At 41.0% G+C, this 72,089-nt stretch overlaps 1 protein-coding gene and 1 pseudogene across 4 annotated transcripts; both read left to right on the top strand.

Annotated features, from left to right (window-relative positions):
* Positions 1 to 24,202: 24,202 nt before the first annotated feature.
* On the top strand, positions 24,203 to 25,058 carry LOC147437266 (uncharacterized; annotated as a pseudogene).
* Positions 25,059 to 33,620: 8,562 nt separating this feature from the next.
* LOC147437265 (protochlorophyllide-dependent translocon component 52, chloroplastic-like) lies at positions 33,621 to 69,238 on the top strand. 4 transcript variants are annotated; one of them, XR_015184836.1, is made up of 9 exons: positions 33,628 to 34,344; positions 34,732 to 35,120; positions 35,504 to 35,691; positions 35,955 to 36,021; positions 36,635 to 36,796; positions 36,898 to 37,086; positions 37,167 to 37,351; positions 68,644 to 68,739; positions 68,876 to 69,238. XR_015184836.1 is itself a non-coding variant. In XM_086486845.1 (8 exons), the coding sequence occupies exons 1-8, from the start codon at positions 34,317 to 34,319 to the stop codon at positions 41,171 to 41,173; spliced, it is 1,458 nt and encodes a 485-aa protein (XP_086342971.1). In that variant the 5' UTR covers positions 33,621 to 34,316; the 3' UTR covers positions 41,174 to 41,494. The 4 variants fall into 4 exon arrangements, 3 of the variants coding, with proteins under 3 accessions (XP_086342971.1, XP_086342970.1, XP_086342972.1); XM_086486845.1 differs by lacking the exons at positions 68,644 to 68,739; positions 68,876 to 69,238 and adding an exon at positions 40,909 to 41,494 and having other exon boundaries at positions 33,621 to 34,344; positions 36,650 to 36,796; XM_086486844.1 differs by lacking the exons at positions 68,644 to 68,739; positions 68,876 to 69,238 and adding an exon at positions 40,909 to 41,494 and having other exon boundaries at positions 33,623 to 34,344.
* Positions 69,239 to 72,089: the final 2,851 nt, after the last annotated feature.

Raw genomic sequence — 72,089 nt, 5'->3', positions numbered from 1 at the left:
GAGCAAAAGCAACAATTTTGTGCGGGCTTAACTGAAGAAATGGCGGAGTATGTTAACTCCCAAAGGCCACGCACCTTATCGGCAGTTATACACCATACTATGGTGTCTTCTCGAATCAATTTCCAAACAGGGGCTAAGAGAAATTCTAAGCCCACGAAAAACAAGGGTTGCAATGAGCCTAAGGGGAAGGACAATGTCCAAAAGTCTCCTAAGGGCAATTCTAATAACCACATAACTAAGGAGAAGGGAGTCTACAAAGACAAAAATAAACTATCTCCTGAAGAGCTTGAACGTTATCGCAAGGATAACCGTTGTTTCAAGTGCGGCAAGAAAGGGCATGCGTACCACGCTTGTCCCCAAAAGAACACCCGCCATGAACCTCCTAGAGCTACCTTGGTTGAAATCCAAGAGGAGGAAACTCACCACAAAGGATCTCCTCTATACCATGCTTGGGGAAAGGTAAGGTAACATGATGCTTTTATTCTCTTTGACCCTGGTTCTACTCAGAATTTCATATCCACAGAGTTGGCCACCAAGCTAGGCATACAAGCTTACAAGATGGGAGATGTCCTACCGCCGGCAGATGGAGCTTTCAAGGGGCAAGAAGCTTTAATCACTCCCTTAATTGGGAAATTGAGGCTCCATGTCCAAAGCTATGTGGACAAAGATGACTTCTTTATCTCTCCTTTCAAGCACGAGGATGTAATTCTAGGGGCACCATGGTTCGATCGCATGGCTGCCAATGTTAAATTCCCTAAAAGAGAAATCTACTTTAGGTTCAGGGAGAAAGATAAGTACATAGATGGTAAGGAAATGGGTAACACCATACCCATTGTACATTCATAGAAAGAGTGTTTGGGAGATGTAGAGAGAAGGGAATTTTTCTGATTCAAGGCAAATTAATAAAGATGAATGATGTTTCTACTGGAGTTTGACTTCAAGTTAATCCATAAGCCGGGTAAAACTCACTTTGGTGCCAATTTCCTATTCAGAAGCACTAAGGAAGTTTCAACCACATCATTCAGAGATGAATCAGTAGATGTGGAGCTATTTTCGAACGTGGCAATGGATGGGTCACATTTAGAATGGCAAGATGTGTATAATTTTTTGGGATTGGTCCTACGCCAATAAAAAGGCTCTAATAATTACAAGTCTGAACTTCACTATTATAGCTGGATCCCTGTATAGGCTTGGACTTGATGGTGTGCTTAGAAATGTGTACCAATGCATGGCACAATGAAGGTTATTAGGCTCATAGTGGGAGCTCAGGATGACATTTTCCACTAATATCACTCATAAGAAAATTTTACAGGTAGGGTTATGGTGGTAGAGTATGATGGCAAATGTCAAAGCTTTCTGCAAAACATGTGACATTTGCTAGAAAATGGGTAGACCAACAACAACAGATATGACACCTTCAACCACAATACAACCCTTGAGATTTTTCATGAAATAGTATGGACTTTATGGGACCTTTCGAGATGTTATGTCAATAAATGGGTGGAAGCTAAGGCCTTACCCAACAACAAAAAAAATTCTACAACCTGATTTTTATATAGAAATATTATGGGCTGTATGATTTTCGGATAAAGATTGTTTTATATTAGGGAACTCATTTTATCAATAAAACTATTCTGGGTCTAACTAAAATTTTCCCGGTCAAGCATTGAAAATTTACACCACATTATGAAAGATGCAATGGACATGCTGAAATCAGTGATAAGATCATCAAGAAAATTCTTTAAAATATGTCCAAAGGAGCTCCACAATTGGGATGAAAAGCTTCAGACAACACTTTGGGCCTACAGAACAATGCATAAGATCATAACTGGAATGACACCATTTTAAATGGTGTATGGAACTGAAGCAGTTGTACCAATGGAGTTCGTTGTTCCTAGTCTTAGATTGCCCATCAAACATGATATGAACTACAATTCAACACCGAAGAATAGGCTAGATGAGTTGCTAAAATGGATGAGATCGGGCAAAGTGCAATGCTGGAACATGAAGTGGTACAATAACGAAGGAAACATTGGCATCGCAATAAGGTAAAGGTTAGGGATTTGAGAAAAGGAGACTTGATCTTACTATATCAATCAAAATTAGGCATGAAGAAACCCAATCTGAAGATAACTAGCTTAGGACCATATGAGGTGATTTGGGTATTCTTGAATGGCACACTGAGACTAAAGGATTTATCTAGATTGATGTTACTAGGGGTCTATAATGGAGCAAAGGTTACGTTTTCTATTCTAGATCGACAAAAACTACAACACAAGATGGGAAAAATAAGGAAGCATCAGATTCAGAAGATCAACCATTGGGTTAGATCAGCAAGGATTGGGATAATTGAAGAAGTGAATGTTGAACTTGATCTGAGTGTCACCAAATTTCAGACCCAGATTGGAAATCATTAGAAACCATATGAAGTTCATAATGATCACTAGTGGTGCTTTAAACAGCGTATCTTTTTGGGTATCCTACCATTGATGAGTATTTGGTCCTACCAATACATGGATGCCACATCAATAATAATGGGTATAACTTCGAGATGTGCAAAGAGTGGAGCATTGGATTGAATTAAAATAACTATGAGGAGGGTGTGCAACCGTGCGACTATTTCTTCACCTCTTGCATGCACATAGATCTCTCCTACATAAACATCCCTTGCATTACCTTTATCAATAGCTACTACACAACTCAACACACTTTCTTGGATTGCATCACCATCATCATCACAAGTGAGTTCTCTTTATCCACACATAGCTTGTCATAGAGTTCAACGATGGTGAAAAGAGGCATTATGTCTTCTCAAGCTATGTAGGCAGTGATCAACAACCAAAATCAAGAGATTGTTTAGGTGAATTTAGGTTACTCTTTGATCAAAACCCTCAACCATGCACATCAGACACTATCAACTCATTTCTGAATGAAACTGCTCAATCTAGAAAGAAATGCAAAGCTGCCGATCAAGGAATCCCAGTCTCAACACTGGAAAACAGAGTAGCCTACAAGTTCACTGATGAGGCCATTGGTCTGAAGAATAACCCAACATATTTCTCTGACAGTATGCTTCTATCCAAAACTGTGAACATTAAGGCATCAATCAAGCTCAGTTCCATTCTATTAAGTAGTGTAGTGACACAAATAGCTGAGGGGAAGATCAAAAACTTGTTTAAAGCATGGTAAATGTGGAAATTTCTCTGATGGGCCACCAATTTGCTACCACTTATAAAAGTCCAAAATGTGATGCTGTATTTTACTCGAGTAGCCCGGATTAGTGGTCTGGAATCCGAGACATAGCAAATAGCTCTAGTCATAGTCGGGACCAAAAGGGAGCAAGGCAAGGACCATTTGAGTTGGTCACAGAGAAATCGAGACTAACAAAGGAGTTATGGGGCCAACTTAGTGCTCGCACTAAGAAAGCTATTGCCACGTCACCTTAAAAAAAATTAGAGAATGAAGGTGAAAAAGCTCTAGGGAGTTCTGTTGAAACTGCAATAGTATTACCTAGCACTAAACCAGAGATGACCATTGAATTATAAAAGAGTCCCCAAAGAAGGCAACAATTGAAGAGCCTATTGTTATAACTATCAAAGTCAGCGATGATGAGGAAGCATATAGACCAAGGGGAGTGAGCACGAGAGATAGAGAAAGAGAGAGAGACTCCTGAACCAATCAACCTTGGCAATGAATAACTGAATGTGTATACAATAGAGGCAAGGGGTTGCTTATATAGCAAGCCTAGTAAATTGCCCTAGTAAAATAAATACCTAAAAGCCAAACTAAATAATGGGATCACATTGAGCAGTTTACTTAAAATGCCTAAACTTTAACACCCTCTTTGCAGCTCATAGTGGACATCAATAGTGAGACCAAGTCGATGAAGAAGCTACCATGTACACCCCAGTAGTGGCCACCAACTGGATACACCTCGGTGTTGCTCTCCTCAACTTTGCACCTGAAAGTAATGCCATCTTGAGCATCAGTTGCCTTTGTAAAAACTTTGAACTGTAGTCCACACTATGTCCAATAATCTCCATTCTTGGACTATGAACACATCACATCCAAAATATAAAACTACAAGATAATGAATTGTTGGAACACCTGTCCATAATCTGACAAACAACAAAGAATTGGCTAGCCCATCCATAGTGTTTTAGACGTCTGATTGGTTCCCTGCCAGATGCATGCGCATTGAACTCCAACCTACGGGTCCAAACACCAATAACTTGATCTCCAACACGAGGGTCCAAATTAATTATAGGGAGCATTGCTTGCCCCTCTCTGCCACTCACAAGCCTCTTTCTGGCTAAAGCTAGTGGTGATACCTGTCATTTGACTAGAACTCTGACGTCGATGCCACTATGGCCACCGCCACGAGTGCCATGCCGATCTTCTTTGTCAAATCTTTATTACCGTAATCTCTATCCAACTTGCCTTGCAAGTGAATTGCTGATTTTGCCTTTGGCTTCTGACTCCTGAGTCAAACAAAGCGTCGAATCATAATCATACTTGTGATCGTACCTCCCGGGTACCGAGGCAGCTAATTGAGTACTGGTACTACTATCCGTGTCCAATTGACCTTTGCCATTGTCCTCTATCGAACTCCTCCATTTGCTTTTGACTTCATGAACTCGAGCCAAACAAATTGTCGAGTTCCTTGAGAACTATGTCGTTGCATAGGCCGCTAAATGGATGGTTGACAATCCGTTATCCATAGCTTTTTGTTCCTTGTGGTCGTTGTTGTCGTGTCTCGAGAAAGGGGGTGCCTAGTTGAAGTTGCAAAAGCTGGTAATCTTGTACCTTCTCGCACTCCAATAGGCTGCAAAAAATACCAAGCAGGAAATAACTCCCGAGCCGCACGAAACACTCCTTTGCACTCCAACTTCCCACCCCTTAAGCTCCAGACTGGTCGCCTCTCTCAAGCCGCAAGATTGGCACGAAGCCGCTCCCACGTACAATGCTCGCCACACCCTTTGCTTCTATTGCCTTCTCCAAACCGCTTCACAAATCTCTTGTCATAGTCGCTTTCCAAGTCGCTCCACACCCTCTCTCCTCGGCCAAAGTTGCTCCTCAAAGGGACACTTCTCAAGACGGCCATGGTCATTGCTTAGTGGGCAATCACAATCGATGGCTACAAGAGCAAGGCGTCTCAAAACGCTGGGCAAAAAAAGTAGGAGCATTGCAGGGCACATAGTTCTAAAATGCTGTGGGGAGGGGAGGCGCTGCCAGGGGAAGTCGTTGTAAACAGCGTTTTTGAAACAGTCGCAGGATCCAGTGTGGGGAGACAGGCACCGTCAAGGGCAATAATGCCCGCAGGAGTTTAGGGAAGGAATCCAACGCCGCTTCTCAGCAATGTTTTAAAATGCAAGCAGGGAAGGAGGGTCTTTTGCTGGTCTTCTCTTCTTTGGGCTACTCCTCTATGCAAAGGGCTTCAAGCCGCCTGCTCTGATACCATGTCAAAGTTGACAATGCAAAAGCGAGACCAAGGGGAGTGAGCACACGAGAGAGAGAGAGAGAGAGAGAGAGAGAGAGAGAGAGAGAGAGAGAGAGAGAGAGAGAGAGAGAGAGAGAGAGAGAGAGAGAGAGAGAGAGAGAGAGAGAGAGAGAGAGAGAGAGAGTCTCCTCCGAACCAATCAACCTTGGCAGCGAATAATTGAACGTGGAGACAATGGAGGCAAGGGGTTGCTTATATAGAAAGCCTAGTAAATTGCCCTACCCAAGTCTTTGACAAATAAGTAAATAAATACCTAAAAGCCAAACTAAATAATGGGATCACATTGGGCAGTTTACTTGAGATGCCTAAACTTTAATAATAACATGCACTAGCATCAAAACTTCAGTAGATAGGCTCTAGACACTCTAGAAGAATAAACTAGTGGGCAACATTGTTAGTGATGCATCGCAGAAACTTCCAATACAATATAAAGTCCCATTACTTACATACAAAATTGATAACTTGGATCTAGAAACCATCACAAATGGTTGTGTAGAACTCTTCAGATTGGGTGGAGCATGATTGTAAATGCTATCAGACAATGATGGAAGCACAATCTTCAGTTAAACAATGTGACATCACCTGTCTACAATCAAGTCAGAAGAACAAAAGAAGGAAATCCTTTCACTGAAAGGATATCTAATTGATGCATAATTTGCACAGGAGCAAGACTAGAGAACAATCAAGGAACTCCAACAATAGGTGGTGAGCAGTTGAAAAAAGTGCAAAATTCTCCCTATTTTGGCTCCACATTGAACGCCTTGTGGCTGCCTCGACCATGGTGAAACCCTATTTAGGAAGATAATAGGCATTCGTGGGTGCAGGAGACTTTATGAATGGATCATCAGTGTTGCAATGGAAACCCCTCACACCTGCAACTCTGTAGCTTTTGAAATTTACATCATCGAATTACAATGTATGGGCTTCGGCTTCCTTGCATGTGTGCAAGTGCTTAGTCCAACATTAAGGCGTTCACTCCCTCGCCTGGCTGAACTTGAGCCTTGCATGTGCCAACCCTCTCTCTCTCTCTCTCTCTCTCTCTCTCTCTCTCTCTCTCTCTCTCTCTCTCTCTCTCTCTCTCTCTCTCTCTCTCTCTCTCTCTCTCTCTCTCTCTCTCTCTCTCTCTCTCTCTCTCTCTCTCTCTCTCTCTCTCTCTCTCCACATATATATACATATAATCATTTGTATGTGTGCTTGGAAAGAATGGAATGTGTGCTTGTGAATAAGATGAGGAGAATGGAATAACATTTCTATCACCCAAAGTATCACATAGTGGCTATCCGACCCCACCCCTCTCCCTGGCAGTAATGGGTCCTAAGTTCAAGACTCCTCGGATTGATCCTTGACGTTTGTATCACCTAAAGTCATTTACCTCTTGAGTAATAGATATTAAGAGCTGGGTCCCGCAGTGCATCGAGGAGATTTGTGGTATTAGGCTTCAAATACTAGCCTTTTTCCTTGTTTTATGAGTATTTGTGCATGACTAACCAATCAAAATCCTTCCCTTATAATTCACCTTATATTTTGGTGAGCTACACGTTCTACTTTCACATATTATTAGAAAGGTTCTTTTTGGCCTGCGCAAAGCGCGACAAAGGCTATAGAGATGCTTTCTCTTTTTCCTGACTAAAATAGGAAAAAAATTGAGTTATATTTTCAAGCTTTTTTTATAGGCATAAAATGTCGATTGGTTGAAGTAAGATAGTGGGCACTCATTTAGATCACTGGTACTCATTTCTAAGAGTAGGAGGTCAGTGGTTATGAAATGATAGCAATGGCAAACTATAGAAAATCGCAGACTCGCTTTCTCTTGTAAGCATATGTACATTTAATGAAAACCTTAATTGTTAGAAGTGGGGAGATTACTTAGTGGAGGGAAGTATGTGGGATACAACTTTCTGGGGGCCTTCATTACAAGGGTACCAAAAAGATACCCCATTAGCCTGTAGTTAGCGTGACAGCCCCTAGTTGCGACATGCAGACGCAAATTGGCCATGGTAGTAGCTGGCAGATAGAGGCATGCAGGGCAAGTGGCTTCAGAAGCTCCATGAAAGCACACAGGAGTGAGGAGAGGAGAGATGGTGGACTAGTGCAAGGATAGAGTGATACCCTTCTCTGACTTTCTCTTCAAGGGATTTTGGAGGTGGATCCTGTTGCCTCTCTCTCTCTCTCTCTCTCTCTCTCTCTCTCTCTCTCTCTCTCTCTCTCTCTCTCTCTCTCTCTCTCTCTCTCTCTCTCTCTCTCTCTCTCTCTCGTTTGTCTGCAGTTGTTCAACAAGGCAAGCTATTGCAATCAAAGGGGCATGGCCGGCTTTTAAGGTAAATCCAAAGGCGATAGTGGGAGCATTAAGTTGCACACAGGGGAGGCCTGGCCTAAATGTTGGACTCTCAGCCGACGTGGCGAAAGCGGTAACCGGTGCGCTCGGTAAAAGGTGCCCCCCCCCCCCCCAAATTATTTGTATAAGTATAGTATTGCGGGGCTGCTGATCAGCACTGTGGTTTATACCCTGTTGGAATGAACCGAGCCTACGAGCGTGCCCACCTGGGTTCAAACCTCAGCCAGTGCAAACCAGCCTTGTGCTCATTCATAGAGTGTGTTTAAACACTTTTGGTGAATGAACATCACCGCGAATAAACCAACTTTTGACCGGTTCACCTACTAAACAGGTTGTCCCCGCTGCCACATGGCAGGCTCTCAAGGATGCCACATCCTTGAGAGTCCAATATTTAGAATTTAGAATGAGCCCATCTTGCTGACATTGGCAACAGGGGAGTCATACAAGCGGGTGATGACTCGACCATTGAGGGTGCACACCCACATGCATGGGATTTAGTGTCCTTGAATCTCTCTCTCTCTCTCTCTCTCTCTCTCTCTCTCTCTCTCTCTCTCTCTCTCTCTCTACCTCCACCATAGCTTGTAACTGTGTGAACTACGTTGCCCACAGCATGCAGATGCATATGCCCTCAGCATAGACCGGCCACTGCAACACATCGTGCTCTTACACCCTGCCAGCAAGATGCCGACCCGTGATTGTTGAGAGAGAGAGAGAGAGAGAGAGAATGAGCCGCATGTGTAGCTCTATAGATCACCTGTCATCATGTGCTATTGAGTAGGTATATTTGGGGCTCATGGCTTGATACTTATATGCAATCACAGAATGTGGCCTCGTGATTGAGCGAGGAGCAGGCGAGCTTCACGCAAGAGGGAAAACCAGCCCCGTTGAGGCAGGGCAAGTGGGAATCCTTGGCAAGGGGCTCACGAGCAGCTAAGAGGAGAGATATGATAACATAACAGGCAATGCAGGAGGAGAGGGGAAATGAATTCTGCATGATGGCAAGTGGGCAAGATAGGAGTGCTCCCTCTGTATGCACGACAATTGGAGTTGTGCCTCGGGTTAGAGTGCAGTTGGGCAGGAGTGTTCCCTCTAGATGCAGGGCAGTTGGTAAGCAAGACACCATTATATGGGGGACATCACATGTGCAATAAAACCTGCCAAGGGAGACATCATGTGCAGCTCGGTCCCCCCACTCGTTATCCTACATCAACCTATTGTTTACCATGCTGAAGTTTGTACCAACTAAGGCACACCCAAGGCTGCGGGCTAGACTAGGTTGGGCTCCCGTGCATCGTCAAAAATTTGAGGAGGCATCTGCAGGCAAGCAAAATGGGCGAGGAGGATGCCGACTGCCTTGTGTGAGATCTGATGGCAATGATAGAGACACGAGGATGTTGGATGAGGGAGGAGGACATAGGCAAGAGAAGTGGAGAGGTGGGGCAAATGTGCATCGTTGCCATCGGCCCATCACTGCCATTTGTTCGATCGCCTTGGCATGAGTCAAACGAAATGCTCTCTCTCTCTCTCTCTCTCTCTCTCTCTCTCTCTCTCTCTCTCTCTCTCTCTCTCTCTCTCTCTCTCTCTCTCTCTCTCTCTCTCTCTCTCTCTCTCTCTATATATATATATATATATATATATATATATATATATCCCAAATTCCCAGTTCTCTCCTATTTTGTGAGGTGATTACAGTCCAGTTATAGGAAATGCGTGAACGTCTAGACTCTCTCTCTCTCTCTCTCTCTCTCCACCCCGAAGCCGAGGCAGCTTGCCTCTCTCGCTAGCAGTGTTGCCTACTCCTGCGAGTTTATATGGGAGCCCAGTTAGCAAGACAGATGGATGTGCACGGTGACATTCGTCACCATCCTCTTAAGCCTCAAGGCATCACCTGGTTCACTGAAGTCAAGAAGTCCAAGGAGGCAGGTTGTAGCGTTGTTTTGAGCCCCTTTTTGCTAAGTTTTCCTGGTGCCTGGGGGAGGCTACGAAAATCATGCAACAACTACAGCACTCCAAATTTTGCAAGTTTATGATGCCTATCTTTGATGGCATCCAACAAATCAATGTCTTCGACTAGAGCAACACATTGCCATTCAACACCGTTTGTAAATATAGGCCCTCGCTAGTGGGGCACCTTTATTGATAGGAAGAGGAGGCCCAAGCAATAATCTTGATCACCCCATAAACCCGTTGGTCGTGCAAGGTTGAAGATTGCAATCAATGTGAGCTCTAGCCTCTCTCGTCTTCTCGTGTTGCAAGGCTTTATTGTCATTTGACACGTGCACTCACTTGCCACTACTTTTGGATGTTTCTCGCAGGTTTCAAGCAAAGTTGGTTGGCAAAAGCTAGGTACAAGTATTTCAAGTTTAAAAGGCCATCTCAATGAATGGAAGAGCATGCACTCATCTTAGATGGAGCAAGGCATCAACATTGTGAGCACTAGAATTCTTGGGTCCAAGAGATGCGAATTTGCAAGGTGCTCTATTACACACTCAGATAGAAGTTTTGTGTCTTTCGTGTTATGCTTCTTGCATTGTGCTACATATGGTGGAGCAACTCAAGTCCCAAAGCCGACGCCTTTGAAGTTCCAAAGGGCACTCTTGCCGAAGCTTATAATCTCACCAAGAAATCCTCCAAATTTCCATAACGTTGTTGAGGCCATTGTGGTGCTGCTAGATGTCTTGAAGTAACTTGATTGCGCCATAGTGATTGATGGCATTGACAATGACAAGGAATAGTTGAAAAGTTTGCTTGTATTTTGCTCTTCAAGAATAACTCCATGCACGTTTTGGCGGTGCAACCCAAGAGGACAAAGCAACTGTGATGGGAGATGGCTTTCATTCTACACTCTACATGACAACAAAAGGTTGCCACCTATCCAGTGTTGACCCCCTTCCCCCCCCCCCTCTCTTTCTCTCTCTCTAAAGTCTCTTGGGATACAGTTTCCTACGACGTTAAAATTTTATTCTTCTTCTTCTCTCTCTCTCTCTCTCTCTCTCTCTCTCTCTCTCTCTCTCTCTCTCTCTCTCTCTCTCTCTCTCTCTCTCTCTCTCTCTCTCTCTCTCTCTCTCTCGTGCTTTTGTAAAGTAGAGAGAGATCCTACTTCTCTCTTGTTCGCCCTTACAAGAGGGCTACAATGCAGGACATGAAACAATAACTACACACTCGTCTTCAAGTCTTTTGTACAAGCATTGCAAAAGTTGTGGAAATTTGGTGGATTGCTTGGTGAATTATGGAAATTGTTTGTAAAGGACATGAAACAGTTACACACTAAGCTTCGAGTCTTTTCTACAGACTTAGTTTATTGGGTGTTTCTAGAATCAAAGGTTATCATCGTGTCAAATTTGTTGTTTTTTTGTGCATGTTTTATAATTTGTAGAGTGAAAACATAGTGCTCGATATGTCTTTCTTGGTTGTTTTGGCCTCAAAACACATACTCACATGTACTTATCCATATGTGTCCTACATTGTCTCTCCTAAAGTTAGAATGGAACTCCAATGTTCTTATTGTGTTGGTGCTAGTATGTAGCACATAAGGTTACAAATTTGCTAAGATTTTCTTATAAGCTATGAAAACCTCAACTTCCTAACAACAATTTAATCCAAATGTTTGTTTTTTTGGTGTCTTTTTGAATTGTCAATGGGATTTTGTTGCATGCGCGTTTATGTGATGGATCTTTCAATGATGTGTTCTTTACTGAGTTCAATTGTCATTGTTTAATGAAGAGATGAAGGATATAAAATGGTGTACATTATACAAAGACTAGAAATTTTACATGAATTGGCTTGGGAAGGCTGGCTTTTTCTTTTGACTAGGGTAAACGTCCCAATAAAAGGACACTATCCTTTAACAGGACAAACCTCCTCCCCCCAGAATCACACAATGACGTTTGAGAAGATGGACTAGCCCATCTAACGTGGGATACTCTCAATTGCAAGGATTTGAGTTCGAGTATGGAACAATGCAGTCCTTCTTATGAGACATGATTGTCCTAAGTAAGTTTTTTGCATCAGGAAATATGTATTGCGTCCAAAAACCTGCACGCGTTGCCGGAATGAACAGAGCCAAGCTTGTTTGAAAGCACATGATGCAGTGTACCTTTTACGTCTACCCAAGATGAAATCAAAGAAGAATGGCTCCAACACGACAACACACAAATTCATTGTCCTTAAGTTGGGTCCTTTGCCCTGGTTGCGAGTGCAAAATATCAATGCCGACGATCTTTTTTTGTTAAGAGGTTTTTTTTGCTTATTATACTTGCAAAGGTATACAATTTGAGCAATCAAACCCTTTATGGGGTTGAAATCTTGTGCAGTTTAAGGAAGTTTAGTGCATGGGGGTTTGAGTATTAAACTTCTTATACTTCCAAATGTATACAATTTGAGCAATCGAACCCTCTATGGGGTTGAAATCTTGTGTACTTTAAGGAAGTTTAGTGCATGGAAGTTTACTATTGGCCACATCATAAGTTTGATGTATATAGAGGTGTATTAAGACCTAAGATAATGTGTAAGAACTAGGGGAAACTAAACTGAAGATCCTCCTCCCAACCTCCCTTTATATAGGTGGGCTCCTAGCCCCTTGCCCTAGACGGATCCCCTGTCCACACTGTCTAGCCCGACCCTTGGCCGTAGTCCATGACCATCCTAGTTCTTAGGTTACAGGACCCTTGTCCTGACATTACTCCCCCCTTAAGAAGAGTTTTCGTCCTCGAAAACAAAAGTGGCGATATCTTCGTAAGAAACTGATGTTTTCTGTTTTGGCATCCCATACGCGAGCCCACTGATACGTGATGCAATGAGGAGGTTCAATGAAACAAAGAGCAACATCTTGATTTTCAACATTGTTGTCCGTTTGCAAGCACTTGGGTCTAAATGGTAACTCCATTTACAACTCACTTGAGTATTGTAAAGGAGTAACCATAACTAAGAGTTTTCCAAAGGCATAACCAGTTTTCAGATCTTCTGAAGGTACTGGAATAATGCAAGAGAACCTTGGCGCAACTGTCCATGAAGTTGAGAGCCAGATGTCCAACTCGCGTGAGTATCTTAAAAAGCTTCATAGCTACTAAGAAGTAGCGTAGGGTGTGTCCTTATGTCAGACTTTCGAACATATTGGAACACATAGAACTACATATTCATCCCTAATGAAGGTTACTTGCCAACATACTTGTCAGCACACCTGGTAAGTCCTTGACATATGAAATTATTGAAAGAATCTCCAACCCCGCCACAACAGGTGTTCAAAGTTGAAAACCGTACTTAAGCAAATTCTAGAATAGGGAGAAAATCATCTATTCAGAAATGCGTTGTGCTAACGTATGCTCTTAGCAGATCCTTTAGCAAAAGAAATATTTGTAAGTTGCCCATCCAACATGAGATGAATAGCAGCAGTAAGATTCCCCAACCACTTACAGATAGTCTTACCTGAGTGTCGATAAACGAGGACTCAATCAGCTATATATTTTATATGGAGTGAAGACAACCAACGAGGTTGAAAGTGGGTGGACTGGAGTAAGCTCCTAGAGTTTAGACCATCCAAGCATAGACACCCATCCTGAGTCAGTGTCTTGTAAGGCAGGGTGTAAACTCCTAATAAATATGCAGGAGAGATTGCACAGGCAGTGCAAGAAGGTGCAGAGAGAATAAAGTCCATGAATTAGCATGCCACTTCAAATAAATCAGTGTTAAACACTAGGGGCCATAACACCTAATGTGCATGCATTTAACACAAATTTATTCAAACCGCAATTCTATGACGAGACTTTCCACGGTACGTAAGTAAAAGCCTTTCAACAAGAGTTGGACCAGAATGTGAAAGATTAGTCACACCTAGGTACCAACCATGAGACATTCTTGGTAACTTAGCATACTTGGCTATATGTAGAAACGACCCTCCGTTAAGGTGGTTTCACAGCACTTGTCATCGCAACAAATCTGTATTGAGTACCCAACAATTTCTGGCCACTGAAATTATTCCTGATACGGTGTGCTCCGAATGGTCTAATAAATGGATGTGACCAGCACGTAGGGACTTCGTCGCGACACATCATTAAGAATTAGGCGCCAGTGTCAGTCCCAGAGACTCATGTTCACCACATGTGGAATATGTCTGAAATCAGGATGGCCGAAAAAGCGTCATCCATCAAGTACAAGATGTACTTCTGTGTGGAGGAACTGCAAAACACTCCGCGATAAGAGTGAGAGGGACCCTCATTATCTTGCTCCACACTGGCTAAACCGAACTCCTTGAGTTCCTAGACCATGTTGTTTCCCATGTGACAACATGTGCCAAATTGAACCCTACAAGTAGGTTCGTAATAGCATAAGACAGAAAGATAGATTGGACACTTGGCCCAAAATACTTTGTGCCGACATGCCCTTGGCATGGCTCTGTAACATTCAAGCGTACTTAGACGTTTTGAAAAACCAAGCAAAGCATACTAAAAATGGAATGACACCAAATGTACACTTACCTGTATTCAAATGGAGAGGAGCATGTCCCCTACTTGAAAAACAAACAAACAGCATTGGACTGGGAACCTTGGGTGTTGCGTTTGCAATCCAAGCCCTTGGATTAGAATCTACGTAGTCAAACCCCTTGATAAGACTCTTTGTAGAAACTGCTCAACTAGCAGATAACGGTTACCAACATAGGTAACCGTGTACAGATTGAGTGGAATCAACTTGAAAAGTGTGTTTGTCTGCTATCGCGTGGTAGATTGCGAAATTTTTTCCTTGAAAGTATAACTGGGAGAGATCAACTGTGATCCTTAATGCCTATGGGGTGATGTAGCAATCACCCGCCGGGTCTTACCCCAAAACAGTATGTCCATAGACACTCCGTAGTGCTATAGAGAGAGCAGGAGACCCACACAAGTGAACTACGATCTCTTATGGATAACCATGCTGTCACAACTGATTGCTGCGTCTATACTCCGTGGTAGAGATCAGCCGGTGTGAGTTTAAGATTGTCAAAAATATCAAAAACTCACTTGAGTCGCACTAAAAACATGTAGTGCAAAAATGACACCCTAAACATCCGTAATGGCATCCGTAATGACAAGAGGCTTGCTTGTCAATTAACGTCAATGTGTACTCCACTGGGTGGAGCTGTTCGATCTTGAGAACAATCATCCAAGGAATACCAACAAGTGGATCTTACCCTAGATTTAGCAATGGCTCTTAGCCAGCGTGCGTGGTTCATAGCCCTCATGGCAATTAGTGTTCAATCGTCGAACCAATGAAGACTAATGTGGATGGCACCTTGCCCAATTTCTAGTTGAGAGTCTAGAGCATCTTGGCTCAGGAGGACTCACTAGTGAAACATGTAACAAAAACTTCGTAGAAGATTTTCATTTTGTTCCTTGGAGAAAGAGATGAAGAACGAAAAGAAGAGCATGCTGGGCTGAGGAACTTTCCTTAAGATTTTAGAGTGCGTGCCTAAGCTATGTGCTTGTACGCATCGTATGCCTGACTTGCAGCTTAGCGTATAAGCGTTCCCTAGTTTTCCGGTATGACTCTCGATGAGAGAGGTAACAGAAAACTGATTCCAATCCGCCTAGCTTGTAGGGGTCGTGATTATATGAGGACAACTTAGCATTGGCACTTTGCCCATGAAATAAGTCCTAGATTTAGATTTCCTTTTAGTGTGGTTGTGTGTTAATAACAACCGACAATCATTTTAAACAATCCATCACTGATTCTGCCCTTGACAGATTTGCGAGTGTGATAGCGGAAGCATGATCCATGAAGTGGTGGAGGTCATTTCTCCTGGCTAGCATGCTTGCATACAAAAGTGAAAGCCCGTGGCTACCGTAAAAGTCAATACAAAAATTGCCTTGCATCATTGGACTGGTAGTGATTCGATGAAATAAATTTCTTGTACCAATGGGACTGGTAGTGAGTCGGTGAAATGTGGTCCTGATTAAGGTAGATGCCCTAAACTTGGTTGCCACTGCTCTTGGCCCCAAGTTAATGGTAACACGATTTAGAAACCGTGTTGCACGTGAAATTGGTTGTACCAAAAAGGATGATTATTTCAGAAAAGAAATTAGGGCATAATCCTACCCAATTGGAAAAAAAATGGGCAATACTCTGAAAAGGTCACATGCACGTATAAAGACATATAACTACTGTGCCTTGCACCAAAACTGGAGTTTATGTCGAATCACTAACTAATGCATCATGTTTACGTTTGTCGGACATGTGGACACTGCTTTTTTTGATGCATTCCTAAGCAAATAAAGCATAATTTTTGACTTTTTGCACGTTGAAAGTCGTGGTGATAGTCGCTTCCTGACCACATTGGTCGTGCCCCGATTTGTTCCGACAACCAAATTATTTTGGACAACCCCTTGGGTTGCTGGCAAGTGGGGAGCTGATTCTGGTAGCATTCTGTAAATTAGTTGTGTGAGGTTTTCTACGTGTGTAGCCAATATTTGGACCCTTACAGCTAGCTTGCGAAATCGGGCATCAAAAGTTTGCCAGTCCTGTCGAGTGACAAACTCCCTGGCATCCAGCAATTGACTGTCATCCTCAAGAATATCCAATACGCTCTGAGGAGGAGGGGTTGATAAATGAGGAGACAGAGATAGATCACCTGGGTTTGCACCATCCATCCCTGTTGTCACGATGGTACCCTCCGTGAGAGTATCCGGCCCCATGACATCCACAGGTGGAGCCAATTCCAGGTATTCAAAATCAAATATGTGTTGGTCATCAACTTTCGCATTCATGGCAAAAATGTGTTGTGTGATCAAAAGATACCACAATACCTCGGATTGCAGAAAGGCTCGCAGCCGTAGTATGCACCACGCCAAGTAGACCCGTAATAAAAGATATAAAATTTTCGTCAAATCAAGTCGTGATTGAAGTGGGAAAGAATTGAACCCAAATCCCAAGACGCTCTTGGATCCATGGTTGTTCAGTTAATCGGCCGTTACAACCGGCATGGACTCCGACAAGCTGTTCGTCGTAGAAGAAACAACTTGTACAATCGATGTAGAAAGTGAACTTCGAAAAACCTCCATAGAGATCGACGTAGAAAGCTTCTTCTTGTTGTGAAGAAGCTTGATTATTGAAAGCTTTCTTAATCGGCGAATGAGTATGTTGCACTAACTCCAATGGAAACTGTCGCAAATGTAAAAATATGCAGGAATATGGAATTTTCTGCAGTACTGAGCATAGTCGTAAGTCGTGAGAATAGAGGGAAAGCCGAGATGACTTGTTGCTTGCCCTGCACCCGAAGTCTCTTTCTTGTGCTGCCTTGCCTGTGGGAAGGGCCACCTAGAATGGCCAAGGCTCAAAATCAAATGTCAATTGTCCTTGCCATGTGAACTAAATCGATTTCTTGAAGGGAAAATAGCACAGGCAGCGTGCTGCAAAAACGCGAGGAGAGAGAGAACTTGTGTGCGGCTTGCTCAGATCGGTAGCGGCCGCGAGATCTTGGACTCCCCCCTTCCTCCCCAGGGCGCCTCTGTCAAGCCTAAGAGCACCCCGTTTCATGCACCATAGCTCCACCTCCAAAACAGGAAAGTGTGCCCGATTTAGGCAGTGCCCTTACCAAATTTGAAAAAAGCCTTACAAAGGCCACGGTTCTCACCTAAAGGCCCTATTTTTAGGAGCAAAAGGTGACCACGCCTAGAGAGAGAGTGGAAGAGAGACTCCTAAGCTTTTGATACCAGTGTAAGAACTAGGGGAAACTAAACTAAAGATCCTCCTCCCAACCTCTCTTTATATAGGCGGGCTCCTAGCCCCTTGCCCTAGACGGATCCCCTGTCCACACTGTCTAGCCCGACCCTTGGCCGTAGTCCATGACCATCCTAGTTCTTAGGTTACAGGACCCTTGTCCTAACATAATGACCCCAACATAGATAGTTTATAGATATTATTAAAAATTATGATTGTATATTAAAATATAAATATCTCAAGCTTGGAAGGTAGTCAATGGATTTACTAAGTACTTAATCAACAATCACTAAAAGAGACATGGTCTTTCGTAAACATCGGATATAGGTATGAACATGGTGATTATCATATCTAGTTTGATAATAATGCTTCTTATTAACTTAGAAGTTTAAATATAGTATTTGTATCTTAGATAGTCCACATTCAATTGTTAGCATTGTGATAAATATTATGAAGAAACTAGCTCGCGCAACCCACCTACGACGGGCCTCGCTCGCTCTTACCAACGGTACAACGGTAAGGCATTGGGTGGCGGTAACGCCTCTATGGCCCTTCTCCATGCCAACACTATCCACATAAGCCCTACATTGAGAGAGAGAGAGAGAGAGAGAGAGAGAGAGAGAGAGAGAGATGAGCTTGATGCCTCTCTCCCTCTTGCCCATAGATGATAGTGTCACTTCTCCCTATATATCTATTTGATTTGTAATCCATTTCAATATACAAACTCCTTTTCCGATCTAATTTTCTCTCTTTCATGGATAATAGTTCTCTCTCTCTCTCTCTCTCTCTCTCTCTCTCTCTCTCTCTCTCTCTCTCTCTCTCTCTCGTCGGATAGATCTTTAAGGTTTCTTGGGATAGCGTCCTACGACGTTAGAATTCTCTTCTTCTTCTTCTTCTCTCTGTCTCTCCCTCTCCCTTTCTCTATCTCTTTGATTTGTAGCCCATTTCAACATACAAACTCTATCCCTTTCCAAGAGGGAGGGAGTGAAGAATAATTGGTCACAGTAGCATCTCACATCTCTGGCCCTATTAATGCATCTCACAACTATCATACATCGAGGGATCAACATCCCACCTCAAAGAAATTTGATGTTTGCCTCTAACTCTCAAAATACAACACCCAACGTTGGCTCATCCAAGTCCATGTGGCTCAAAAAGCAGTCTACTAAATGTGTGTCCCAAAACAGCCCGCGCTGAGGGGAATATTTATTCAAAATAGCACTGGATGCGTACTGCTCATAAATCCTTGCTGCATGTGACAGCTGCGCAACATGTCGTACAATCTGCAGCCCATTGCGGGTGTCTATTGTACATAATTGAGATGCCCTTTGTTTGCATCTGCCGAAAGCCCAGAGCTTTGTGACTCCTTTCACCCTTCCCTTCAAGATGCAAGAGTATGTGTTTGCATCTAGAGAGACACCCTTGTTTCATCCTGCAATCAATGCATTCAAGAGATGACATCCCAAACATGAAGCTCCTCAAGAACTTTTTGTGCTTTATGAAGTGCACCACATTTGGCATACAATCTACCAAGGCATTGCCAAGCACAACGTGCTTTCTTCTTAATCATTGCAAGGCACACCTGCTGAGTGAAGTGGAGAGAGACGTGTCGAGGGGGGGGGGGGGGGAGGAGCGGGTTTCAAGCTGATTCATGCATAGGATAGGAGCTTCTCTTCTTTCGCACAAAGTGAACCCAGCCTAAATGTTTTAGATGAGGAGAGAGGGAGGGTTCTTCTATACTCAACATGTTGCGAAACATTTGAACACCTTGAAATCATTATGACAATGGGTGTGGGCTAGCACCATTACAATTGGACGAAGAGGAGGGAGCCACAACCTTTCAATGGGCTAGTCGTGCACTCAAATACTTGGAGCATCATCAACGATGATAATACTCCGCAAAAACCTATACATTCAAAGTGACTACATGAAGGGGCAAAAGAGAGACAAAGAGACATCACATTGAGGTAACATCCTTGCGGAATAGTTTACATGAGACAAAAAATTACTCTATGAACAAAATTTATGTGTAGAGCTACTTGATAAGCAAATGCAATCTTGCCAAATATACCCAAATGAAATTGCTGTGTCATAAATGTAGGGGCCCTTATTCAAAAATAAGACACATGATACTTACAACCGCAAAATTGCTAGCTTGCACACGAAATTGAAGGCACGCCATAAACCTGCATCACACACACGCACACACAATATACAATCTTTGGCACGCGCATATGCAAATTCTAATGTGCATTGGGAGAATTCAGAGTTAAAATTGAGTACAAAAAAGGGAGTACTTGCTCCTTGCGTAGCTTCAAGACAATCCCTTCTTTCTCTCTCAAAGAGACTGAAAAAACATCAGGGAAACACATAACGCCATGCCTCCACCGACCCCAAATCACATGGTTCTAAGCAAATCCATAGCTATCAAAGGTTCCATTTGAGTCATGACCTCCCATGCTACATGCAATATCCACCCTGCTAGCAATGCCATATGATTCATGGGACTCTTACTTGTTTCCTAGTAGACCATCTTTCTTCTTCTTTACAGCAAATGATGGAAGTATGCATACATCATTGTGCATAGTCTTCGTTATATTGCACGAAAAATAGTTTGCGATGCATATTACTTGTGGAACAATCCCCAAAGAGTCTTTGGCACAACATAAAAAAGGAAGGACTTGTGCTTTGTGTGAGGCATCATTTGCACCTACAAACTCTTTCTCAACTTCCTCAATGACATAAGCCTAAAGGATCACACTCCCTGCTGCATATTTCAATAACCTTAAAAATGAGTCTTGATGGTATAAAGGAATTACCACCTGAAGTTTGCTCTTGCATGCAGTCACACAAATGACTTGCACTAAATACTTACATGCCTATGCACCTTCGTCTTACCTGCACACAAACACCATTTCCTTGGTCCCTTGTGACTCTATTTCACATCCACTTTTGGAGAGAAAGAAAGCTGGGCTTGGCACAGGTAACTCCAAACCAAGTTAATGCCCCCTCTCTCTCTCTCACACAAATAAAAAGAGGAAAATGTTATAACCTTTCTATCACCCAAGTGTGGTAGATTGGTTATGCCGTTTCCCTGTCAAATAACAGGTCTTGAGTTCAACTCTCGTCGGACAGATCTTTACGGTCTGTTGGGATAGTTTACTACGACGTTAAAATCCTCTTCTTCTTCTTCTTCTTCTCTCTCTCTCTCTCTCTCTCTCTCTCACACACACACACACACACACACACACACACACGTGTGCGGGCAAAAAAAACCAAGCTCAATATACATACCTTTCGAGTTTCTGAAAAAAAATGCAGGAAATTGAAACTCTGAGCTTTCAACCTTTGAACATAAAAAAATGCGCGCAAACTAAGGGTCTATGTTAGAGAGAGAGACCTTCCTATCATGCAACATCCCTATCGACCCCTCTTGCAATTTGCTTCCTTTCAATTTCCTCTTTCATGTCTCTCTCGAGGAGTTTTTACACCTCTCTCTCTCTCTCTCTCTCTCTCTCAGGGTGGGAGAGATTCTTATTCACCTTCTTCTTCAACTGAAGAGTTGCAGAAGGCAACGAGTTTGCAATCTCTTGGAGAACGTTTGTGTAGCCCCCAGGGATGGTCATGTGAACACCAGTCATGCTCCTTCTAATAAAAAAGCGAATTGCAAATGGAATCCATGGGCTCCATATCCTAATGTATGTGAAACACGACTTCTTGCAGTGAACGCACATCTCATCCTCATCCTAAACCTAAGATCTTGCATCCCTTGCTGAAACGAAAAATAATCTCTCCCTTTCTGGAAAAAACAGCCTATATACCCTTCAAGGAAATGTCCTATAGACCCTTCAAGGACATGTGTTTTGTTCTCTTTCCATGAACCTCTTCCCCTATTCCTTTGTGATAGCCTTCTTATAAGCTTCAACTCCTTCCACGATGGTATGGTCAGGCACATTTTGTGAGGAAAGTTGATTGTTGAGGAAAGCCATCGTGACGCTCCCATGGATTATCTCCATCAATGGCCCCGATTCTCTGTGCAATGGAATCGATGAGACTTCCTTGAATGCCATGAATCCACATGGCGCCTAGTTCCACCTGGTCGTTGGCACAAGTGGAGAAGATGCGACCGACTATGTGAAGTTCCAAAAGGACCAGGTTCAGCATGTCGAAAGGGGAAAGTGGAGATGAAGATGGTGAGCGGCGGAAATGCCAGTCATGCCAGTGCCGATGAGGGAGCCATGGAGGGGGCGAGAAGGAAAGGAGGTGAAGGCCCAAGACAGGGAGGCAAAGCCCAGGCTATGGCAGAGGGGTGCTATTGCACGCTGGTTTCTTCACACTTTTACAAACACCCCCCCCCCCCCCCCCCCCCCAAAACAAAGTATCTGCATGCGGTGTCGTTGAGTGCATAGAGCTGTAGGGCACCCTACCGGGAGCTTCCGGACATAGGAGGTGCTCTCCCTCTTTATCGCGTGTCCTCTCTCTCTTTCCCTCTTTTGGAACTGAGCCTTCATCTGGTAGCTTGCACCACGTTTAAAGGGGACCCCCCATCCGCCATATTATGTTAAGTAGATTATGACTTTTCTTTTTGTATTAAATACACTTTCTTTCTGCTATATCTAATTGAAGGCAGGCCTTGTGATTTTATCACTTGTTCTACTTTGTTATCGTTTTATCATCTTATAATTGCTACTAACGTTGAGACTCGACTCTAATTCATCACACGCTCGAAATAACACTTCATTGAACGTGCGGAGGGCCGAGTTCTCATCAACCAATGATTCTGTCGGGGTGAAACACGGGACGTTCTTTACGTGGCCTGCATTAGGATAACGGGGCCAATAAAAAACCACCCCCCAAAGAGAGGACAATGACACCCCCTAATACCTATAATAAAACAAAGTCAGATCCATTTTGTGCAATTCAAAAGGATTCCCAAAGTTAACTTTATTTGAAATGAAACCTTTTCATTGGGCAATGGGTGACTTTAAACTTTGTTGGCACCAATGTCTTTCTTTTGGGGTTGCGGTGCCTTCTTTTTCACACCCATTTTTGGCCTGCCCAAAGGGCAATGCTATAGCGATGCATTCTCTTTTTGCTGACTAAAATAGAAAAAAAATGAAGTTATATTTTCAAGCATTTTTTTACACGTCAAAAATGTTGATTGGTCAAAATAAGATAATGGGCACTCATTTAGATGATTGATGTTTATTTTTCAAAAACTGGACAGAGTTATCTGTTGTTTTATTGAACGGTGGATAGAGAGATAGTGGACATTTAAGAGACTTATGATCGTGCCTCGAAGTCATGAGCCTTCTCTTGCCATTCGTAGGGAATTTTGGAAATCGAAAGGAAAGGAAGGGGGCACTGAGCAAACGCCATCATGCCCTCTGTACACACTTCGTCTGAAGGTGTTGGCGCAATGGTTCTCTTAGCATGAGCACAAGGCGACGTCCAGCCAACCAAACAGAATCTTACATGAGCATGTGTCTACATGGCGCATGCTTTTTTTGGCCGTGGAATGGCTGGCTGGCCGTTGTAGCCCAACCCTCACCCTTTCCAACCAGCTTGTGCGCATTCATTCCAACCAATGAGCGTGCGCCTTGCCAACGGCCTTCCCCTCCTCTCGCGGCTACTTCACAGGCGCACCCGCAATTGTTTTCTTCCCCAGCTTCGTCAACCTTCCATGGCGCATGCAGCTCGTGCAGTTCTGTGATTGCAAGTCAAGCGCAACTCAAGCTTGCATGCGCAGCTCTTACAGTTTCAAACTTGCATTTTCCAGCTTCCAGCTCTTACAGTTTCCAGCTGCAATACCTGAGGTAAAACCTTTCCATAGCACATGCAGCTCGTGCATTTATGTGATTGCAAGTCAAGCGCAGCTCTTACAGTTTCCAGCTTGCATTTTCCAGCTTCCAGCTCTTACGATTTCCAGCTCTAATTACAGTTTCCAGCTGCAAAGGTAATTAAACGTTTCCTTTTGTCTTCATTTAAATTATTTGGTGTAACATGTCTTCATTTTATATTTTTGGCTTTCCATAGCTGCTTACCAAATGGTTATGAAGTCTCACATACACAATTTGAAAACATTTCTGATGATACTTAAAGGATACATGGCGCTGTTCAACAAATTCTATTAAAACTGCAATGAATTCTCTGAGTCACACATACATTTTTTATGATATTGTTATATTGCCACCAGCTTGCCAATTTGTTAAGTTGTTATGCACCTTACACACACACACACAACGAATAAATCTTAATATATGAAGTCTGGTTTCATTGTCTCGCACAAACACACACTCAATAATAAAAATTGGTTTATTGCACAACATTTTGGACGGATGTGTGGGTGACAAGGTGAACAATGAGCCGTTTTAATGTCCGCATTCCAAAATGGTCGCGGGGGGGCACTAGGCCAAATAGCGTTCACGAAGAGAGTGAGTCTAGGGAAGAGGGCGTGGTCTTGAGCACGCAAGTGGGGAGTGATGCAAGCTTTATGAGTATGCTTCAGGACGAAAACTGGCTAGATTCTCAAGTTAATGATTCCATCGGGGACTCCCAAGACCATAGTGCAACTTTTTATGAACGCCATACACTCCCTGTGGGTGGCTGCGACTCTTGGTTGCCCCCCTAATTTGCAGCCTATTGCTCCAAATGCCCAACTCTTAGCTCCTAGGGCTCCCATGCAACCGTTTATTTGTGCGCAATCGGCTCCGTTTGTGCAGGTTTTTGGTCTCAGTCCTTCACCGATTGTCAGTCCTTTCACACGTATTGGTTCAGTTCGTGGTCCCTCTCCCATTGCCCAAGGCTCTATTACGGCTGCAGGACCTTCTATTGTAGCTCATACACCCCATGCTGCTCATGTTTCCACTGCGGCCATAGGATCTCCCCCTACTGTTAGACCACCCCTAGTTGCTCAATCCATAGTGCCTCTCGCTACCGTGAGACCATCTCTAGCTGCTAATGTGTCTTGCCAAAGCACAACACCTTTGTCTAGCGTGGGGTCGCAAAACAAGGGAAAGAGGCACAGACAAGTCGATGCGAAGTGGTCAGATGTTGCTACTGCAGCATGCATTAAGCACTATGAAGAAAGGTGGGTGCATGTAAGGAAGGGTAATTTGAGATCAAAAGATTGGGATGAGGTGACTGCTCAATTGAATAAAGAGGTGGAGATGGACTATACCTGCGAGCAAGTAAAGAACAAAATAGACACCTTGCGAAAAAAATATAAAAAGGAAAAGGGGAAGACGACTGCCACCACAGGAGGGGTGCGTTCAACTTGGGAGTATTTTGAGTTGCTTGACACATTAAGGCCAACAACTCCACGATGTGTGGGCATTCCAGGTGCATTCGATAGTTTTGGCTTACAGACCTCGGTGGTGCCTGAGGAGGATGGTGAGGGAGATGGAGAGGCAGGGCAGGAGGTGGATTTAGATGATAATGGGGAGGTCGGTGGCACGACAGGGGAGAGGAGCGATGGCACAACAGTTCAGGATAGCAACGAGGCTTTGGGGCAGGGTGTTAAAGCACAAAAAGTGAAGGAGCCTAAGCGTGCTTCATTGGGGACCTTTGCTCGCGCTCTAGGGGATGGGTGGAAAGGGATGTCGGACACGATGAAGGTTATTGACAAAGAGAGACGCGAACATGAAGAGAGAATGGCGAAGGACCTACGTGACCATGAGGAGAGAATGTTCAAGCTGAAGCAGGTGGAGGACACAAAATGGATTGAGATCTACATGCGTGTTCAAGCTGAAAATGCAAAAGCACTGGGGAATCGACCCAAGGTATGCTTCTTCACCTTCTATATAAAAAATTGAGAGAGGGAGGGAGATTGCACATTGTGTGTTCATGCTCACGTGCAAATGTTCATTTCTGTTATCTTTGCATTTAACGTGTAGGATGGACGTGGCCGCATAATTATTTTGGCTACTATCGTCTAACTGGCATAGCATATGCCCTATTGAGGAAGACCTCTCCCATATTGCATGGTCGCTGGGAGTACTTCAGACACTTACTTCTTGTTCTTATTTTGCATGTTGTTACTTGTATCATCTGTGTGTATGTTAATTGAAGATGGTTTATTGTCCATTCGGCCACGCATATGGTGGTGTTATCCTAGGCAAGTGGCATTCTGGCAAGCAATTCACTCTGGCTTTTGGAGTGCATCTTGTCTTGAAAACCAAGCCACATTCATGATGTATTATAGAATGTCATATGAGGCCTTCCATGAGTTGAAGGATCTCATTTTGCCCCATCTACCATGTGGAGAGGTACGTGAGTTTCGTAGGGAACCTATCCAAGATGACCTTGCCCTTACATGTGTGCTTTGGCGTTTTGCTCATGGTCACTCTTCTCGTACACTGTCGCAATTGTTCGGGCTTGGGGACTCCAGTATCCGAAAGTACACCCATTTGATAGTGGGTATTTTATGCAGACAAAAAATGTTGCGTAGATGTCAGATTGAGGTTCCACATGGTGCACGACTAGCCCAAATCATTAGTGAATTTGAGGCTATCACTGGCCTTCCCAACATGTGTGGTGCAATTGATGGCACACACATCAAGCTTGCCCTCAAACCAATTCAGGATTATTTCCCTGCACAGTACATTAGCCGCCATGGATTTCACAGTATTTTCTTGCAAGGGCATAGTAGACTCCAAAAAGTTGTTTTGGGACATTGTGTGTAATGCACCAGGAGGCTCACACGATTCAATTGTTTACAAGGGTTCTCTAGTTTATAGACAAATGAAAGCATGTCAGGTATTGAGTGCACCAATTATAGATTTGAATCAGGTGTCCATTAGACCTTACATTGTTGGTGACTCTGCATATAAGCCCACAAGCTTCTTACTAAAAGCATTCAAGTCAAAAACCCGACAAGACCTGGCTTCAAAGAATGCATTTGACAAGCAAATTGCAAAGGGCAGGGTGAAGGTAGAGAATGCGTTTGGCATTTTGAAGAATCGTTGGTGCATCTTGCGTGATCTCAATGTGAATTTGCCTTTTGCACCGACAGTAGTGATAGCATGTTGTAATTGTGTTACACAATTATGTCCAATTAAAAGGAGAACCTGAGCCTAGCGATTCAATTGATCCACATCCAAATGATGATGAGCCCTTAAGATGGCGATCAGTAACCCGACAACGTGCTGCTGGACTCAAAATGCGTGCGGCATTGTTCAATGATTTTGTTAGACATATTTCTAGTCAAGCTTAAGATGCTTGCAAGTAATTAGGAGTCTTGAGTGTGCATGTTTTTTACTTCGATGGCACTAACTGCTCATTGTTTACGACATGTTTTAATTACATGAGTGATGATCAGGCCTCACCAGTAGGTTGTTTTATTTTTTTGGATAGGTTTAGGGTTTGTATGAACTATGCATGGCCATCATTTGCTGCAATTTTTGTTGTGTATATATAGTTATGTACGTGTGTGTGTGTGTGTTTTACCATCCATTTTCATCACCCAAAAATGTTTTGCTTTTGTGTGTGTGCAATGTGTGTATATGTGTTTGTGAGTGAGCATGAAATTGAAAAGACCAAAGAGCAAAAAAAAAAATTTGCATTTGTGGGTGTGCTTGAATCGCAAAAGGATCCAATTTTTTTTGCATTGTTAGCATTGTGTGTGTGTCGGTGTATGCATCAGTCTATGGGGGTTTGGGCACCCCTCATGGACTATGTGGGCATGGCCTGTGGAGGGGCCGAGTTCGATTCTTGGGTGACTTTGACGGATTGGATCCCCCCGTAGCACTCTCCTAAGCATCTACAAAACAAAGGAACTATTTAATCCTTCTATGTACTCTCTTTGACTGCCCGCCGGCCGGCCACCATGTGCTCAAACCTCACGGCCATTCCACAATCAGCGATCTTGCTTCATAAAAAAGTCACCAGCCGATGGCCGGCTGGAGCCTTTGTGCTCAAGATTGCCGGCCGGCCATGGTATATTCCATAGCATCATTTGGTCGCTGCTAACTGGCTGCACGGCTAGACGTGCTAGTGCTATCTGTGGCGGGCTCGGCCAAGGAGCGGGGTTTCTTGGGGTAGGAGACCCGGCAGCTCCAGCCATGGTGTGACCCTGTGCCCTTGCCATCTGCCCTTATTTTTGGCGAGGAGAGTTGCTGCTTCCCTCACCTCCTTCCGGAGGTTCAATGGCGGCTTCGTGTGCCTAGGCGTGCTGCCAGGGCAGCTTCGTTGGTCTTCCTCAGTAGGGGTGTGGCCCCCCCTAAAGCCTGTTCGCGTTCGGTTAAGGTTGCCGTGGTGGCGGAAGGTGGTCCCAGTTGGTGTGCTAATGATGGGCAAGGAGTCTTGGTGATTGGGGATGGTCATGGCAGGGCTGTCCTTACTGGTGGCCTCCAAGGTTCAGCTGTGCATTGATCGATGTGTTGGGGTCTTGCAGGTTGGTTTTTGTTATGCTTATGCTCGGGTTGCAGCTTCTCTTTGTTTGTCTGGGTCGTGTGCTTCTTCGGGTGCGCCAGTGGCAGTCTTCTCAAGGAGGTGGCACACATGGCAGTCCTGTTAGTTCCTATATCGAGTTTATGTCTATGGTAGCTCCTTTGTAAAGGTTATGGGCTTCCTTGTAAAAAGCCCCCAATGTATGGACTGTTTTACTGGTATGCTCTGCTTTGATCTTGGTGCACCCATGGCTCGTTATGAGCATAGGCTATATGTATTTTTGTTATGCAGGGATAGGGCGATGACGAGCTAGGGTTGCAATGGCTCAAGCCATATTCTCTCTCTCTCTCTCTCTCTCTCTCTCTCTCTCTCTCTCTCTCTCTCTCTCTCTCTCTCTCTCTCTCACACACACACACACACACACACACACACACACACACACACACACACACACACACACACACACACACACACACACACACACACACAACATGCACAGGCCTTGCGGTCATGTCGCAGAAGCAAAATGCAGTAACAGAAAAATTATGAGTTGCAATGCAAAGGTACACCAAACTTTGCCATGTGGTCACATTCAGGTGGTGGTATGCAGTCTAGTGGAGCATATCTCCTCAATACAATGTCGTTCGATGGTCAATGCGAACTTGCTCTGCGGCCATAAAGCTACTATACAATGCCATCGACTAACCTCAGGATTGTGGCAGTCTTGCTCCTACCCTTGCTCTCATAAGCTGCCTTGTGGGCATAGCTGCAGTGGTACGTGTGCAAGGTGCCAGGTGAGCAGCATGTGAGCATTTGCAACCACCCATGTGCAATTCATCCCTTGCCCTGTTTCCACAAATGCAAGTCGCCATGTGGTGCACCATGCAAGCCCTGTGGCCTCAAGAAACCATGCCTTAATCATTGTGTGCATGAGCGTTGTGCCCATACTTGTGAGAAACCTTGTGTCCCATGCTTACTGCCATGTCCTTGGATGTGTGAACACTATTCTTGTAGTCTTCCTTGCAGTTCTGTATGCACGAGGCCTCGATGTGACACACCTTGCGGCAAAGCTCTAAAATGTGGTCATCCTTGTATTGGGATGTGTGGTGAGCTGTGCCCCGCGAAGTGTCGGATATGTGACCCAAACACTCCTGAGCTGTTCACAAGCCAATAAATTGGGAAACTACCATCCTATACCCTCTTTGTGCAGCTTGTAGATTGCGGCCACATTTGAGTGGTGAGAAAGCTTGACAGCTACATGGATGGACCTAATCCGCAGAAGAACTGGTAGGTGTTTATGGCTTTCAGATGACTAACAAACTTTGCATTTAATGAGTGTAGGCAACGGAGTGTGACAGTGCTATTGCATACATGATATCTTCCTCCAGTGTCTGCATGGTGTAATTCCCATTTTTGTATCTGTACTTCTGTGGTCAAAAAATTACAATTGATATTCATCTCATTTTGAATGTTTGGATATCAATCTGACATGTCTTGGAATTATCCAATTCGCTAAAGTATGGTGATTGATCACACTTGAGAGAGAGAGAGAGAGAGAGAGAGAGAGAGAGAGAGAGAGAGAGAGAGAGAGAGAGAGAGAGAGATTGGCTTTACATTGAGGGGCACAAGAAGGGAGGGGAGGAATTGAAGCATCATGAATCAATAACCATATCGCCTTGTTGATGTAATTTGATGTATGTCAGCTCATTAGAAGAGCCTTTAAATAGGCTTGATTACATGCAAAGTTATTGAGTTTTGATGTAACATAGGCAAAGCCTAGAGGTTCATTTTTCTTGCATGCTTCCAATTCTTGATAAAGTATTAACATTTGCAATTTTGAGTGAGAGAGAGAGAGAGAGAGAGAGAGAGAGAGAGAGAGAGAGAGAGCCCGGCATAGGATGCTTCTCCTGTTGTTTTTGCATCCCTCAATGTAGGAAAAGATGTGTACCTTCCTGTGTCTTCACTTCACACCTTCCTCAATCTTCTCATGTGCTTCATATGCCAAGCATCATACACACAAGATATCGGCACTTAGCTTCATCGTAGACACCTTCAATACAAGTTGATCGATGTCTCTTGCTTCAATGAACTAGACCACAACAGAACGGCATGAGCTCCACATTGTGAGGTTACTTGCATTCTTAGCTCTCTCATCATGCTTTGATAAGCAATCACGAACAATCTCCCATTCTCACTACACCTTCACCTGATGTGAAGCAACATAAGAAAAAAAATATAGGAAAAATTACCAAAATATTCTTTTAATTTGTGCAAATTCCCATAATACTCAAATTTCAAAATTTCTCGACATGCCCTTGTGCGTTATTTTCTAATCTTTATTCCTTTTTAACAAATGAGATCCCTTTTTGAGTGCTTGCCATTGCTAGGGATGTAATTTGCCACAAATTACCTCCAAAAAAGGACAATTTATACCTAAAAATAATGAAGCAAATCATCTCCAAAGTCTACAAAGCCAACTCAAATTCTAGATATGCATCTTGATTTGATAGACGATCATTGTTCTTATGAAAAGCTACAATTTTTTATTTTTTTTGGGAGAAATTTGATCTCACAACGAAGAGTATCTTGGATAATTTGGAAAATTTGAAGGGCATTTTGGGAATTAATGCAAAAATATCGGGGGTACTTTGGAAACATTTAAAATTTGAGAGGTATTTTGAGAATTTTAACAAATTAGAGGGGTATTTTGGTAATTTTCCCAAATCTCTCTCTCTCTCTCTCTCTCTCTCTCTCTCTCATTTTCATGAGGACGCACCACATCTCACTTTCCCTCTCGTTTATTTTCTATTTTGTCAAACATTAGTCTATATGAAGATATGAAGAGATTATGATTATGATACTCTATTATTTTGGGAGTTGAGCAACATCGTTAAACATAAAAAAATTGTACTTGATTTGGTGTAGATATATATTACCAATGGCAAGCCTTGTGATTTTATCACTTGTTGTTACACGGGAATGCACAAATGGAATTGTAAATTTGGACTCCGATCTTAAAAGAGTTGAGATCAATTTTTTGGAAAAGCTCTCGACGAAGCGAATCAAATGAGCTACTGACTAGTTATAATTGAGCTCCCTTTACCCTATCAAGTCTTTCTGCTAAACACCGTCAGTACACGTTCCCCTATTTCACTATGAAATGAAACCTTTTCACTGGGCAATGGGTGACTTTAATAGAATTCATAAGAAGGGAGGGAAAGAGGACTTGGGGAACTGGAGACCCATCTCATGTCTAACTTCTGTCTATAAAATATTTGCCCTGTCTCTAGCTAGAAGGATCAGTAACGTTATGCATTACATTATTCTTCCTGAGCAAAAGGGGTTCATAAAGCACAGATACATTATGGACACTATCATCGCTCTCTGGGAAGCAATAGAGTTTGCACAAGAAAGTGAGCAAGATTTCATGTTCTTTAAAATTGATTTTGACAAGGCTTATGATAGAATTGAGTGGGATTTTATATTCTAGTCTCTTTTTGATATTGGTTTTGGCAAACTCTTTATAAGGTATGTGCAGACTCTCTTTGGTAATGCCTTTGCAAGAGTAGTTGTCAATGGAGAGCTCACTTCTGCCATTCCCTTAAAAAGATCGATTAGACAGGGTTGCCCCATTGCACCATTGCTCTATGCGATATGCTCAGATGCCTTGGGATGGCTTATCCAGTCAGCAATGGTAAAAGGTAGAATCAAAGGTATAAGTATTCCAGGGGCAAATAAGGACCTTTGCCTTCAATAGTTTGCTGACTACACCAATGCACTAATGAGTAAACAGCTGCTCAATTGAGACTTTTTGGGAATGCATGAGCTCCTTCTGTCTAGCAAGTGGATCAGTTATCAACCACTCTAAAACTGGTTTTAAGCTATCTGCAGGTAATACCCCTCAGCTGGTTTTGAATGCAGGTTGTAAAGAAATTGTAGATGGACAGATTTTTAGACTCCTTGGCATCCCAATGGGGTTCAAGGTTTCTTTAACTCAGAGGTGGGACTGGATTCTTGCCAAGTTCAGGGCTAAGATCTTCCAATGGCAGGGTCACCATACCTCCCTTCCCTCGAGGGTCTTTGTGCTCAACCACCACATCTTGCCCTCACTAATCTATTTCTTATCCTGTTGGTAGCCAACGCAATATCAGCTAAACAAGGTCTACTCCCTTGCTAGATCATTTCTTTGGGGAGGAGATCCCGACCATCCTAAAATTTCCAAGGTAGCCTGGTCCACATGCTGCCTTCCCAAGAGCAAAGGAGGACTGGGACTTCTCAACCTAGACAAAATGGCCACTAAAATGGATGGGAAGTGGATTCTAAGATCTGTCAACTCTCAGGATTACTGGGCTCTCCTCATCAAAAGGCATACACTCAAGTTCAAGCTTAACGAATACAAAGCCTGGGCCAACTTCTCTTTGAGGGACGTTCTTCTCTCACCCAAGTCTTTCAAGCCTGCTGGTTCTGGAAAGCATGGCAAAGCACTTGGAGGCCAACAACGGAATTCTTCAACAATTTCTAATGTTTCCTAGAAGACTCACCTTGGGTTGGAATGTTTGCAGAGAACCAGAGGCTTCCTATTACTAGGAGAGCACATAAGTGCTTTAAAGCAGGCATTAGAAGATGGGTAGACTTTTTCCAGGGACACTCTCTCAAGAGTCCAGATTTGCTTCAAAGAGAATTCTCTATCAGTAAGGCTGAAGCTAACTGGTGCTTGGAAAGGGTCCATCTCCTCCTTTCCAAATTGGTTCTTTTTTCAAAAGCAAACCCAGCAAGCAGCCAGGTAACCAAATTGACTCATGAGATTTACCATCAGTTCAAAGACACATGTGGTGTGGAGGAGGATCTCAAGAAGAAATTAAACAGAAAATGGAAAGTACAATGGAGTGCAAAGCAATGGACGTACAGGTTCAAATGTCTGTGGGCATACCCAGCTGAAATGAAGCACAGTTCACTAATGTGGCTTATCCTCCATCAAGGAATCTGGACTGGAGAAAAAGCCTACAGGACAGGAGTGAGAAATGGTATATGTTCCAGGTGTAAAACCCATATTGAGGATGTCCTACATCTCGTCTTTTACTGCAGGCACAATGCCAAGATCTTGAGCATCATTCAAAATGCCAGTCTCAAAGTTAGTTTTTAAAAGGTGGAAATGCAAGATCTGCTGTTAGGAAATATTAAGGGTTTGGATGTTCCCTTGTGGAATATTTGGAGAGGCCTTGTTCTGTGGTACATCTGGCTTCAAAGGAATGCTGCAGTATATTCTTCTGAACTCCCCTCCTCTCAATTCTGTCTCAAGTTTGTATTGTATATAACGGCTGTATCCCTTTGTAATCAAATCAAGGATGCCCAAGCCACCCCACCCCTTCCCCCTCTCAAGCTACAAAAATCCCTGAGATGACAGGTATGAAAGTCCAAAATGTCTCAAGTCTACTCTGCCATAAGATTTCGGATGAGAGATTCTCTCCTCCTTTAGCTATTCTTTGGTGGGGTTTCCCTCCCCCTATCAGAGGGATCATTGTACTCTTTTCTGTTTTTGTTAATCTAATTTACACTTTTCTCAAAAAGAAAAAAAAGGGTGACTTTAAACTTTGGTGGCACCAATGTCTTTCTTTTGGGGTTGCGGTGTTTTGTTTTTCACACCCATTTTTGTTACACCGGAATGCACAACTGGAATTGTAAATTTGGGCTCCGATCTCAAAAAAGTTGAGAGCGAGCTACTGACCGGTTATAGCCCTGCTACCGCTTCTGCCCCGCCACTGCCTCCACCAACAGCAGCACTGTGCGCCTTCCTTTTTGCCAACCTCGCCCCTCCCCTCTCTTCTCTCTCTGAGTGCACCTCCTGCTCCTCTGCAGCGCATCCACCCTCGCTCGACCTGCCTCAAACCCCCTGCCAGCTGCCCCTTCTCTCCCCCCGGTGTACCTGCCTCCCACCTCCCTCACCTCAACCACACGCCCCCTTGCTTCCTCGTCCCTCTGTTGAGCTGTAAAGAGACGTGCCCTGCGGAGAGAGAGAGAGAGAGAGAGAGAGAGAGAGAGAGAGAGAGAGAGCGCTTGCCGATACGAGCTCGCCCTGCTGCAACACACGAATGAGCTGCCTGCAGTTTGCCCCCTGCTGCATTCCTACTCGCAGCCAGCTGAGACAGCGCATCAAGGGCCGAGTACATAAGAGGAGAGAACACTCCAGAACCTTCTAGAGCTCCGAGGGGAAAGAGTTGGTGGGCGGCGAGACAGAGAGAGGGGGTCGGTTGCCGCAGTCGTTGGTGGGCGGGAAAGCACGAAAGCACATTTTCATTTTGCACCTGGAGCGCATCACTTGAAGATTCTAAATTTTTGACATTTTTTTCTAAATCGTGCACCCAGTAATTATTACTACTGCTAAACACCGTCGTCCCCTATCTCACCATGGAATCATCAACTGCTACTTCGCCAGGTGCTCTCGTTCGTTGCAATTTTCGGCTGAATGATTTGGGAGACACACACACACACACACACACACACACACACACTACGTGCGCGCAACACACACATGCATGCACGCAGGTGAAACGGGTCACAGACAGTTTACAAATCAACATCTTCATGCTTTATTTCTGTTATTCTTTCGTTGGCGGTTAAACCATTTGAGTATCATGCATGCCATATCAATGTATTGCATTTGAATGAGATGGTTTATGTTGCTGGGTGCATGTTATCTTACCATGCCAGTGTTGCATAAGAGATAAAATACAGAAGTATCCTAGAAGCGAAGTCAGAAAGTCAGATCTTTTCTCAGTTGTTTAGCTTGAGGCTTACACACATCGTGTTTTGCATGCGGCAGAACTTCTGGTAAATGAGCACCTTTCAGAGGCAGAAAAAGACTTCGAAGGAGAGGGGATTGCTACTTCGGTACAAGAGGAGGGTGGGCTAAGTGAGGCAAGGAAATTCGACTGGAATGCACATTGGTATCCGGTTGCAGTTGTGGCTGACCTTGACAAAAGGGTACCTACGGCGGTGAGAATTCTGGCAAGAGACTTAGTGGTGTGGTGGGATAAACATGGAAAGACATGGCAAGTTTGGGATGATAGGTGTCCTCATAGATTGGCACCACTTTCAGAGGGGCGAATCAATGAAAAAGGAGAACTGCAGTGCTCGTACCATGGTTGGTGTTTTGCTCCTTGTAGCGGTGACTGCACCTGCATCCCACAAGCATCAAAAGATGGTAACCCGGTAAGGGTGTATTGGTTTTCATGGATGTGCTTCACCTCGCACCGGTTCCCTCTCTCAGCTGGTCATTTGTAAACTCCTAAGTTCTGCCAGTAAAGTCTCCAAGGTCTTTTTTGTTCTATTCACCATTTTGAATGAGACCAAGAGCACCTTCTGTTGCACAAACTAATTTGAGTTCGTTAGTCTGGGAATTGATCGCCTTTGTTAAGCTTATCACATAAGGGTCAACACCCATCTCTACTATCATGCCTGGAGTTCTCTTTTGTCCTTAGTAGGAGTTATTAAATGTTCAATGGAGGAAGCGAGGAATGTGTCATTCTGCAAGCTTTATTCTCAGTATTGAGGCAAACATGGTTTTGACCTCTGACAATTGCTTTGTGGTGTAGGTGTGGAAGTCGAAACGGGCATCTGCAGCTGTGTATCCAAGCGTTGCTCAAGAGGGTATACTGTGGTTTTGGCCTGACACAAGACCAGAATTTCAGGGGATAATGGACACCAACCCTCCTCCGTCACTCCCTGCTCTTGCTGATCTCACTTTTACAGATGAACTTGCTTCACGAAATTTGAATTGTGGGTTGGTGCTTTGATTCTTCTATCATGTAATTTGGAATGCATGCTTTTGGTGGCATTAGTGCACAGCTCTATAATCAGGAAATATGAATGTTCTAACTTCTGCATCATATGGGTGCTTCTTTCTTTTATTCTATTATTAGCAAATAATTTGAGCGCCATTCGAAAATAATTTGAGTGCCTAGTGTTTCGAGTGCTTGACTGTGTGTGTAAGGTTGGGGCTTCATTCTCAGTAGCAAGTGATTGGTTGGAAAATTGGGCTGGCAGGTATGAACAGTTGATAGAAAACATAATGGATCCAGCACATGTGCAATTTGCACATCATGGCCTTCAGGTACACAAGAAGTTTTGGACAAATTCTCACAATATTTCCCACATTGTGACTTACCTCAACATCAGAGCTTCTGAGAGGGAGGCGCCGCATACCTAGCTGGGTACGATTGGGGGCAGGGGACCGCCGGCCCGGTGGTCCCCTGCCCCCAATCGAACCTAGCTAGGTATGCGGTGCCTCTCGAGCAGAAGCTCATGATGTTATGCAGTGTATGAAAAACACTGAGAAAGACTTGGTTTTCCTACATGAGAAAATTTCTAAATCTTCTTGTGGTATAAGGTGGTGGTGGTGTTTTGTGCTTATTGTTGATTTTCTTTCTTGGCCTGCCTAGGGCCTTACCATTATTCTGTTCAGCCGACTTTGTGACAGTAGTATATGATATTATTGCTATTATTATTGCGATTCATCTCGTTTTTAGTTGGTTGATCCCGCATGTCTTATGTTTATGTTAATCACTAGACAGGCCATGGTGCATCCTTTGACCTTGTTTGAAAAGTAGTATGTTCGTGTCTTCATTGTGTTTTGTCTGCAATGAGTGCTCTGTTTCTTCTTACAGCTTGTAAGCTCAGATTTGTCCGACCTTATGAAAAGTATATTCTCTTTTGGGTCAATATAGATTCTGTCTCAAAAGGGTAACCGGAATATGGCGGTGCCTATAAATCTCAAAGTTGACAAGTTGAAAAACTCGGGTTTCACTGGAATGGCTGCTCGAGGCCCTGCGGTCTTTACAGCCCCTTGCATCTTTACCATGGAGGCACAGATTCCTGGTAAACCAACGGTAAGCTTATTGATACATCTTGTTGTTAAGAGAGAGTCATTCATTTGAGAGAAGATCGCATTTTCCTGGTTCAAATTTATTGCCTTTTCTTTTGTCACCAGAAGAAGGGAGTTCCAAAGAAGCTGGTGATGATCTTTATTTGCATCCCAGTATCTCCTGGCCAAAGCAAGTTTATATGGGCGTTCAGGAGAAATTTTTCCTTATGGATGCAAGATCTGATGCCTCGATGGTACTTGCATATTCGGCAAATGCTTGTCTTGGATTCTGATCTTTATCTCCTGCATGTGGCCGTAAGACACGATTCAGAAATTTGTGCCTATTATCTATTTGGAATTGAGTAACAGTTAGTTAGAGCTGTATAATATTTCAGGAGCGAAAACTAGAGGAAGCGGGAAGCAGAAAGTGGGAGACAGTTTGCTATGTGCCAACAAAGTCAGATGCCTTTGTGATTGCATTCAGGAAATGGTTAAGAGTTTATGCTGGAGGGCAACCTGATTGGAATGGTCGGTATGATGGCCTCCCTCCAACTCCTCATAGGGAGCTGCTCATGGACAGGTGCTCCTTTGCTTTATTTTTGTTTTAGTGCATGAAATACAAACATATACAGACATATGCACACACGCATGTATAGATATTTATTTACTAATCTATATTTATCATAAAATGGCAATGGGAGGGGAGGTGCCACGTGTGCTTAAATGTGGGCTAGAACACCTCAGGGAGACCCTAGCAGAAAATACCTTGAAGCCTTAATGATTGAGAAATGGGGCCTTCAAAAAGGGGTAGAGAGTAGCTTCAGATTTTAGGCTCAGAAAAATTACGCGCGTCAGTGCGAGCACATGAATGAGACGGGGTCCTTAGAATAGGGATCCTAAGGCCTTCATTATTTTTCATAAGGCCTTAGGATAAGCAAGTTAAATTAATTTTAATTATTTGTGCTCGGGCAAATGGCTCGATAAGTGTGAAGAAGTAATGTGATAGCAGTGCTGGTGTGGCATTGCATCAGGAACCTTTAATGTTCTCATGGGTAGAATTAATGTTAACATTTGTGAGTTAGTTGCACATTGTTTTTAAGTGACTTGTGAACTTTTAACACTTAAAAGTTGAAGGGTTTTAAAGTAAAGTGTGCCATACCCATGCGAGCTCTCTCTCTCACCCTCTCTCATCCCCTAGGGTCCCCTCCACTTGCTCCTGTCTATTTAAGTGCAACATCTCTCCCTCTTGGGAGGTTGGCAATGCTTCTACCCCCCCTATTGTGAGCATGCTCTATGCGATGGAGCTCTCCATTAGAGCTTGAGAGCAGTCCCTGTCACAAACTGTTGCTGACGTGTCAAGCTACTCTAGAACAAAGCGACATGCGGATCTCGGCCGAGGGGCCTAAACCCTAAGAAGCAGCAGAAGAAGAAGTTTTACAAACTTATAAAGACATGCCGTGTGGCCTATTTCTAAAGAGGACTTCCTGTCAACTTATGGGACCCCGTTCGATGAGCCAAAGTGACCTAAAGACATTAAAACCAAGCGGGACCAACGTACACACAAAGGATTTGCGTAAATTGTTGATGATGTGGCAGTTGTACGGACACTTGCAAAACGTGCTGACATGTTGACGTAGCAGACTGTAGTAAGGACGTCCGCAAAACGCGTTGATATGTTGACGTGGCACCTGTTCGGGTTTTCGTAATTTGTGCTAGTGCTTTTGGACTAGTTGCTTTTGAGTTTGAAGCTTTTCGTGGCTAAGGGCCTTTAAATATGAGCCAAGGGCTCATTCTCTATCACGCTCTCGCGTAGAGGTGTGGAGGATGGAATATCGGCATTGTACGGAGTTCAAGCAAGATAAAGAAATACCGAAAGAGGCGCGAAGTTTTGGGGCCAGTGCTCTCTCGAGGTGAAACTCTACCACTCTCGGTCTCGTATATCGTCTATCTCGTTTAGTTGAGTTGTTATTTGAAGTGCTTGAAAATTGTTCAGTCTGTTCTTTTCCTTGGGCACGTGGTGCCCGTTCGCATGACAGTGGTATTATGCGTGTGCTTTTTTGAAAGCGTACCGGTCCTACCAAAGAGCAGATAGAGAAAGTTCGTGCTTCCACGAAATTTATTAAAGGAGCTCCGTGTCCCGACCCCGAAATTATTAGCCACTCCCACCCTTACTCCATCGCGCATCGGGTGCGCTCCCATCTTCATCGCCCTGTCTTATATGGCATAAGCCATAAAGATCACTTGCAAGAGAAGGATCAAGTTTTTTTCAAGCTGCTGTTTTTCTTTGAGGTAGTGCCATGCAGTGGTGGATGTCTATAGCTACCAAGCCGCACACGCCAAGGACTTGGCAAGCTTTCAAGAAATTTTTTACCCGAAGTTACATACTTTTTGGCATCTTCCTTCAGAGTGCAGATTTTGGCAAAGTGGGGTATCCTGAAATGCTTGCCACGGAAACCCTAGCAGATTACAACTTGAAATTTTTGGACATCTCGCAATAGGTGTCTCTTCTCGAACCTTGGAGACCCAGTGTGATTGCTATAGCTTTGAACTACTATCACCACCTCAGAAACATTGTTTGTCCAAGCCAATTTCGACAATTCAAGAGTTTATTGACCATACTGCGGTCGGCTACAAGCTTATAGAAGAAATCTAACCCTAATTTTGGTGTAGGTGGATGAAAGTCTCGTCGACTTTTGAGCTCGATTGATGTCGAGATTGCTTTTTAAGTTTGAATTTTGTCTGAGAATCTATTTGAAAACTTGTTTGATGATTCTGTTTGGAATTTGTTTGAAATGGATGGTACTTGTTTTAAACCTGTCTTGGTGCCGATTTGAATTGTTCGACTCTAGTTTGAATACTGGTTTCAATGCTTGGTGATTTACTCGCGGGTGGAGTAGTGAGAAATGATGTTTGAGAATGCTTGCATATACTCATGGCCCGGACCCTTGTGTGTAGTTGCGGAGGGAGTATTAAATGTTTGAAAAGTGTTGTTTTTACTCATGGCTTGGACCCTTGTGGTTTTTTTACGGGGGGAGTATTGTTGTTGTTACTCATGGCCCGGACCTGGATGGTTATTTACGAGGGGAGGGAGTATTAAGAAGTCTGAGCAGTGGTTACTCTCAGCACCTCCAAACGACGCAGGTCGTGGTCTGGGGGGGTGTTTGGTTGTAAAAGGCCTCTACATCTCATGGCCAGGACATAAACTCGATATGTAGAACTTTGTATTAATTTTTGCTCATTTGCACGCATGCGGCATGAGTGTATTTGATGTGTGGGTGGGTGGGTTTGGGGGGAGAGGGAAGTATACATGGTCATATATTGATAACTAGTTCTACTAGAGTATGTAGTATGTAGTATGCTTTTACAAGCAGGGAGCCTGTCTTGTTTCTATCCTGCTCCAAACATGTTGATCCCCTTTTTTTGTGAGTGAATGGAGCTTTGATTGGTTTACTTTCAGGATACAAATTAAGTGCAAAAGTTCTGGTTTTTAAAGGGAGATGCATGAAAGCTGAGGATAAGCAATGATTATGTTATTTTTTTTACCCCTTCAATTTTTTCTGTTTGAGGGGAGGCATCCTTGTACAAATACTCCTTGTGTTTCAATTTTGAGACACCAAGAGTTTCTATCAGAAAGTTAGGGGCTTACATTTGCCTTTCCTTTGAGCGTCTAATAGGTGCTTTGGTGGGCGAAATGTAGTTTTAATTCTGAGCGATTATAGAAAAGGCTTTGTTTTTAGAAGATTTCCTATTCATGTCCTTCACATGCCCTAGAGGTTAAAAAAGAAGACCTCAAGAATTTGTCCTTCACCTGTAAGTGCAGGATTTGGGGCAAATCTTTTGAATTTTTTGACCAAATTGGCACTCTACAGCATGTTTTTGGGGAATTTGTCTCCAGGCTAATATTTTGATAAATGATTTTTTGTAAAATAGCCAAATGATCTTGGAGACCCTTTAAAAATAGGCATTGGGATTTAAATAGCCCCTATTTTTTCCCGTGGCAAGGGTCAGCTATTGCTATAGACACTTTAAGATTTTGCTTGTGCTGGAAGTCTTAATGTAGTTGTACAAAGAATCTATTTGTTTTGAAAAGTTTTGCCAAATGATTGTGTTAAAATGGGTGATACGTTGATATTTTAGGTATTGTACGCACGTAAAATTATGCCGCCATTGCACAGCTGCTCTGAAGGTTTTCGAGGGAGCAGGGTCGTTCTTGCAAGTGGTGTCTGTGGGAGCAGCAACAATGCTGGGAATGGCTGCTCTCAAGCCATCTCCCCAAGCGAGAAGCTGGAGCATACCACTTGCTGGGGGAGCAGTGCTAGCTACAATAGCTTCGAGGTGGTTGTCAAATTTTGTTAAGAAAACCTATCATTACCACGACTACAATCATGCTCTTGTAAAATAGACATTCTTTCACCGCATGTCGCAGGGGTTGAGCGAAAGCGGGCGCTCTTAAAGCCGCATATGGTAGGAAACCTTGTCCTCCAACAAAGGTAGATGCCATCCAAAGAATGAAAGAAACATGCACTAGCCAACTCCCCTTGAAGCAAGACGCTTACTAAGGACACTTGTAAGCTAAGACACACTTTTCCCAACATTGGCATGAGAGAGAGCCACTCACTAATACACTTTGAAAGCTTTCAAGTAAGGTAGAGGAGCTGGTTTGGAGACACTCAAAATGTATGATCCGTTTTAAGGAAATACAAATTTTCCCAATTCCATCTTGCATGATATTCTATGATTTTGAATGGAAATGATGTCAAAAGATCACATCTCTCATCCAATTGTTCAGGTGGATTTATTTAATTGGGAACCGCCATTTTATTAGCAAATACTTTTGTTAGCAAGTGTGAAATGGATTAGCTACATGTCTCCTTTAAAGGAAGTATGGTTCATTAAGCGATCCATCCCAAAAATGCTTTGGATATGTGCAAAAATCTCGTCGCTACTAAGAGACTAATGTATGTCCTTTGTAAAGTTTCCTCTTGACAAAGCGGCGCGGTGTCGAATAGCTAATGAAAGGACAAAAGCCTTGTATCCGTGTGGCCCGAAAACTTGTCAAACTTTATGCTATGGCCACCGACCTTAAATTCTTTATTCCCCTTTCTTCGCTCCAAATTCTCATACTTCGGTTCTTGAAGGATTCATGAGATCTCCTTTGGTTGGCATTTTTATCAAGCGTTAAGGTAAGAAAGTTAGTAGATAATAGGCCTAACCATAAGAGATTGACCTATAGTCCAAGTCCCATTTCCTTAATGAAGAGGTGAAGATGTTCACGTGTTGCTTGTCACCGATGCCATTCCATCCTCAGACTCTTGGCTAAGTAGAGAGCTTTTGAAATTGACGATTTTTCCATGGTGAAGGACCACAACTTTGTGTTATTGTATTGCTATGTCTTTAAATTTAAGCTATTTATCATCTAGATTGGGGTATTTAACATTCAAGAGAAACATACACTAAAAGCGCCTCCGAGATGCATATTAGATAACAATATTTGTATATGTAACTACCACACAATTCTCCATGTATGTATATATACATACATACACAATGTATATAGTCTCTTCACGCGTGTACATACACACACAAATTGTTCTTTTAGATTCTAAGATATTGCATGATTTTGTGCCGGACTGAGCACTTTGGACCGTGTTGAGTAGAACTCTTACAACAATATCGAGCAAAATTTGGAAATTTGCTAATTGCAAGGACGGATAGCTATAGCCTATAAGCTTCTTCTTAATGTAGAATGCTATTAAAGTTTATTGGAACAATTATAATCAAACAATATGACAACCTCGCCTTGAGAGAAGCTTTTATCCACCTTATACTTGGAGTTGTGGCACTCCACCACAACACATTTTTCATGATAAAGCTTGCAACTTTGATGACCATATACGAGTACTTTGAATAATTTTTTGTTCAACACGCAAATATTTTAAATCGAACTATGTAGGTTGATGCAGACAAATACTTAAGCAAAATGGGCATAAAGGTTTCTCTTAAGAGCCTATAAATCAAGCTCGAAGAGTAAGAGAAGCCAAAGAAAAACACAAAACTAGTGCCGATCATGAAGGTAGGTGATTATTGTGAAGGTGAAGATGGAGCAAGAGTAGCTAGAGGTACCAAGGAAACTTGGAAAAAAGTCAAGAAAACCAGCTCTACACAAAACTAAAATGAAGCTCCACTTATCTATTGGATGCGTTAAAAGAAGCCTGTATAATGTCTTAGAAATTTAACAATCATACAAAAATACACACATCAACAACATGTCACAATATCATATATCAAACTACTCTTCCACTTTAACCTTGAGACTCTAAATTGTTGACGTGATAGATCACACATAAGCTTTGTTTAGGAGTCTATGTTGGCCTCAATACGTACTACTACGCCAATAAAATATTCAAGAGTATTCCGCTTGAAACTTCTTACTAACAAAGTACTTTATTTATACTGGCTTATTGGCTCTTTTTCCCTTCCAATAGCTGGAACCTTGCAAGATTCCACTTGGTTTGCAAGCCTGGGTCAAAAGCCCAGCAAGATCGATCTCACCTCACCATTACCTTGCAACACAATGCTCTAAGCTAAGCTAGTCCTCCACGACACCGGTGCTGCCCATGAAGTGAGACATGCACAATAAAGAAAAGCAACCTCCTATGCCCTCCTCCCTATTGCAGCACATTTTGACATGTAGCTCCATATTCCGTCCTTCCACTTGCCTATCTTGCGTTCGTTGATTGCCTAGTATAACAAATGGCATTTCTTTTGCTTTTTTGCCTTAACTCAGAAATGGGATGTGCAAAAATTCTCCCCAAAATAACCATCCAAAATCGTTATTACATACTTTGATGATTGTAAAACTATGTGCATCGCTCCTACTTTGCTTTTTTGTTTGGCATGCAAACAAAACATTCAAATAATACATATGTTGTGGGTGAGTAACATCAATCAATGGACACTATTGCATCACCTCATCATGTTGTCATCATGCACCAAGATGATGTTAGATGCCATATTTTTTGTGATTCTTTGCTTATATGGAGTCTTGTGGTGGAAGCTACTTGCAAGGGCTTGAAAAACCTTCACAAAATGATGCGTGATCAATGTATGTTCAAGGATTTTGTGTGATCTCTTCAAAGAGATACATATCACGCAAAACCTTCAACCAAAGTGGAGGTAGAATCGCCAAAATCTCTTCGAGTAATATGACCACCACATCATGCAAAGCTAAGTAAAGCTTTAGGTACTAGGTCATTGAAGTACTTTGTTTTATGTCCATGCACTCTGCCCATGGACATATCCTTCACAACCTACAAACACTACCCATTTATTGTTATATTTGTCGCTACATGCTTTCCAAAGAAAATATGAAAACATATGGTGTGAAAGTTTGAGCATTGTCAAGAGAATTATCAATCGCACCAAGGGGCTTGGCTATGTTTGAGGACCAAAACAAATGACTTTCTTAGGTCAAAGCATAGGGATTGCTTGCTCACTATAGCTAGCAGAGGCTTGCAAATGCACTAGTTGTGCCATTGGCCGGGTCAAGATTGCACAATGAGCAATAAAGTGAAAATTGATTTCAATTTATATATGCAAAAAAGAAACCAAAAGTTATTTTGCGTATGATACAATAAAATGTATGGACAAGTGAGAAACACTAACGAAATATACGCCCAAAGGTTGGATGACAAGGTATATGAAAAAACATCCGATAGATAGTTTATAATAGGGAAAATTACCAAATACCCCTAAAATTTGTGGAAATTCTCAAAATGCCTCTCATATTTCAAAGATTTCCAATATGCCCTTGCATCGTTTTGGGATGGATTTTCCCTAGATTTCAGATAGTCTAATCTTTATGACAACGGAGATCCATCTTTTAACATCTTAGACAAAATTATTTACCAATGAGTTTACAAATAGAGGCATCTGTGTTAAAAAATGATGAATCGTTTCATTGAAGAGGCCTCAATCTCAATACAATTCAAAATCTTAGTTCTATCATCTTCTATTGAGGATAACTAATCTTTTTATGAAGAGCTGCAAAACACTTAACTTTGTTTTTAGAGATGTTTGCAAGGTTAATTAGCACTATTTTGCGAATTTTGAAAAAATTGAAGGGTATTTGGGAATTTTTGGTCAACTATGAGGGATATATTGGGAACTTTTGAAATTTGAGGGGTGCTTGAGGATTTCCACAAATTACAGGGTTATCTTGGTAATTTTCCTTTATTATATCATGTTTTTTTTAACACTCTATTCCATGGTTTTAAATGGATGTGTGAAAGGAATTCCATTCATTGATGCAAGGAGAGATGGAAAAGATGTCACTTTCATTCACAAAAGAGAAGAAATTTCATAGGAAATCATTGAAAGGTGAGAGCATTTATTAAGAGGATAATTATAGTATAGAAAATAGGAATGAATGTATGCGATGCATAGACGAGGTAGGGAAAACAAGAAAATGGGTTGTATATGGATAAGGAAGAATAATTTTCTTAGAGGAAATAAAGTGATGAGGGTGCACGCTCTAGGGAACCCATCACAATTAAACTAACTTGGATTAAATGTAGGCATACTGAGGAGAACATTTAGAACGTATTGTTTTTGAACTCCATCATCATGAAAGCGGGACATTGACTATCTTCGACAAGTAATAGAAGGGAGTCAAGATTTAAGAAACAAAATATACACCATACATGGCACTAGATGGTTAAGAAGGCTAGATTTTCCACGAAGAGCCACTAAATCCTATCATCAAAGCATTCATAGAGATGAGCATGAATGCTAATGTGGTTTAGGATTATAACAGAGTGACATAGAACATTGTGGGTCTAAGTTGCATTTATACGCCGATATATCAAAAAATGTACGTATAATATGTTTTTATATGTTGTATATCCGTATTATATGCATATATCTGTATAAACAAATTTTTGATCGAAATATAATGGTATAAATATAAGCAGGTAGAGGCACAAGCAACAGTTCTTTTGAACTGCCACCTACACACTTCACCTACCTCTCCTACATCCTACCTACTAGTTCTCATCTTCCTCACAGTTCCTCCTCATACACCTGACTTTTCTTCAATTAGCAATTAATTTCTGGTCGCTCTCAGGTTTCAAGTATGTATTTTATCTAAGAATTTTACTTGACCCTTTTGTTGTAGAGCATTGCTCACACCTTAGGGTCAATGTACATGTCCGATTCCCATCCCTAACAGTGTTGATCTTCACGTCACACTGCAAGGGGGACGAGGACCTAGATACCCGCCCTTGGCTGTGTCGACCTTCGGGTCACACTGCAAGGAAGTTAGAACTTAGACGATTCATCTTTGTATGATGTTGACCTTCGCGTTGCCATTTAGTGTATGTAATGCTCCAACAACATTCAACGTGTATGATGTAGATCGTCAGTGAGTTCTTGCACAAGTTTTTGGAAATCTTAGTGGATGACTTCACAATCTCCTCGTTTAAAGACATGCATCTCCTATTTTTGGAGATGGTATTCAAAAGATGGAGAGAGAAGAAGAGCTGTTTGAATCTCTTTAAGTTGATGTTCATGGTTTGGAAGGGACGGCTATTGGGACCGTGTGCAAAACTGCATAGAGATGATTGAGACAAGATCAATGATGTCATTTTTGCTCAATCTTGTGGTGCTATTTTCAATTGATTATACCATTGTATCCATCCATAAAGCTGTACAATTCATGTCCAAATATCTCATCCAACATCATGTCGAGCTACCTCTCCATTTAGCAATGAATTTTGTTTTCGATCAATATTTTAGTGATATTTTCAATTGATTATACCCACTGTATCCATCCATAAAACTGTACATTTCATGTGGATCTATCTCACGCAAAATCATGTCTTTGAATGGTAATGGAAATGGGTCTTTAATTGTTTGAGCATTTAGTTTCCTGTAGTCCACAGAGAACCTAAGTTTTCCAATTCTTTTTGGAACTACTACAATGGGAAACAACTAGTCACTGCTTGTTTACCGCTTCAGTGAGAAGAACTTACCTTTACTAGGTTGTCAATTTCTTCCTTAACCTTCTTTGTATAATTTGGATTCATACTGTGCCGTTGGAGTCATACTATTCGTGCATCTGGATTCAGTGGTATCTTATGCTGGCACACTTCTTAATCAATGCCTTCCTGATCCGTATGTTCCCAATCAAAAACATTGTGATACTTCTAAAATAGTTGCCTAATTTTTTTTTGATCTTTGGTTTTACATGTTTATTTATCTATATTACCTTAGGATCTAATTTTGAACCTAATTTCCACACCTCTATTTCTTGATTATTTGGTAATAACCAGTTTGGCATTCCATCCCCTTTTTGTCTGGCTAGTGATTTTGCATCCTTTTCTGTGTCTATGTTTGTTGTATATTCATTGTAAGGATTATTTGTACTAGTTGAATCCCCCTCTATATCAATTGGTATCCTATTGCGTTCAGGTGGATGGGCATTATGTTGCATGTTTCTCGTATCCCCTCCATTGTTCCCAGTTGTCTATCCTTCTCCTGAAGGCCTTTCGTTTAGATTAATCAGTCTTTCCATTGGGTTTGGCTCAATAAAGTTATCCGAGTACTATTGTCTCTGTTGTTCTACCCCTTTTCAATCCAAAAGAGTTGCATTCAGGTCTATCTCAGCTATTGGAAATATGTTCATTGATACTAACATCCTTCCTATCTTTTTGGTCCCATACTTCCTATATAACTCCTTTTGGGTTCATTGCTCTTCTCAACATTTTGGTGTTAGTTTTAATTTGGATTCTTCTATTGGGCCCTTATATTGTTAGTCTTTGGCTTGTATAATCATTTATCAATTCTTCACTCCTTAGCCATGTCCTTTCTAAGAGCATGCAATATGCACCTTGGACATTTAGAACGAGAAAATTGGTTTTAAACTTTTTTGATCCTACTCTAATTTGAAGGTTCTCAGTTATACCATTGGCTTGGAAATCCTTTGGTCTACCATTTTGATTTTGAATCAGTCTTTGATTTCAGTTTAATCATTAATGGTTATTCTTATTAAAGTGGATCATAACCTTTGTCAAGATGTCCTCATTTGGGGATGTTGAATATATACCACTAGCAACATTTCACAATTGAGATAGCTAAATTCTTGCTTTCCAACATGTTATTGTTTCTATACTATGCCTATGCCAAGCTTGACTTAGAGAAAAGAAAACATGAGATGGAGGTGTTGATGTATGGGGGTGATTTATTATTGATTCGTGTTTCATCAGACGTATATTGTAAAGCCTTTGAGTTTCCACCTTTTTGAGTAGTGTTAACAAGTTTTTGGTATCAATCTTCTTAAGTATCCCTATTCATTCGCTATTGGTAACTATTTCTTTGGTATTGCTAAAGATGATACCAATAGCTATCACCTTGTGAACTTAATTATTAAATTACGAATTTGATTTTTACTATGTAGCTCATTTAGATAGAGAAAGTGTAAACATAAATTGTAGGTACATGCATTGTTAACATAGAAGATATGTATCACTCGAGCCTATGTAAACTGCTAATCAAGAAACCTTTGATTGGATACTATAACACTAGGGGTCACATGTGGTTTCAAATACCAAAGATATGGCTTAACTAAAACATTCCCAAGAACACGAGGTGAACACAAGGAAGTAAAAATTGGCTCCTTGTTTGGTTGATTTCTAGTGCTAAATGTTTAGTGCACAAAATTTGTGAGGCCTTTGACTTTGGGAGTTCACTAAAGTATATGTAACATAGCGCATGTGCTCAACAAAAGGGAATTTATATTCTTGTAAAGTTACAGAAACATGTGTAGGTAAGGCCTATAAAGGGTATTTTCAATCCATTGTGGTGAAAGCACATGGTATAGGAAAATTTTACATAGTGAATACACTGGACATCAAACACTACACCTCTATCTCATGGCCATGCATTAAAACAAAGCCCCTATTTGTCATTTAACGCCCCAGGGATCCTCAACAAGAGGGGCCACAAGGGCGCGCAGAAAGGCCATCCAGGGACAAATAGGGACCAAGATATTTCCAAGAACAGGGGATGGACACAAGGAAGTAAAAAATGGTTGATAAGCATGATACAAGGTTTATGTATTTTCCTTGGGGGGGGAGGGAGTTTGCTATGAACACATTAAACTGCCTAGTTCTATCTCATGGCCATGCATAAAAATATGCCCATACTTGCTATTTTAAGGCCCGAGGGACCCTCATGAAGAGGGGCCACAAGGGCGCGCAAAATGGCCATCCAAAATTTGAACTGAAGGAAAACAATCAGAATGAACTCCTAGACTGTGTACAAACTTTAAAATAACCAAAATTTCCTTTAAAAAAAGGTTATTGCTAAAAATTTAAAAATAGACCGCCCTTGGACTTCCCACAGCGATAGAAATCAAAGGGTTCAAGGAGAGGTCTGGTGTCACAAGTGCATGGTAGGAATCTAATCGAGGTTTATTTTGTCAAGATCTCTTATACTTTATCATGTCTAATGTACAATCTTACCAAACAAAAACAAATTTACACTTTAAATGACAACAAATCTTATTTAACTCATCAAACAATTTAAAATATGGTAGACCTAGAGTGCTCTTACACATCAACAAACAAAAAAGGTCCAAATTTCTTCTCATTAACTTTGATAAACATACATTCGTGAACAACTTCCAAAGAGTATTCCGGTCATAGTTCTTACATCCATTCCGTGACATGGTATGCTTATGGGGTGACCTATCACATAAAAATACCTTTGGTAGGAGTGCCCTCATGTTAGGAAAGGGTGTGTTGCTGAGCTCAGATTCCTTTCTTCTACTTATTCAATTCCATTCTTCTACTTCTTGATCATCTGGTAGGAGCTTTGGTCTACCTCCTTTTCTTTTTGAGTTTCCTTATTAGTTCGTATCCCTACAACATAATCATTGAAAGGGTTCTCCGTGCTTGTTAAATTCAATTCCCTATTTGATTGTAACTCATTTTGATTAGGCGTTTCTATATTCTGTTCTCTGTTCTCTGTTCTCTGTATTCTTTATCTGGACTAGCATTCCCTTCAATTTGATTCCTTGATTTATTTGATTGTCTGCCATCTAGGATTACTGATCTTATGTCCATATTAGACTCAATGAAACTTTTTGGGTGTTGTTACCTTTGTCTTCTACTTTATCCCTATCCAAAAGTTTAGGAAATATGTTCATTGATGACAGCATGCATTCAATCTTCTTCATTCTATACTTCTTACATAGTTCCTCCATTCTTATAGCTCTCCTCCAATTTTTGGTAGTATTGGTGCTTACCTGGATTCATCTATTGGGCCCCTAAATAGTTAGTGTATGTAGCATAATGTAGGCTCCTTAGACATCCAATACTAGGAAAGTGCTTTTTAAACTTTTTGTGCCATGCTCTGATCTGTAAATTCTCCACCAGACCACTAGCCTAGACTATTCTTTGATTTGCCATGCGTATTCTAAATGGAGCTGGCTTCATGTCTTGTGTTCCTAGTCTTTGTTTGACATGCTCTCCAAGAATATTTAAACCTACCCCGCCATCCAGTATAACCCTTGATAGAGGCTCCCATTGTTTTCTAATGTTGTAATAAATTTGGATAATTGAGACTTCATCATCTTTAAATTTAGACAAATCCATGGGGCCATTGCCTCTGACATCTTATTTCTTTGCTTTGTAATGAACTTCACAACTTTAGATAGGGTTCTTCTTATATCATCTAACTCAATAGTGAGGCTCTGTATCCTTTCACAAACTTTAACATATATATGATCTTGCTCATTCCCAGAGCTGCTTTTTGAACTAGAAGACCTCCCTTTGGGATAATTATCCTCGCAATGCCATGCTTCTACTGGCATATTTGTGAGAAATCAAATTGTTCCTTCCAATATATTTCTATCCCTAGGTCCATTATGTCAGTCTCAACCAAGTCTATCCTGACGACTTGCTGGACATCCTTTTCCAATTGATAATCTAGGCCCTTTGTTGATTGATCAAATTCTTTTCAAACTTCTACTTTACTAGATTCCTTCTGTGGAAGTTCTTTCTCCAGGACTTCTAGTGCCCTTAACAAAAGCCATTGGATGGTCCTGGCCTCCAAGCATTCGGGTTATTTTGGCATCTTCTTTCTAGGCCCTTTGTGATCTTGGTTGCGAGTTCCCTCTACTTCTACCATTCGTCCACCTCCTTGGCCTTCGAGACCGCCGTCCTCTACATCTCCCACCTTTGAGCCCCATTGGTTTGTTTAGTTTGGTTTTTTGGCTCATCTGGCAATTCTTCAATGACAACCCCAATGCTCTTGGTGACCACGGGCACCAAAACTGGGTCTGCCATTTTTCCTTCTTGCTCTCCAGCTTTCACATTGTTAGGAAGTTGACTTGTAAAGTGACCAGACTTTCCACAGATATAGCAACCAAAATTGTGTTTGGCTTGTGAACTTTGAAATTGAGTGGTGAGTGGGATGGAGGATCTTGTAAGAGCTCTTCTCCTTAGTAGAGCTTTTCCTTGTATGGATGTTTCTCTTTGCAAGGCTCTTCTTTGTAGGGCTTTTCTTCTTGTCCTCTCTTTTCGTGTTCCTTTGTAGTTGCACACTTGGTGGCTTTACCTATTTTTGGTGGCTGTAGAAGGCGAGGACAGTTCCAGCAGGTGGGAACTGCCACTTAGAAGGCCGGCTAGCGGGAAGCGAGAACAGCTGCACTGCAGTAATTCTGGTAGGAATTACCACAATTATTGTAGTAACTGTAAGCCTATAAATAGGACCCGCTACATTGTAATGAGGGCTTTCTTGGCTTTTTGACACTTTTGGCTTACGAGCTCTTGTCTTCTAGATTTACCCCTGTAATCATTCAACTCTTGTAATCAATATTCAGTCTCCAAGTGAGCTTAAAGCCTACATACATTGTATTGATTACTCCTGAACTACTAATCTGAATCTACAAATGCCATTTCTAGTCTCCAACTATGTCTTTCATTTCATAAAAATATTCCAGTCCATTATTTCTATTTCAGTCTTCACTAACTAAACTGCTTAACAATCAGTAGCTCTGAATTCTAACTCTGGAATAGCTATCTGAAGAGACCACTCCATTCCATTTTGGCAATCATGGTGGCTAGAGTTGATTGCTCTTAGACCAGAGAGCTCTATCTCCTAGTTGGAATCCTAAGCTACTACCATGACACCCAAAGTCAATCGTGGTCAAAAATCATCAGGCCAGTTTCACGCTGAATCTGCCCAAGTTGACCCTATTTCAAAAGTGTCAAAGAGAGAGTTTGATACTAAAGGGGACCCGAGAGTGAGACCAAGGCTCATGAAGAGGATGGTTGAGCGAGAGGAACGTAAATCTTGGACTCATGGTTCTCGATCCACACACATGGTAACTGAGGCAAAAGGGAGCAAGGACAATCATCATACTACCATCCAAAAGGGCAGGGTAGAGACTGAGACGGAGACTGAACAAGAAGGTCAATGGGATACTGACACTGACCATTACAAAAAATTGTCCCGATGCAGTCAGGTTCCCAAGACCAAAAGAAGCAGAGATGATGCCGACCGGCATGACTACACGACTTCGTTGAAAATCTCTTTTCTAGTGTTCAAAGGTGGAAAGAAAGATGACCTGGATGTTCACATCCGAGATTTTGAACAATGCTGAAATAAAAAATATTGATGAAGGTGAATGGGGAGGATATTTTTCCTAGACACTGAAGGATGCAGCCAGGAAATGGTATTACCATTATCCAGCTTGTCAGCTCAGGTCCTACAACAAACTGCTCAAGGCCTTTAGTCTCGAGTATTTAGACAACAGGGGAGATGAAGATATCCTCTGCGTACTAGATAAAATCAGACAAGGGACGTTGTCTGTACGTAGCAATGTCGAGAAAATCAAGGAGTTAACCAGGCAGTTGTTGCAGGAGCATCCTTCAGAAAAATGACTACGAGCATGGTTTGTGAACGGGTTCCACAACAAGAAACTCAGAGAGCAAGAAGTCCCTGCACCGACAAAGAAGTTCAGTGACTTGGTGCAGTGAGCTCTGAAGCTCAAGCAGCAAGCTAAAAAAGAGAAAAGCCATAAGAAGCGGAGGTCCAGTAGTAGTAGTTCATCTACTGAGAATTCTAACTCTAGTGAGACCTCCAACAGCTCTGAAAGTAGTGAAGATGAAAAGAGGAAGGGCAAGACTAAGAAAGGGCCTTGGTCCATAGAAATTGATAAAATGGCCAGGCAGATTGCTGAAGTAAGCCAGACCAGACAACCAGTCAGAAAGATGGAAACTTGGTGCTCCAAATGCTAATCATTTCATGTTTCCAATGAATGCCCACAGTGTACCTATTGCAAAGTGTTTGTCCATCTATGGAACTGTGGGATTCGAATTCATCATTTCAAGAGAGGCAAGGATCTGTCTCTAGTCGCCTTTACAAATGCCGAACCAGCTAAGGCAGAGACAACCAGTGGACGTCAAGAGGGAAATCTAGGTGCCAGTGGGACTGGTACAAGGGGCGATAGATACTAGGGAGGTACTGACCGAGGTCAAGGACAAGGGGATTTCCATAGGAGATCTCCGAACTGCTATACTTGCGATAAGTATGGACACTTTGCAGCCTAGTGCCCAGAAACACCTAGTACTGCAGCTACTACTGAGGCGAAAACCTAGAGCCAGTCCCAGTAACGGGTTAGTCACCTGCAGTAATAAGGGGATGGTTATTGAGATCCCAGATGAGCCTACCAAACCAGTAAGTTCTAAAACCAGCAAATGGACTCAGCAGAGAGAATTCTAGAAGGCTAAGGGCAAGGAGAAGGTCGTCGAGATGAATGGCAAGAGCAGGGCAGCTAAGATCACAGAGGATCTAGCTAAGAAGATACCAGAGCAGCCAGAAAGTTCTGAGGCTCGAGTTATTCAAACGATACCTGTCCAGTCTTCTGAGAAAAGGCAGCCAGATCAGTCAGGATCTGGAATCCCTAAGACTATGCTTGTTGCAATGCAAGGACTAATGGAAAATCTAGGGCACGAAAAATTAGCAGTAGTGATGATTGAAATCAACAACATTGACATCAGAACGGAGGACTGGCAATTCAAAGAAAGTCCTAATTCTTCGAGTTTTGATAATAACTCTGACCAGGAGAGAGAAGAAATCCATGTAAAAATCTATGAAAGAATTCAAAGATTGACATTTGAGTTAGAAGACATCAAGAAGACCTTGCGTGAAGCGGCAAAGTTCATCCAACAATGCAGAAAAGCTGAAGTCGATGCCAGAGCAGTAGACTTGGAAGCTGTCAAAGATGATGAAGTGCCCGTAATCTAGGTGGATTACAAAGTCAAAAAACAGTGGGAACCGCTATCTGGTGTTATACTGGATGGAGGGGCCGGTGTAAACATTCTTGGGACACATATAAGCAACGACCGGGTATCACTGAATTGAAACCAACACCCTTTAAGGTCAGAATGGCCGATCATAGAGTTGTTCAAGCAAATGGCATGATTGAAAATATGCAGATAAGGGTGGGCAAAGAAAAGTTCAAAATCAGCTTCCTGGTACTGGATGTTCAAGGAGCATACGATATGCTACTGGGACGTCCTGGCTTTAAACAGCCTAGGCTGTGCGTGATTATGCAAATCAGACCCTAACAATTCAGGGGACTAGTAGAAGAATTCAGGTCCAAACCAATAACACCAAAAGATGGTAGAAGACACTACGACCAGAAAAGCTTTGCAAGAAGTATGGGGTTGAAAATATTGAAAGAATGCTGGCAACAATGAACATTTTTCCATTAGTAGAAATTGATTTGATGCAGTATTATTTGAGAAAGATCAAGCTAACAACCAGAAAAGGAAATTTCAAGATCTGCTCACTGAACTGAATCCTGGATAGAGACTAGTTCAGCTGACTGGATGGCCAGAGGAAGCAGCTGAATCCAAATAGGAGAATTCAAATTCTAGAAGACCAATGCACACTGAAGAGGCACACACTAAAGAGGCCAATGGAACTCTGAATGGAAATCCCGAACTACAAGGTCCATCCATGGATTATGCTGAGGAGTCAACCAAAAGGAAGGGAGGTGGGGCGAATTGGCTACTTCCAGATGATCCAAAAATTGAAGAATGGAATTTGGGTTCTGAAGAAATTCCTCGACTGATCAAAGTAAATAAGCATCTGAATCCAGCAATGAAAGAAAAAGCCCGACTTATGTTTCAGAAATACAAAGACGTATTTGCTTGGGAAGATACTGACTTAAAAGGTGTGGATCTAGAAGTCTGTCAACACAAAATACCTCTGAAACTAGATGCCAGACCAGTACGTTTGCAAAGGTATAGAATGAATCCAAACTACGCTAAGAAGGTCAAAGAGGAGATTGACAACCTTCTGAAAGCTGGATTCATCACAGAAGTCGCTTGTAGTGACTGCCTATTCCCCATAGTGGTAGTACCAAAGAAGAATAGAAAACTCATAGCCTGTGTGGACTACAGAAAGCTAAATGCTCAAACCATCAAAGATATTGTTCCATTACCCTTTACTGACATGCTTCTTGAGGAGATGCAGGCCATGATATGTATAGCTTTATGGATGGCTAGAGTGGTTATAACCAGCTAAAGATTGTCCCTGAAGATAGGGAAAAAACCACTTTTATTACTGAATGGGGTGCATTCATGTATCTAGGCATGCCATTTGGTTTCTGCAATGCTCCAGCAACATTCCAACGTTGCATGATGGAGATATTCAGTGAATTCTTGCACCAATTTTTAGCCATATTTATGGATGATCTCACTGTAATCTCAACAGAGGAGAAGCATTTGCTATTTTTGGTACGTAAATTTCTATAGAAGATTTGTTCATATGTTTGCTTCCAAGGCATTACCTTTACATGAGCTTACAAAGAAAACCAGTAAGTTCATTTGGACTTTTGAGTGTGAAGAGAGCTTTCAATGCCTTAAAAATTCCATTATTAGTAAGCCAGTACTTCGACAACTGGACTGGGATGTTATATTCCATGTGCATGTGATGCATCGGGGATAGCAATGGGAGTGATACTAGCTCAACCAGATGGGAGGACTGCTTATCCAATCTATTTTGTTAGTTGTAGATTCAGCCCAGCTGAACAAGGATATACTACCACAGAGACAGAAGCTATGGGAATAGTTTTCAGTGCCACCAAGTTTCGACTCTATTTGTTGGGCAAATTATTTCATTTTTATGTGGATCATCAAGCACTTTTATTTTTGACTAACAAAGTTATCACCCGAGGAAGGCTGATCAGATGGATGATGTTCGTGATGGAGTTTGAGTTCTGCATATTCCAGAAGCTCAGTAAATCTCATTGTGGTGTTGATTTCCTTTCCAAAAGTACTCAAGGGTACTCTGAAATATCCTTGAGAGATGAGCCAGTAGATGCAGAGCTGTTTCAAGTAACAACTAAGGAAAAACTAGATCCGAAATGGTATGAAGTATATTAGTTCCTTTCCAGAGGAGGATTCCCAGACAGTTGGACTCAAAATCAGAAGAAAGCTGTGATCATAAAGAGTCTGAAGTTCACCATAATAGGAGGATTTCTGTATAGACTGGGCATAGAGGGTGTTCTTCGAAGGTGTGTGCCAATGGAAGGGCGAACACAAGTTATCTCTAAAGTAGACGATGGGGATTCTGGAGGACACTTCTCCACTGATATTACTTACAAGAAGATTGATATTACTTACAAGAAGATTTTGCAAGCTGGTTTATGGTGGCAAACTCTGATAGCAGATGTCTCAAGCTTCTGTAAAACTTGTGATATATTTCAGAGAATGGGTAGACCAACAATAGCTGATATGACTCCACTTACTCTAGTACAGCCATTGGGAGTATTTATGAAATGGGATCTTGACTTCATGGGGCCATTCAAGAAGGTCACTCCAAGGAAGAACCAATATATTTTGATGGCTACCTGTTATATTACTAAATCGGTGGAGGCCAAGGCTCTTTTAAACAATACTGCCAAGTCCACTGTTATTTTCCTGTTTGAAAACATTATCTGCCGTTATGGATGCCCCATTGAGATTGTGTCTGATCAACGCACACTCTTCATTATGCTACAATGGAAATTTTGATGGAGATGCTCTCAATTAAGCACAAAAAATCAACTATATATTATCCTAGGTGCAATGGACAAGCATAGAGCAGTAATAAAACCATCAAGAATATTCTAACAATGAATGTTTAGAAGGAGCCACACTAGTGGGATATTAAGCTCCAAACTGCACTATGGGCCTACAGGACACCTTTTAAAGTCACCATTGAAATGACACTTTTCAGAATGGTGTATGGTATTTAAGTTGTAGTGCCTATCGAATTTGTGATTCCCAGTCTTAGTATGGCAGTTGAATATGGTTTAGATTTTAATCATAATCTCAAACAAAGATTGGAGGAATTAGTGCAGTTGGATGAGTTATGACAAAGAGCCATGCTGGAACAGGAGATTGTTCAACAACGAAGGAAGCATTGGCATGATAGAAGAATCAAAGTTAGGGAGTTCCAGAAGGGAGACTTGGTTTTGCTATATTAGTCTAAACTGGACCCTAAGAAACCAAATTTAAAGATAGCTTGGGCTCGTCCATATGAAGTAGATTGGGTATCTTCCAATGGCACAGTGAGGTTGAAAGATTTATCTAGATTACTGCTGCCAAGTGTGTATAATGGGGCCAAGATCAAGTTATACTATTCAAATGAGAAAGAGACCTTGAGAGAAGATGATAAGGCATTCTGGGTACTGAAAACAAGGAATTTTCAAAGCCAACCATTCTAAATCTGTTCCATGTAAGCCCAATACCAGAATCAGTACCATAACTAGTAAGGTTTCAATGTGATAAACCAATGCTAGTAGCAAAGCCAGTAAATTTACAGAGTCAGTACCAATTCCTATGGGAAGAAGGGCCAATGGGAATGCATATGATAATCATGAAAGGGATTATGGAACAAAATGGCCAATGCATGTGTGCCACGTTGTCAACGGCACACACAACTCTAGGAACGGCAATTAGTGGAACTTTTATGATGCGCACGCGTATAACAGTAAGGCATGTGGAAGTTCTTTCTCACAAGTCTCCTGCACAATGACTACCTACTGTTACACACTCACCATTGCCGAGCTCTGAGAATTCTTCACTACAATGAAAAACCTTCGTGTCAGACAACTCTGTTGGTCCATATCTATCAGTGCTCGACACACCTTGCTCTGGATTTGAGTATACAAGTAAGTCATCTTCCTCTACAGACTTACCGTCCTTGCAGTTCATGGGTAGAAAGAAAGTGTCGGAGAAGATGCAAGATACAATGGCTGGAAACACATCAGTCATCCACTCCATTCAGGCTTCTCTACCGCTTATCCCACACAACAAAATAGCAAGATATGTGTTTACTGAGCAGGCAGAGTCGATGCTACTACAATTATGGGATTTGCATGTGGTCGTACAGGCTACGAAGCTGGATTTTGATGCAGCCATCATCAAATAGGGTCTTGATTCGTTCGATGCTGAGGCAGGCAATGCCATTGTCAATGGTATAAAAATAATAGCAACCCGAGAAGACATTGCCTACGCCTTCAGAATGCCCAATGAGAAAAAGCTGACCATAGCATCTGCAGGGCAGATAAGTCTGTCTTTGAACGAGGATGAAGCTGCCAAAAAGAAACAAAAAGGAAACTTGCAAGAGTAGCTAGAGGTACCAAGGAAACTTGGAAAAAAGTCAAGAAAACCAGCTCTATACAAAACTAAAATGAAGGTCCACTTAGCTATTGGATGCGTTAAAAGAAGCCTCTATAATGTCATAGAAATTTAACAATCATACAAAAATACACACATCAAGAACATATGTCACAATATCATATACCAAACTACTCTTCCACTTTAACCATGAGACTCTAAATTGTTGACGTGATAGATCACACATAAGCTTTGTTTAGGATTCTATGCTGGCCTCAATACCTACTACTACGCCAATAAAATATTGAAGAGTGTATTCCGCTTGAAACTTCTTACTAACAAAGTACTTTATTTATATTGGCTTATTCCTCTTTTTCCCTTCCAATAGTTGGAACCTTGCAAGATTCCAGTTGGTTTGCAAGCTTGGGTCAAAAGCCGAGCAAGATCGATCTCATCTCACCATTACCTTGCAACACAATGCTCTAAGCTAAGCTAGTCCTCCATGACACTGGTGTTGCCCATGAAGTGAGACATACACAACAAAGAAAAGCAACCTCCTATGTCCCCCTCCCTATTGCAACACATTTTGACATGTGGCTCCGTATTCCGTCCTTCCACTTGCCTATCTTGCGTTTGTTGATTGCCTAGTACGATAGCTGGCATTTCTTTTGCTTTTTTGCTTTCACTCAAAAATGGGATGTGCAAAAATTCTCCCCAAAAATAACCATCCAAAATCGTTATTACATACTTTGATGATTGTAAAACTATGTGCATCGCTCCTACTTTGCTTTTTTGTTTGGCATGTAAACAAAACATCAAATAATACATATGTTGTGGGTGAGTAACATCAATTAATGGACACTATTGCATCACCTCATCATGTTGTCATCATGCACCAAGATGATGTTAGATGCCATATTTTTTGTGATTCTTTGCCTATATGGACTCTTGTGGTGGAAGCTACTTGTAAGGGCTTGAAAAACCTTCACAAAATGATGCGTGATCAATGCATGTTCAAGGATTTTGTGTGATCGCTTCAAAGAGATACATATCACGTTAAACCTACAACCAAAGTGGAGGTAGAATCGCCAAAATCTCTTCAAGTAATATGACCACCACATCATGCAAAGCTAAGTAAAGCTTTAGGTACTAGGTCATTGAAGTACTTTGTTTTATGTCCATGCACTCTGCCCATGGACATATCCTTCACAACCTACAAACACTACCCATTTATTGTTATGTTTGTCGCTACATGCTTTCCAAAGAACATATGAAAACATATGGTGTGAAAGTTTGAGCATTGTCAAGAGAATTATCAATCGCAACAAGCAAGGGGCTTCGCTATGTTTGAGGACCAAAACAAATGACTTCCTTAGGTCAAAGCGTACGGATTGCTTGCTCACTATAGCTAGCGGAGGCTTGCAAATGCACTAGTTGTGCCATGGGCCGGGTCAAGATTGCACAGTGAGCAATAAAGTGAAAATTGATTTCAATTTATTTATGCAAAAAAGAAACCAAAAGTTATTTTGCGTATGATACAATATAATGTATGGACAAGTGAGAAACACTAACGAAATATAGGTCCAAAGGTTGGATGACAAGGTATATGAAAAAACATTCCATAGATACTTTATAATAGGGAAAATTACCAAATACCCCTAAAATTTGTGGAAATTCTCAAAATGCCTCTCATATTTCAAAGATTTCCAATATACCCTTGCATCGTTTTGGGATGGATTTTCCCTAGTTTTCAGATAGTCTAATCTTTATGACAATGGAGATCCATATTTTAACATCTTAGACAAAATTATTTACCAATGAGTTTACAAATAGAGGCATCTGTGTTAAAAAATGATGAATCGTTTCATTGAAGAGACCTCAATCTCAATACAATTCAAAATCCTAGTTCTATCATCTTCTATTGAGGATAACTAATCTTTTTATGAAGAGTTGCAAAACGCTTAACTTTGTTTTTAGAGATGTTTGCAAGGATAATTAGCACTATTTTGGGAATTTTGAAAAAATTGAAGGGCATTTGGGAATTTTTGGTGAAATATGAGGGATATATTGGGAACTTTTGAAATTTGAGGGGTACTTGAGGATTTCCTCAAATTACAGGGTTATCTTGGTAATTTTCCTTTATTATATCATGTTTTTTTTTAAACTCTATTCCATGGTTTTAAATGGATGTGTGAAAGGAATGCCATTCATTGATGCAAGGAGAGATGGAAAAGATGTCACTTTCATTCACAAAAGAGAAAAGAAATTTCATAGGAAATCATTGAAAGGTGAGAGCATTTATTAAGAGGATGATTATAGTATAGAAAATAGGAATGAATGCATGCGATGCATAGACGAGGTAGGGAAAACAAGAAAATGGGTTGTATATGGATAAGGAAGAATAATTTTCTTAGAGGAAATAAATTGATGAGGGTGCACACTCTAGGGAACCCATCACAATTCAACTAGCTTGGATTAAATGTAGGCATATTGAGGAGAACATTTGGAATGTATTGTTTTTGAACTCCATCATTATCAATGTGGGACATTGACTATCTTTGACAAGTAATAGAAGGGAGTCAAGATTTAAGAAACAAAATATACACCATACATGGCACTAGATGGTTAAGAAGGCTAGATTTTCCACGAAGAGCCACTAAATCCTATCATCAAAGCATTCATAGAGATGAGCATGAATGCTAATGTGGTTTAGGATTAGAACAGAGTGACATAGAACATTGTGGGTCTAAGTTGCATTTATACGCTGATATATCAAAAAATGTACGTATAATATGTTTTTATATGTTGTATATCCGTATTATATGCATATATCTGTATAAACAAATTTTTGATTGAAATATAATGGTATAAATATAAAAAAGTAGACACAAGCAACAGTTATTTTGAACTGTCACCTACACACTTCACCTACCTCTCCTACATCCTACCTACTAGCTCTCATCTTCCTCACAGTTCCTCCTCATACACCTTACTTTTCTTCAATTAGCAAGTAATTTCTGGTCGCTCTCAAGCTTCAAGTATGTATTTTATCTAACAATTTTACTTGACCCTTTTGTTGTAGAGCATTGGTCACACCTTAGGGTCAATGTACATGTCCGATTCCCATCCCTAACAGTGTTGATCTTCACGTCACACTGCAAGGGGGACGAGGACCTAGATACCCGCCCTTGGCTGTGTCGACCTTCGGGTCACACTGCAAGGAAGTTAGAACTTAGACGCTTCATCTTTGTATGATGTTGACCTTCGCGTTGCCATTTAGTGTATGTAATGCTCCAACAACATTCAACGTGTATGATGTAGATCTTCAGTGAGCTCTTGCACAAGTTTTTGGAAATCTTAGTGGATGACTTCACAATCTTCTCGTTTAAAGACATGCATCTCCTATTTTTGGAGATAGTATTCAAAAGATGGAGAGAGAAGAAGATCTGTTTGAATCTCTTTAAGTTGATGTTTATGGTTTGGAAGGGACGGCTATTGGGACCGTGTCCAAAACTGCATAGAGATGATTGAGACAAGATCAATGATGTCATTTTTGCTCAATCTTCTGGTGCTATTTTCAATTGATTATACCATTGTATCCATCCATAAAGCTGTACATTTCATGTCCAAATATCTCATCCAATATCATGTCAGCTACCTCTCCATTTAGCAATGAAATTTGTTTTCGATCAATATTTTAATGATATTTTCAATTGATTATATCCACTGTATCCATTCATAAAACTGTACATTTCATGTGGATCTATCTCACGCAAAATCATGTCTTTGAATGGTAATGGAAATGGGTCTTTAATTGTTTGAGCATTTAGTTTCCTGTAGTCCACATATAACCTAAGTTTTCCAATTCTTTTTGGAACCACCACAATGGGAAACAACTAGTCACTTCTTGTTTACCGTTTCAGTGAGATGAACTTACCTTTACTAGGTTGTCAATTTCTTCCTTAACCTTCTTTGTATAATTTGGATTCATATTGTGCCGTTGGAGTCATACTATTCGTGCATTTGGATTCAGTGGTATCTAATGCTGGTACACTTCTTAATCAATGCCTTCCTGATCCGTATGTTCCCGAGCAAAAACATTGTGATACTTCTAAAATAGTTGCCTTTTTTTTTTTTGATCTTTGGTTTTACATGTTTATTTATGTATATTACCTTAGGATCTAATTTTGAACCTAATTTCCACACCTCTATTTCTTGATTATCTGGTAATAACCAGTTTGGCATTCCATCCCCTTTTTGTCTGGCTAGTGATTTTGCATCCTTTTCTGTGTCTATGTTTGTTGTATATTCATTGTAAGGATTATTTGTACTAGTTGAATCCCCCTCTATATCAATTGGTATCCTATTGCGTTCAAGTGGATGGGCATTATGCTGCATGTTTCTCGTGTCCCCTCCATTGTTCCCAGTTGTCTATCCTTCTCTTGAAGGCCTTTCGTTTAGATTAATCAGTCTTTCCATTGGGTTTGGCTCAATAAAGTTATCCGAGTACTATTGTCTCTGTTGTTCTACCTCTTTTCAATCCAAAAGAGTTGCATTCAAGTCTATCTTAGCTATTGGAAATATGTTCATTGATACTAACATCCTTCCTATCTTTTTGGTCCCATACTTCCTATATAACTCCTTTTGGGTTCATTGCTCTTCTCAACATTTTGGTGTTGTTAGTTTTAATTTGGATTCTTCTATTGGGCCCTTATATTGTTAGTCTTTGGCTTGTATAATCATTTATCAATTCTTCACTTCTTAGCCATGTCCTTTGTAAGAGCATGCAATATGCACCTTGGACATTTAGAACGAGAAAATTGGTTTTAAAATTTTTTGATCCTACTCTAATTTGAAGGTTCTCAGTTATACCATTGGCTTGGAAATCCTTTGGTCTACCATTTTGATTTTGAATCAGTCTTTGTTTGACATCCTCCCCCATGATATTGACTCCCTTATTGCTATCCAGAATTACCTACGACAATGGTTCCCAACGTTTCCTACTTTTGGACTAGTACTTTTTTGAATGACTGATACTTCTTCATCTTTAATTTTAGATGAAATTGGCTACTTTAGGTAACGTTTTTCCAATATGATGGAGTTTAAAAGTTAGCTTCTAGATTCTCCCACAAACTTTTACATATATTCGATCGTGTTCATTCCTAGAACTGCTATCTGAATTGTATGACCTCCCCTATGGAAAAGTGTCTTTGCAAAGCCATGCCTTTGCTGGCCTCTTGCATCTATTAGCTGATTGATCCTTTTATGGAGATTTAGATTGTTATTGTTGAATTTTGTTTTCCTGTAGCTCCTGTTTATCAACTTTGCCAAGTCCACCTTGACTTGCCATACCTCTTTCTCAAGGTGCTCCTTCGAGCCTTTTACTGGTTTCTCAATTTCTATTCTAGCACTATTGAATCCAGAATCCACAGCTAGGATTTGCTTCTCCAAAGCTTGTGAAGCTTTAACAAAAGCCTTTGAATGGATTGGCATCTGAGCATTTTGGCCTTTCTAGCATCCTCTGCCATCTTTCCCTATGTCACTTTCACTTTTAGATTATCTAGACATTGCACCACAAAGTGTTTGTATTTTCCACAAGTATAGAATTTGAAGTTATGTTTGGTAAAGTCAGCTCTACCCCTACCTCTACTAGAAAATTTTTGATAGCATCCTCTTCCAACCATATTGTTGGTACTAGCTCTGTCCATGTTCTCTGGTATCCTCCCTTGCTTAGTTGGTTCTAGAGTTTCTAGAGCTGTCATGGAAACATCTTTTCCTTCCTTAAAATAATGCATTATGATTTTGTGATTGTTCATAGGTGCCCAAAGGCTTTGCAATCAGTGCATTGAAAACATTCATCACACATGTGCTCCTTTGGCTTGCATTTCTTGCACCAGATCTCCACTTTTCTAATGAAGATATGGTATTGGGTATCTTAGATATCTGCTTGGATAGAACCTCAATCTTTTTAGTTCATGCTCCCTTCTTCCTACTCTTGGACGTGTCCTCTAAATCACTATCTAATGAGTTGTAAATGGTACTAGATCCTTCAATAGATGATTCACTAGAACTAAAACTCTCCTTTCCTTTACACCCATTCTCTTTCTTATCTTGTTGCTCTAACTTTAGATCTTTTTGCACTAGATTGTTAAACTTTTAAGTTGGTGCTAGTACTTCTTGTTCTCTTAATTTCTTGCTTTTGAACACACTCAAAAACCATGCACGCATACTATTTTTTTATGGTGGCCCATTTAGTTGCCTAGTCTCTTCCTTGATTTTTTCTACATAAGTCTTAATAAATAGCCTACCCTATTTTATTATATGTCCTCATCCCCACGGTTTTTATTATACTCCAACAAGAAAGCATTCTTGAGCTTATTGTAAGTTCAAAGCTTACAATGTAGGTAATGGTAATACCATTTTCTTGGTGCATCCATCAAAATTTGTGGAAAGTACTCTACTCATTCATCTTCATTGATGTCCTTCAGATCATAATATACTATCCAAATCTTGTATATGGACTTCTAGATCATCCTTTCTGTTGCCTTTGCAAGTGAGAAACATGAATTTTAGATCATTGGACCATTCATTGTATTTGGATTTGTGATGATCTGATTTCTTTTCTCAAAATCTGGATTTATCCGTGTGATTTGGTTGTCCGTGTTTACTATACTGGCCCATGTCTGCCTCTTATCTATCATTGTAGTTATCATTAGTCTCTGTTACTAGCTCATTTCCTTCACTATATTTTGTATGTGATCCTACTTGTTTACTATGCCTGTTGGTAGCATTGACATTTGCATTAACCTTCGCTTTGCCTCTCCCATCTAAATGCCGAGATCCATGTGAATGAGAGCATCTCTCAAATCTCTTTGAATGTCATCTTCTTGAATGTGCTGAATGTTGAGATGCTCGATGCTCCTCACCTCCTCTTTTACTTGGATTGACATATGTTTCCTCGTTTTGAGAACATGGTTCTCCATCAGATCCTTGCTTTGATTCCTCAGCTAATGTGTTGATGTTGTTCTGTTCTCAACAAACACTACAGTAGCTCTCCTTCCTTGCATTGGACGATGTGGTGGATTCATGACTATTTCAGAAGTATGACTTTGAAAGTACAAATGATATTGCACTTAGTGCTTAGTTACAAGCTGATACAAGAGTGTTGACAATCCGTAATAGATATAGACAAGCTTTGAGAAGGAACAACCCAAATTGAAAGTAATGGGTTCTAAGTGACTATACATTTACAGAGACTCAAGTAACTCGTAGAAGCAATTTCTATGTAATATCATTTAAAACCTACAAAGGTTTCACATGTGCCTCATTAGGGCTTACATTTCTACTCCCACCATTAAACAAACGAAAAATATATCGTAAATATTTTGTGAGCTCATATCTCTCTCCTTAGTACTTCCTATCAAATGCTAAAGTGAATCTTCCACAAAAACAACATATTGACTAATTTAGATACACTTTGTTTGCGGATAATACAAGCTATAAACTTTTCTTTCCAAATTGTAACTAACAAAAGTACATTTCACATCCTTATTATCCCCTTTTTTGCAAAAAAAAAAAATCAAGAACTAAAGTATAAACCAATCTATCAAACAGACATAAGTGACCAATAAATGCTTTTTTTCCTTGACAAATATCATAAGGTGTAATAGATTGTAACTTCTAGTGGGACACTTTTTTAGTAGATACACAACACACATGACAACTTTGAGCCAAAATGCATGTGGCAAAGCTTAGCTTTTGACCATGCATCTTGCCATCTTCATGAGTGAATTGTTTTTCCTCTCAACAATTCCATTTTTTAAAGGGGTATACAACATTGTACATTGAAGATTTATCCCACTACTTGCTATAAATGCATTGAATATACTCCCCTTTTCATCAAACTGGAGGGTGCCCATAGTACATTTGGATTGATTTTCAACCATAAGCAAAAACCTTTGAAAGCACATAAACACTTTGGACTTTGCCTTAAGAGGATACACCCATGCATGTGTAGAGAAATCTTTGATACAATTTATGAAGTAAATTATTTTTCAAAAGATAGATTATGCATTGAACCACAAATGCCACTGTGGACAAGATGTGATTTGCAAATAGTTTGGACGTAACCATCCTTAAATAACTTAGAATATTGTATTTTTTCTAAAATATAGCCTTTACATACATGCTCCAATGGTGCTTAAGAGGGGGCACAAAGCAACCATATTAGATTTCTATAAATGCAACAAACTAGCAAAATTCATTGACTATAATGTGCATGCCAAAGTTTTGCATCTGAAACAACCTTTGAATAAAAAAATGTGCATACTAAACCTTGAATACATTTCTTGTAAGTATTGAGATTATACAGCCCACTAAATGCCACAATTATATCACCAAAACTAAAATCATACACATTACAATCATCCACAAAGTTGACTATACACAACGAAGTTTTGCTAGTGTGGATACAAACAAAAGGTTCTTCTTGATTCTAGATACATACAAAGAATTCAAAAATGTGAAATGATTGCCACTTGCAATAGTAAGCACATTTTTTAAAACTCCTTTAACTTGATGAGAGGCATTATTGGTGCATGTGACAATATTTGTACTAGGGATCGTCTCAAGAGAAGTGAAAAAATCACAGTGAGATGTAATGTGCTTGGTTACACCACAACTATACATGATCCATAGATTTTGCAATTGATGCATCACGAATAGATTGGTCATATTGACATTGTGTATTAAAAGGCCATTTTTCATCATGCACAATATTTTCTATGTTTCATTTGAAGAAGCATCTTCAATGGTTTCATTTGTCTCTTTCATACGAGCCATTTTAGCATGAATCTTAGCACATTTTTGAATGAGATAATGATTTTCCTTGAATGAAATTCCAACAACTTCTTGACTTTATCACTAGATATCTCAAACTTATTTTTGTTTGAAGGCACAATTATTGTAGGAGAAGGCTTGCTACCCACAAAAGCATTGGAGTTGGAAACAGTGGTATAATTCTTTTGTTGTGTAGCCAACAAATGTGTGTTCAACAACAAGTTTCTTAGATCCCCTTTTTTTTTTCCTAGACTAGGTCTCTTACAAAAATATAGAACAAGACCATCAAACTTGGCATCATCAGGTTTAATCTTTGTCATAGCCTAAAGGTGGAGGCAAAAGTCCACTAAGACAAAGCATTGAGAGTTATTTTCACAAGAGTACTCATTAGGAAAAATATGAACCCTCTAGGGGCCCTTTGGAATTAAGGTTAATTAGAGGTCAGCCAATAGGAAGAGGGTGGTGGACACACTCTAGAAAAAATAGGGGGACAAGGTAGCCTTACACCTCTTAATGGCCTCTTACCTAGTGAGAAGGTAAGGGGGTGGCTCGGGGAAAAGGATGGGGAGAGGGGGGGGGGGGGGGGGGGGGGGGGGGGGGACCACTTTGACCTCTTTTCTCCCACTTTTTCTCGGATTTAAAAATACAATAAAAAATGTAAATTTTCAAAATTTCAAAAAAAAATTCAAATTTCAAGTTTTCCCTCCTTAAAAGGTCCCCTAACCTATTTCATGGTCAAGAAAGTATTTTTGACGTCCAAAAGTAAAAAACGTGCACTGAAAATTTCTAAACATTTATTTTTTTCCAAGAAATTCAAAACATCATTTCCACCCTCCAAAGTCTTTCCAAACCTATTCTATAGATAAAAAGTGATTTTCTCTCTCTACAAACCCTTTTCCAAGCTCTCCATGGCTGCAACAACCACATGCAACCCCTATAGTCCAGCATTATCTTTCTGCTAGCTTTCTCCCATCTCCATTGTAGCACCAAGCAAGCTTCTCTCCCATCTCTTCTCCTTGTCCACCACATAGTTTCACACCAAGCTAGCTCCTCTCCCTTCTCTTACTTCCATTACATCATTAAAAACAAGATTCTTTTCCTTCTACTTTCATTCACTCGCACTGCATGGAAACCTCTACTCTCGAAGGTGGAAAAAGCATGAGCTCTCAAGACTTGCATATCACAACAATAGGAGGTGTGAATAGTGCGTGGGCATTGCAAGGGATCATCTTCAACATAAAGATAGAATGATGAGAAAACTACCCTAGTAACTTACATTTAGAGCTTAACATCATCTCCATCTTTAAGTTTATCATGCTGGAGAGAATTAACCTTTATGGCTTTCAATGTTTAGGCTTCACATCTCATAACACTGGGCAGTGCTATTTTGTTGATGGCTTTGGTGCACCATCTATAGTTGTGTAGCATGTGATTGAGTCTCACAATGCAAGTAAGTTGTGTTATCTATGGAGAGTCAACGATTTTTCTTATAATTTATTCTTTGTATAGTTATCATTAGATTATTAGAATGATATCATTTTGTACTTTATAACTTTGTGCTCACATAATCTGTTGTTTACTTACAGAGTCAACTTGTTTTGAGAGGACATGAGCAAGCAACCATGTGCAGAGATGGAAATCATCCTATTTTTGTTCCGTGAGGAACCTTTCACTACCATGTTAAAATATTTTCATAAGAATAGTAGTATTTTTGTAGAATCTTGAACCAATAGGTACTCTCTATGAACTCTTAGAAAAGCCATCCATATAGTACTACTATCTTCCCTAATGTCACAGACACACAAATACTAGTGTATATGAATCTCTAGATGAGGAAGACAAATACTTGTAAGAGAATCCTAAAAACAACAACATTGTCTCCGTTTGTAATTATTTTTATGAGACTGGATTCCTCTATAAATGCAATATAGATATCTCTTTTTGTTAAATGGTGTCGCATTGAGTGCGATTATTTAATTTAGATTACTGGAGTTTCATACAGATTTGAGAAATATTGTTGATCTTTATGGATATTTTGATTTTCCTGTAAGATGTTTCAAGTCTCAAGTCTTAATCATTCCACCATGAAGAAATTAATGCAATATTTTGATTTCAGTTTAATCATTAATGGTTATTCTTATTAAAGTGGATCATAACCTTTGTCAAGATGTCCTCATTTGGAGATGTTGAATATATACCACTAGCAACATTTCACAATTGAGAAAGCTAAATTCTTGCTTTCCAACATGTTATTGTTTCCATACTATGCCTATGCCAAGCTTGACTTAGAGAAATGATAACTTGAGATGGAGGTGTCGATGTATGGGGGTGATTTATTATTGATTCGTGTTTCATCAGACATATATTGTAAAGCCTTTGAGTTTCCACCTTTTTGAGTAGTGTTGACAAGTTTTTGGTATCAATCTTCTTAAGTATCCCTATTCATTCGCTATTGGTAACTATTTCTTTGGTATTGCTAAAGATGATACCAATAGCTATCACCTTGTGAACTTAATTATTAAATTACGAATTTGATTTTTACTATGTAGCTCATTTGGATAGAGAAAGTGTAAACATAAATTGTAGGTATATGCATTGTTAACATAGAAGATATGTATCACTCGAGCCTATGTAAACTGCTAATCAAGAAACCTTTGATTGGATACTATAACAGTAGGGGTCACATGTGGTTTCAAATACCAAAGATATGGCTTAACTAAAACATTCCCAAGAACACGAGGTGAACACAAGGAAGTAAAAATTGGCTCCTTGTTTGGTTGATTTCTAGTGCTAAATGTTTAGTGCACAAAATTTGTGAGGCCTTTGACCTGGGGAGTTCACTAAAGTATATGTAACATAGCGCATGTGCTCAACAGAAGGGAATTTATATTCTTGTAAAGTTACAGAAACATGTGTAGGTAAGGCCTATAAGGGGTATTTTTAATCCATTGTGGTGAATGCACATGATATAAGAAAATTTTACATAGTGAATACTCTGGACATCAAACACTACAACTCTATCTCATGGCCATGCATTAAAACAAAGCCCCTATTTGTCATTTAGCCTAGGGACTCTCAACAAGAGAGGCCACAAGGGCGCGCAGAATGGCCATCCAGGGACAAATAGGGACAAAGATATTTCCAAGAACAGGGGATGGACACAAGGAAGTAAAAAATGGTTGATAAGCATGATACAAGGTTTAGGTATTTTCCATTGGGGGGGGGGGGGGAGTTTGCTATGAACACATTAAACTGCCTAGTTCTATCTCATGGCCATGCATAAAAAATATGCCCGTACTTGCTATTTTAAGGCTTGAGGGACCACAACAAGAAGGGTCACAAGGGCGCGCAAAATGGCCATCCAAAATTTGAACTGAAGGAAAATAATCAGAATGAACTCCTAGACTGTGTACAAACTTTAAAATAACCAAAATTTTCTTTAAAAAAAGGTTATTGCTAAAAATTTAAAAATAGACCGCCCTTGGACTTCCCACAGCGATAGAAATCAAAGGGTTCAAGGAGAGGTCTGGTGTCACAAGTGCATGGTAGGAATCTAATCGAGGTTTATTTTGTCAAGATCTCTTATACTTTATCATGTCTAATGTACAATCTTACCAAACAAAAACAAATTTACACTTTAAATGACAACAAATCTTATTTAACTCATCAAACAATCTAAAATATGGTAGACCTAGAGTGCTCTTACACATCAACAAACAAAAAAGGTCCAAATTTCTTCTCATTAACTTTGATAAACATACATTCGTGAACAACTTCCAAGGAGTAGTCCGGTCATAGTTCTTACATCGATTCCGTGACATGGTATGCTCATGGGGTGACCTATCACATAAAAATACCTTTGGTAGGAGTGCCCTCATGTTAGGAAAGGGTGTGTTGCTGAGCTCAGATTCCTTTCTTCTACTTATTCAATTCCATTCTTCTACTTCTTGATCATCTGGTAAGAGCTTTGGTCTACCTCCTTTTCTTTTTGAGTTTCCTTATTAGTTCGTATCCCTACAACATAATCATTGAAAGGGTTCTCCGTGCTTGTTAAATTCAATTCCCTATTTAATTGTAACTCATTTTGATTAGGCGTTTCTATATTCTGTTCTCTGTTCTCTGTTCTCTGTATTCTTTATCTGGACTAGCATTCCCTTCAATTTGATTCCTTGATTTATTTGATTGTCTGCCATCTAGGATTACTGATCTTATGTCCATATTAGACCAATGAAACTTTTTGGGTGTTGTTGCCTTTGTCTTCTACTTTATCCGTATCCAAAAGTTTAGGAAATATGTTCATTGATGACAGCATGCATTCAATCTTCTTCATTCTATACTTCTTACATAGTTCCTCCATTCTTATAGCTCTCCTCCAATTTTTGGTAGTATTGGTGCTTACCTGGATTCATCTATTGGGACCCTAAATAGTTAGTGTATGTGGCATAATGTAGGCTCCTTAGACATCCAATACTAGGAAAGTGCTTTTTAAACTTTTTGTGCCACGCTCTGATCTGTAAATTCTCCACCAGACCACTAGCCTAGACTATTCTTTGATTTGCCATGCGTATTCTAAATGGAGCTGGCTTCATGTCTTGTATTCCTAGTCTTTGTTTGACATGCTCTCCAAGAATATTTAAACCTACCCCGCCATCCAGTATAACCCTTGATAGAGGCTCCCATTGTTTTCTAATGTTGTAATAAATTTGGATAATTGAGACTTCATCATCTTTAAATTTAGACAAATCCATGGGGCCATTGCCTCTGACATCTTATTTCTTTGCTTTGTAATGAACTTCACAA

Source organism: Adiantum capillus-veneris, chromosome 17 (genome assembly GCF_014529385.1).
Source record: "Adiantum capillus-veneris isolate H3 chromosome 17, ASM1452938v2, whole genome shotgun sequence".
NCBI lineage: Eukaryota > Viridiplantae > Streptophyta > Polypodiopsida > Polypodiales > Pteridaceae > Adiantum > Adiantum capillus-veneris.
Note: the sequence above shows the minus strand (reverse complement) of the source record. Positions and strands in the feature narration are given on the sequence as shown.

Excerpts from the sequence above, each read along its gene's own strand:
- LOC147437265 (XM_086486844.1), top strand. The coding sequence starts at position 34,317 with ATGGAATCATCAACTGCTACTTCGCCAG. Across the intron at positions 35,692-35,954 it reads TCACGAAATTTGAATTGTGG|GTATGAACAGTTGATAGAAA; the intron begins GTTGGTGCTTTG and ends TTGGGCTGGCAG. Across the intron at positions 37,352-40,908 it reads AGGGAGCTGCTCATGGACAG|GTATTGTACGCACGTAAAAT; the intron begins GTGCTCCTTTGC and ends TTGATATTTTAG.